The sequence below is a fragment of the Medicago truncatula genome, chromosome 3, assembly GCF_003473485.1.
Source record: "Medicago truncatula cultivar Jemalong A17 chromosome 3, MtrunA17r5.0-ANR, whole genome shotgun sequence".
Taxonomy (NCBI): Eukaryota; Viridiplantae; Streptophyta; class Magnoliopsida; order Fabales; family Fabaceae; genus Medicago; species Medicago truncatula.
Genome location: NC_053044.1, coordinates 41,919,467 through 41,990,359, shown reverse-complemented (window position 1 = coordinate 41,990,359; position 70,893 = coordinate 41,919,467). Strand labels below are relative to the sequence as shown.

The window sequence follows — 70,893 nt, the reverse complement described above, 5'->3', positions numbered from 1 at the left end:
CTAGATAGTATCCATGTAACAAATAGTTAAGTCATAGACATAGTTTTTTTGAACAAGCCAAAATGGAATTATATAACAAAGCAGTCCCTAGAGCACAAGGTGTGCCTTAGAGACTACTACAGGAACAAATCATAGACATAGTTATGGTTATTTCTTGAACAAAAAAAAAAAAAAAATCAAATGAAAAATAATATTTTGATTGATAAAAATTATTTGAACAGTACTAAAGAAATTAAGTATAAAATATAGAAATAAAAAACATTAAATATTTAATGATTATTAAGTAAAAAAAATTAATGAATATTATTTAGAAATATCCTATTATACTCAACGTTTAATTGGAGAAAGTATTGATAAAAATTAAGGTGAAACATCAAAGAGAAAAAATCTAGTTTCATCAAATAGTTTTTGGTATTAAAATGATTTGATTTAATATAAAATTCTAAATACACCATAACATGAAGGAGATATTACCATGGAATCAGAATGAGATTGTTTCGCTTAAGATTCAAATTCAATACATAGGAATGGATGTTTACAACGTATATCTTTCTAGGGTATAATATTTACCATGAAAGCATTCTCTTGCTTCTCCAGCCATGAGTACAACATCACCACTTCGAAGAAACATTGCAAGGGGAGCATCCTCTCTAGATTTTCCTCCCAGAAGAAAAATAGCTTTACAGCCCAAGCTGAGGCGATGAGGACAAGAAACGAATAAGGATTCATAATCCTAGTACATGTTAAATCTTTCACTCTATATGTTTGTATCTAGAAACCAAAAAACGAGATAGTCAAAAGATATAAGCATAATACCTTAAACTAACTATGGGCTTACTCCAATCTGCTTCCATATCATCAAGGTGGCCACCTAGTGTGTCCCCTGCAATAATATTAATATATACATCAAAGTGAGAGGTAAATCACTGAACTGTATGGTGTTGTGTGTTAAAAAATCCACTAATATGTACAGGTATTTTTTTACAGAAGGAGATATCGCTTGCTACTACTAGTGCTTGTTTGGATAACATACATGATTGGAGAACTTTTTTTACAAAATTGAGTACAATTTTTATGTTGATAGTGGGACACAAAGGCGTTAATACTACAAAAGTAATTATATCAACAGTCAAGCAAAATAGGTTCTTCAAAACTTGCTTTTAAAATCATTCTAAAAACACAATTCAATTTCTTTCAACATTAGTTTTACCAAAGTTTAAAACATCCGAAACCCTAACATGTATCGAAATTAAACTAAAAATGGAGTGAAAAGAGGACATGTAGAATAATCACACAACAAAATTCACACACACAAAAAAATATCTTTGAGCAAACCTGATGCAAAATAATTTACTATTGCAGCTTCAGGATGGAATTCAACACCAGCAGGCATTGCAGGTTTTGCCAATTGTTTGGCGAGCTCGCAGAGTGCTTCAGGGATTTTGTTATGTTGGAGTGACACATTATAGTTTCGCTGTACATAAACACAATCATTGAGAGATTTCCCAAAACCAACAACAAGCACATCAAGGTGATGCAACTTTAAATATCAATAACCATTCCCAAAAAAAATAAATTAATTTGACATCTTAGCAACAAAATTTAAGGCATACTAAAGCAATCTATAAATAACAATGCTGAATCATCTGCCTCAGAAATTTGTTGTTCAAGCAAGTGCTACAAGGATATTGAGATACTTGAATTGTGGTGCAAGTTTATAAAAGCAATTTTCTTGCATCTCAGTCACACCTAAAAGAGGGTTCCTCTCTAGCCAAAAAAGGATGTGTGCTAAGCAGTAGAATATTGTGAATCAAGTAACCAATTATTATTCTCCAAAGCAAAAATGTAATGGTATACATCAGTAGATATGATGAAATTCTTTCTTTTTTTGATCAACTAGCCTAGTGGCTAGAATTTCACCTTTGAGGTGAATAAGTGGGGAATCCTGCATATATAATGCAATGTCCCAACCAGCAGAGTTATGTTCACAGGGACTGATATACCAACCAAGCTATGCTCACAGGGACTCATATGATGCTATTCTATTGCAAACAAAATAAGGATATAATAATATAACTAAAAATTTAAATCCAAATGCAGCAGAAGAACATTTAACGGGTTAATCATAACTCACGTTAGACCAGTCAAACTGTAGACCTAGGGTGCTCCACCGTAACTTTCGCAGCAAAGAAGAACCAGAAACGGATCTGCATTTTCTCAAGGATGCTTCTTTTTCCGTGGTAAACTTCCATTTCTCACCGTCCCTACAACTCAAATCAGTATTGGGTTCATTCGAAGTAACTAGAGATTTCTCTTCAACCAAAACTTTCCCTTCGTTAGCCGCAACAAATAAATCTTGTATAGGGCCATATATAGCATTGTGATTTGTTCTGTTAGGTGGCTGCGGAAAATCAGTCAAACTCTCCTTAATCAAATCACATTGTTTCTCTATGCTTAATGCCCCAGGGATAAAATAAAAGCCTGCACAATAAGCATTGAGTTAGTGCATGTTTGGACTCACTTTTGGAAGAGCCAAAAATGATTCTAAAAACTTACAATTAATTTTGGCATGTATGGGGTTTTAATTAGAATTGATTATAATTTAAAGCTAATTTGCGGTATTTGCCTCCAAACATGATTTTTACACTCCAATTTCTTGTTCAACTTACTTTCGTATGAAACTATCCAAACATAAACCATTTCCCTCAAAGCAACGGTACTAGTACGCTACCGGATACGACTCCGGGTATGAGATACATCGTTTCAAAAAAATGAAGGTACCGTCGTACCGATAGGTAGATAAAATTTCACAATAAAAGTTTAAAAACTCAAAACGGAAAAATGAGAAAACAAAACAGAGAGTACAACCACAGGTGCGGGTACTTCACCTTTTTACAAGTACTAATGCTTTCTTAATTTAGTTTACTTATTTCAGTTAGTTAAAAATGTACTTGTGACTTGCAAGTTTCCGATCAGATTATCTATAATTAATTTCAAGCATGAATTTTGAACATGTAAACCACACATTGCAAAAGAAAGAGAGAATTACCAGGGCGATTTTGCAAATTGAACACTGGAGAACTGAACTTATCCTGAAGAACGATAACACCATTGGGAAGCTCACTGTTACGGTGATGACATTCGAGAATTGATCTGAAGTCAAGTACCTCCGTTAAGTCCACCGGTATGGGTTGTTTATTCCTGTGAGCAAACAAAATTGCAATTAGGAGCTGATACGAACAACAAAGTCAACCTTAACTACATTCAGAGGAAATTAAATAAAATATAATACTTTTTCTTCTTGGATGGAGCATTGTTATTATCGTAGTAGAGCTTGTAGTTCTTCTCTGCTCTTCTGAAAGCCGTTGGCTCCGAATCTTCCCGGTTATTCTCCGATCCGTACATCGGAAAATTAACCCGAACCGAAATTAGGGTTACAGACGCAAAGAAAAAAAAATAAAAATATATTTAAAATTGAAAAAAAAAATAATGATGAGTTGGAGTTCAAAAGCCAATAAAAGCCTTAGAACAATACTAAAAGGCAAGGGCATTAGTGACATTTCAATTTGTTCCTTATCGAAAAATCTGTGTTTTGAGAGAGTACAAACGGAAGAAGAGAAGAGAGAAAAAGACAGGAAAAAACAATGGCGTGCAGGAGCATGCTTCGTTCAGCCATGATTGTGGAACCATTGCAATTTCAATTCCAATTCCAATTCCAATTCAAACCCTTACTTTTTAATTTGAAACCGAATAAGAGAGGAGGATTTCGCTGCAGAACTATTAAGGCTCGTCCATTTCATCGTGGTAATGGAGTTCTCCGTTGCTCTCGTAACGATACACCGTCGTCGTCTTTTCATGACGATCAAGGTCCTCCTCAAGAAGCTGTGTTGAAGGCCATTTCAGGTAATTCCATATTCCCATTTGATTTGATTTAATTTAATTTAATTAATTTTAAAAAGAGCTTCAAATAAATGTTAATAATGTTGTGTTTGATTGGTTAATGGTTTGCAGAGGTATCTAAGACAGAAGGAAGGATTGGACAAACTACGAATATGGTTATTGGAGGAACTGTAACGGATGATTCTACTAATGAATGGGTTGCTTTGGACAAAAAGGTGTTCATTCATTATGTCTTTGTTTTGTTTTTTTAGCTTTATGTTTGTATATGCTTCTGTTTTTAACACTTGTGTCACACTTAACACATTTGTGTCTTTTTATCATCAAAATAAATAGTACCTGTGTTTTGTGTTACATAGGTGAATACATATCCAACTGTTAGGGGCTTCACTGCAATAGGAACTGGTGGGGATGACTTCGTGCAAGCTATGGTTGTTGCTGTTGAATCTGTAATCCAACAGCCAATTCCCCAGGTATGTTTTATATATCAGCACCATTTTTCTGAAGCATATCAATACTTTTTCAGAAATTTGGACCTATTTATTTGGGGCGGGGTTGTTGATTTATGTAGTAATGTTCTCTCTGCAACAACTTCTTTTTATACTAGAGAAATATGATTTGTATTATTTGTACTAATTACAATAAAACATGTAACATGTGCATACCAAATATTATTTTTATAAAGGTTTTGTTTACTTGTTGTCATTACTGTAAGGTTAATTTTGTGTCTAGTTTTTCTTCAATATTACATGTCGTATAACTTGGCTGCGTTTAGACATTGATGTGATGCTTATTGGTGGATAACATAGTTTGTTTGCTTGACTTGTTAAATAAAAATAACTATTTGCGATGAATATTGACAGTGTATGATATGTCTAATACTCTATTACATAATATATGTAACTAGTCAATGTCTTTACAGCTGACTTTAGAAGTCCAGTGTAGGCTGCAATTTGATCTGCGTAGTTTAGCTGCCGTGGTGGTTCTAAGATTGCATTTTTATCATTGTATTGTATCTGCTAAATATTTTTGGCTTATAACTTATAAGGTGGCTGAGTTGTTGCCAAGAATTGTATTAAATTATTAATACCAAACTACCAACTATGTCCAGCTACCGTCAGGTTTACATATTATCATTGAGGTTAAAAACATAGAATGTATCTCGGAAAAGAGCTATTGAATTAACAGTAGTCTAAATGGGACAATGGGGACTAGTAATCACGACTCAGGACCCTGCATTATGAAAGACGCTGATCATAGGATTTCACACTATGAAAGACTTTTAAGCAGCTACTCATGGTTACCAATATGAGCTGTAAATGGTTTCCAAAATCCCTTCTAGAAGTTGCTTATGAAAGTATATGCATATATTTTGTTTATTGTATCCATATTTAAGGGATGCGGCAAAGTCTGTGGATAATTTTGCAATGTCCCTATAAAAAGACTAGGGGAGGAGGTTTGGTTTGCCCGGATGACTGGTCCTTCCATAATGTACTCCTACCTACACGCACCGGCAACCGAAGTCGGACCGCCCTGGACTCTCCGAACAGTCTTTAGCCTTCTCCCATCCCCAAGTTAGACCTTTTAAGAGATGAGACATTGATCGCAGCAGCTAGTTGTACAGAAGACTCCTTAGTCGTCAGAAGAGTCCATGTCCCTCTAGCCAGTGGAGCTGGTTCTAACCTCATCTTTTGCTTCTCCAGTGCATCCAATCCGATGTCAGGCCAGTGTGCCTACTAATTCCGTGAAGTCCCTGAAAATTATATGGCTTATCTCTGTTACATGCATGCACTCCTGTACATGCCCGCATACGCATGCTCGTAGCCTCGTACACACATTGATAGGAAAAGAGACTTATTGATGTAAAGAATAAACTAGTAAGCCAACATCAGTCAAAAGTTAGTACTTAGAAGTGTTTGCTTGTTATTTGTGACAGGATTAAAATTTCTTGTTCTTAAAGTTTGGATGACAATTGATGATCTCTTGTCCCAAAATAAGAAAATTTTAGGCTAGCCTTTAATTGTATTTCAGTTTCCTTTGACTGAGTCCCATGTTTGGAATTTTGCACCGAATGACCAACAGGAATGTGCTTTTTACCTGCTTTGTGCAGAAGAGTACGTATCATGACAGTTGTCAAGGTGGTCAAACATTAAAATTCGTAACTTAGTCCTGGTGGGTGATGATAAAATTTAATTGCTCCGTAAAAGAACATGAACACAATAAGGATATGTAGAGTTGAAAATTTGATGTGTTTTGAAGTATAATTTTTACCATGCACTGTGATTTGTTATAGGAAAAGTGTGAAATATTACATGAACAGTTCTCATTAATATGTTACATCTACGCGTACATTTGGTGGTTGATGTTCATCTTTCAATAATGTTAACATATTGCTTACAGGGGAGTGTGAAGCACAAGGTATCAGCAAGGGGTAAATATGTGTCTGTAAACATTGGGCCAGTCCAAGTTGTTTCCAGCGAACAGGTATTTCTGCCTTGTTCGATTTTTGTCTTTTCCTCTCTCTAAATATCCTCTTCTACGTTTTCTGTTTTTTCTAATCATGGATTTATTCTTAAAATGAACATGAAATTATGAATGTTATATAGTGTAAATTGTGTCTATGCAAATGATCCTGGGTGAATGTACCTTGATATTGAATTTCGTTGTATTTTCAGGTCCAAGCTGTATATAATGCTATGAGGAGGGATGACAGGATGAAATACTTTTTATAGTATGTTAGATTGTGTATAGGATGTGGTGTTTCCAATTGATATATTGACATGCCTGCTTTCTAGTGGTTAGGCTGATTTTGTTCTTTGATTAATCCACGATATCGTTATAATTCAGTGCAAATTGGATCTCTTCTGTATTTTATGAAGATGTAACTTAACTTAGTATGACTTGTTTCCAATAATTATTTTATGATTATAGACATTATTATTTTATAGTGCATGTAAATGTAATTGAAAATCCATGAATCACTGAGCCGTAGATATCCTGTTTCATTCTCTTAATTGCAGATTGGTTTGTTTTTTCTTTGACACAACAGATTGGGTTTAAGTGAAAAATCCACTCATTAATGTCGTTGTTGAATGTACCAAACAATAGGAAAAAGACTGATACACGCTACCTTGATCCCTTATGTAGACGTTAGCAGTGTGCATGACACACTTACTTTTCTTCACTAAGTAATAAAGGGTAGGCTTAATTATACTTTTGGTCCGTGCATTTTGACCAACTTACGAAATTAGTCCGATCTCTTTTAAATCGAATAAAATCGTCCCTAAACTATATGTTTTTTGCAGTTTTAGTCCTATCTCCCTATTTCCAACTCCAGAAACGCACATAAATTACAGTTTTAGTCCAACCACATATGTTCAACCATGAAATAAACAAGGAATAAATAATGTGGGTACAAGAAATTTACTTTGTTCAGCACACAAGCCAAGAAAAATCCTAATTTCTAAGACATGTTTCATGTATGTAACATGTCTCGGAAATTAGGTTAGTGTGCTGAATAAAGTAGATTTCTTGTACCCACATGTTTTATTCTTTGTTTATTTCATGGTTGAACTAAAACTGTCATTTATGTGCGTTTTTGGAGTTGGAAATAGGGAGATAGGACTGAAACTGCAAAAAACATATAGTTTAAGGACGATTTTGTTCGATTTAAAAAAGATAGGACCATTTTCCTGAGTTGGTCAAAATGGTAGGACCAAAAGTGTAATTAAGCCTAAAGGGTATTTTTTTTTTTTTTTTTGCGGAAATAGAGGATAATGTTTTAAACCATAGTTATGTTTTATATATTTATATTGAAAAAAATATGATATTCTCTTGTTTTGGTGATCTATCTTTTCTGTTGACGACACGAAAAATGAAGGGCATTAAGAAAATCCTGAGGTGAAGGGTGTGTTCCAACTTTTAGTTGAAACATCTTACTTTACTCTTCTGCTACGATTGGCATCTTCAACCAGCAACATTTGTTTGATTAGTAGTACTCTTTTTTTCTAGTTTTTTCTATGTTTTTTTGAAGGAACTAAATTGTAACAATTAAAGAGCTCAAAAAAAGCATAAAGGGATTAAAACGGCACATAACTCAAACTAAAACATCAAAATTGTAATTAAATTGTTCTTCTTGTTGAAGTTGTCTTATTGAAGCTTTCGAAGAGACTTCCATCCCGTCTTCCAAATAAATATCCCTGTCCCCTACCAATCCTCTATTATTCACTTCATGATGACTCAAGCTAGTCTAACGTCGTTCTTCTAATCACCTCAAATCAAGAACCTTCTTTCAAACCTTGGATCCTCACCGACTCGTCCGACGGCTTGTAACAGCTATCCGAGCTCGGCATTAAGGGACATAGTCTGCGCATTTCCCATTACTACACAAGGACTCTTTTTCGAAGTCTATATAAACAACTCTTCAGGATCTCACAATATATGTCTTGTTTCTAACTTCTCTCGTCCACCTCAAACTTATATTGACTTATACATCTCGGAGTGTTTACACGTACACCTCATCTCCCCCCAACCCTTCATCATCATCTCCACCTACAATTTCGGCTTCAATCTCCATACATGAAACATACCTTCCATTGATCCACCACCCATGCCAGTTCCTTTATTTTCTTTCGGTAAAGTATAAATTTTGTTCATAACAAATATCACATTTAAAATTGAAAATGACATCCGTTTTGAAACAAAATGATTTTGTTAAAGTGACATTTATTTTGAAACGATGAAAAAATTTCACAATATCTTAATTTAAATAAAATAAAATTGAATAATCTAAATTTTTTTAGAAATTAATTTCAAATGAGGTTAAAAAAATAAAATCACTGTTGCTCTTTCTCTTTTGTTTTAATAATTGAACGGAAAAAACCATGTATTGTTGTACGAGGTAGATTACATCATGGCCATATATGGTCCACAAAAGATTATTTTAAATGACTTATAATTGAAAGTTTTATTAGTCTTTTTATAAATTTGTTACATTTATTAAATAATCCCTTAGTTGAAGATAAACTTAAAATAAACCTAAAAAAATAATTTATTATAATGTGCCACTAGTACGCTAACAAAGTACCAAACAGACACTAACAAAGTGATACCTAATTGAAAATATATGTTTACCCAAAAAATAGAGTGAGTGTTAATTTGTACTACATACCTTTACCAAAAAAAAATAAAAAAATTGTACTACATACCTTTCTTAGTTTCCCAGCAACATCGAAACCTTAAATAGAAAAGGAAAATAGATTATTCGCATGTGCCCATTCCTGTCGGTAAAAGGAAGGTGCAGTGACATGTCACCATCTACAATCCTCCATAAGTCGGTGATTCCCTTTGTCGCCAAATTTTGGAATAACGTAATAATACACAAGTTAACATACTATAGTATTGTAATGATACAAAAAATGTAACGTTCTTATGGAATATCAACCAATAAAGAAATATAACGTAACTCTGTTACACATGTTACTCTGTTCCTATCCGTGGCATTATGTGTGAAACAAAAAACAACAAAAAAATAATGATGAACAGTGACAACGATCACAACAAGTTTAACAGAAACGAGGAGAATCAGTGCCATTAAACGGTGCTATCTGAAAATGCCAAAGCCTTCCAACACCTTTAACCAAATTCTTCTTACAAAGAAACTCATCAGCATAAAGTTTCTCAACCCTACGATCCACATCATGCAAAAACACATGCGTCACACCAGATCCCTTCCTATTCCTCGCCATAACAGCAGCTGAAAACACCGCCGCCATTCTCCCCGGCGCCTCCGCGAAATACCCTTTCGGCGCATCGATCATAATAAGATCCCACTCCGTATCGTAAACCTCATCGGGTAAATTCTCAAGCGCAAGCTTGCATGCTTTGTTTCCACGTAGAAAAGCTTTAGAAGGTGAACACATAGGTTCCTTGCGGTAGGAGGAGATGAGTTTGCTGGCTTCACGAAGCTGGGTTCGATAACGAACGGTATGGGCTCGAAGGCCCGGTGCATCTTTAAGAACGGTTTGAACCCATTTAGGATCTTCTTCAAGGAATAATGTGTTGCCACCTGGGTTAAACGAAGCCCACATGAGAGAATCATGGCCAAGTCCGAAGACAAGAAAGTTGCATGGTCGATCGTAGGTTTTTAAGACATCGAAACTGATCTTGATCTCTGAGACCGATTGTTGAGGAACAACACGTGATGTGGCGTAGTGAAGAATGGCTCTTAGTTGGATCGGTGAGGGATTGTTGTCCTCGTTTGATCGGGCTCGGATCGAGGAGGAGATTGGACAATGTAGTGATGAGGATGTACCGAAGGTTGTGATCGCTGTGGCTATGAACAATGCAGCTACTATTAATCCAATTGTTGTTAATCCTATGAATAGTTTTCTTTGTTGGAGAGGATAATAATAACGGTTCTTCATTTTTTTTTTGTTTGTTAATGTAATGTGGTTGTGTTGTTGTGTTTGTGTGGCATGTTATGATATTTTTTGGGTTGGTATAGGGACTGGGGAATTTACTTGTTAGCTTGAAAGGTAAGGGAAGGGGATGAAGGTGGTTTGATTTTGTCAAATGATGGATATGGGAATAAGAGAAATTGGCAGGGCAACGAGTGAGAGTGAGAAGGTTCAATGACAATGACAATGACAAAGTGAGGATGCAATGTGAGAGATTATTTTTTAAGCAATTGGTTTTAAGGGAATTTTGGAGTTGAATATCCAAATTGATGGGGTCGGGTGGGGATGGATGGGGATTAGGGTGAGAATTGGCAAGGTCGGACCTTTTAAAATTGATATGAAGTCTATCTCAAACTTATTTTTTATGCTTGACTCTAACATTTTGAAAACTAATATGGTCGGTTAATTTATTTAAACATTTATTTCATATGAATATCTTAAAATAAAGTATATGATTTATGTTTAAATTGATTAATGAACTTAATGAACTTAAACTCTTTTTTCATATTTGACATAGTTTTTTTAGATAATTTGACTATATTATGTCATATATCAGTTTTATATTATAATAATACATTTACTATATGAACAATTAATGTATACTAATAAGCTTGCATTACTAAAATGATTAGCAAATTTATAATTAAATTCAAAGTATAGAATAGAATATAATAGTATTAATAATAATTAAATAATAGGCTAAAATTCATTTTTTACACTCCAATTTTAAAAAAATAACGATTTTGGTCCCCTATTTAAAAAAAAATCACTTTTAGCACCATATCTTTCAACCCCTTACAAAATTGGGACCTTCTCAAATTTTGATTTCGCCAAAGATTATGTGGCACATTTTTTAAAAAATAAATTGAAAAATGCTAACGTGAGTTAACTCATGTCGAAAAATGTCGAACGTAAATTAACTCAAGCTGAATTAAATTAATGAACAGTTTTCAAACTTTAAAACATTAAACTTATGAGTCACCTCTTTTTTTTTTTAATATTTAAACTATTCTTTTTTAATGTGCGGCTAAACTACTCATATGCTTGATGGAAGTTTTACTTTGTACCCCTACCATCATGCCTTATCCCTACATTTTAAGTTAACTGTCTATTTTACTCTCGCATACTCCAGAATCATTTTCGTGATTTCACTTTTCTCTTTATTTTTTTTGGAAAACTTATAAAAACCTACCTCGTTAGATTTTCTTTCCGGAAAACTTTGCCAAACATATATGGTTTGTTAAATGCTTCATGTTTGTTAAACCTTGACAAACGTTATTCAACAAAACAAAAAAAAACATTGAATACCACCACCTTCTTATTATTAAATTTGGCATAGGAGTGTTGCTTGTTAACTTGTTATAGAATTACAACGCTCCATCAATTGAAACGATTTTGTTGGTAAATGTTTTCTCTTTGATTTATAATTATATTTCGGGGAACATTAACTACAATAGTCAGTGCAGTGGGGGGTTCTGGAAAACATGATGTTCGGGGGAACAAATAATTTTTTTAGAAAGGGTTAAAATTGGTATTTTTTAATGATTTGTAGGGGTAAGGGTATATATGTTGGGGGTACAGGGGAAATTTTCCATGCTTGATCTGTATGAAGGCCCAATGCTTGAGAATGAGCATAGTTTGGCTAACCGATAATCAACACAAGGGCTTTACTTTTCCCACCCTATCTACTTCTCACACGCCCTATAATTTTTACAAAAATGTCAATGGGATTTCGGATTCTAAAATCCGAACACATCCAAACTAAGTTTGGATTTTATAATCCAAAATATGCTTACGTATAATCAGAAATCAGAATCTCTGTCATTTCAGTAGTTTTGAATTTTGTTCTAAGGGTGTCTTGATCCTTGATTTATTTTTCTGATTTTTTGGGAAAGTTTCAGAGCAATCTGACTAAATAGCCTGAAAACTGAATTTTTATTCAATTTCGCATATAGAATAAAATCTTCTTAGTTAGTCATGAGTTTTGTAAAAATATTGTTGTCCCTTTTTATCTCAAGATATTGTTGTCCCTTTAGTTAGTCTAAGAGTTTTGCAAATGTGACACATTTGCTTTTTTGTCTCAAAATGATTGTCACTTCAGAATATCGATAACATACTTATTATTTTTCATTAATATGCTCTTATTTGCTGAATTTCGCTTCACCTTACTTAGTTATTTATTTTTTTTGAGAAAAATAAACGATATTCAATTCATTCAAATTGATAGAGTACATCGATACAATACAAACCCAAATTTTTTAAAAACAAAAAGGATGAATCTGTGAAGAAACTCAAAGCATCCATGTTAATAACATAAAACGGCAAAGTACATATGCCTACAAATATGACTAATATGATTATATTCATGTCTCCGGATCTGCAACGTTGACGACGTCAAAGTCATTGTCATTGATCGGATCTGTGTTGAGAGAAAATCCTTATTTAATATTTTAAAGATTACAAACATATTATATTTAATCTTGTTATCTACTAATTCGTTTTGTGAGAATTTGTTTCATGAGAATGAACTGAGAACGTTCTGACAAATACAATGAAAATGGAACAGTACATCAAAAGTGAACAAGTCTCCACATCAAGAAAGCATGGCAGATTATTATTTGAAATGATGTCTATTGGGCCATAGGAAAAGCTTTAAGCCCATTTGAAAAAGAAAGCCCATCAAATGAATAAGATCACATGGCATTTTAAGCATGACATCACTAAAGCAAAAGGACATGACATCATCAACATTGGGCAACAAGTTAAACAACTCATTACAGCTGGTTCTCTCACGCGCAAGCAAGCAACAGTGCTTTCAAAGTCAGACAATTCAGAAAGAACATTCTGAGAACGGTCTGGCTATTTTAAAGAAGAAAAAAAGAAATCAATTGAGACTTTGGACAACTATAAAAAACGTGTCCAACAACTCTATTTTCTCCCTTGATCACCAAGACACTCCTCGCCTATAAATACAAGGGCCTTTGAAGATTATAAGCAAGAGTTTTGCAAGCTAATATCTCTCTAAGTGAAAATCATCACTACAAACAAAGCTCTTCGCAATCTTCTCTTTCGAATTTGCTATTGTAAAACTAAAACAAAGTATTGAGTATTTATTTGATCCAAACAAATCTCATCATACAAAGTGTGTTGTAATTCTCAAAGTCTATTGGGCTTAATCGTTTTGAGATAGAAAATTCCAACCTTTCTTTTGCTAGTGTGCAAAGAATTGTAGAAGCCTACTGAGGTTGATAATACAAGTGTAACAGACTCATCTGGTGTGATCAAGATCTTATAGTGCTAGTCAGAAATTTCTGTTAGCAAGACAACTATAGTGGATAATCTCACACGAGGTGTGGGCACTGGAAGTAGCCGGGTTTGGTGAACTATGATAACTCTCCTGTATTATTCCTCTCTCTCTCTCTCTCTCTCTCTCTCTCTCTCTATATATATATATATATATATATATATATTTAAAGTTACACAACACACACACGTTATTACATTTATATTAATCTCCAGAACATTTTTGTCCAAAATAAAACAATTGCTTAAATAATTGACTAAAAATTAAAATCAATATATATTATTGTTTTATCATTATGTCTTATATTAATCATTCTCCAGAACATTCTAGTCCTTGTTAAAATAATCTTTTATTTTAACTTAACATTATTTTTCTTATTCTGCTTATAATCATTCTTCAGAACGTTCTGTTTTAAATCAATTAATTCTTATATACTTTAATCTTGTTAAACTAACATACACCAAGAACATTCTTGAGTATATAAATCTAAACTTAACTTTCAGGAATAATTTTTAAAAGGGTCACAATTCAAACCCCCCCTTTCTTGTGACGTTTATTGCTACTTCAATCTGCACTTGTTCAAAGCTAATCTTTCAACCTGGATCTAATAAACACCATGTAATAGCCCGATTTTTAGTTAGATTTATTTTAATTACTTTTATTACGCGTTTATATGTGCTTGTGTGCGATTATTCATCATTGGGTGCATTTTCATGGGTTTTCGTGTTAGAAGGGTATTTTAGTCATTTTGGACTTAAGGGTATTTTGGTCATTTTGTGAGAACGGGTAAAATTATAATTTTGGTGGGAATTACTTTTAGTGAGTAGTGAGAATAGTTATTTTACTAAGTTACTAGAGTAAAACTAAGATTTTACCGTTTAGTGATCGTTAATGACGTTTTACAGTTACTTGACCGTTATTAGTGAATTACCGGTTAGAGTGTAGAAACATTTTTTGTTTGAATAGAAATGGGTTAAGTCCATTAAGTGGAGGATTAGGCCCAATAAGGAGACTTAGTATAAAAACCTACTCTTATGAGAATTTCCTCACACTTTCCTTCATAAGATATTTTGAGAGTGAATAGAGAGAGAAAGTGGGAGCAAGAGGAGAAAAGGGTAGAGAGAAGAGGACTTGAAGAATCAAGGGTTGGGAGAAGAGCTAGGAGCAAAATTGAAGCTTAAGCTAGGGAGATTAACCTACTAAGGTAAGGGGGTTAGAATTCATCATAATCACTTTTGTAATTTTCAACTATTTGTATGAAAAGTGCTTAATTGGATGAATTGATTAATTGTTCATAAATGATGAAATTCGTGCTATAATTATGATGACATGTTTAGATGTATGAAGTTATGAATAATTGAATTATGTTAGTTGAATTACATGTTCAAAGTGTATGAAAATGGGTATGTGGGAAAATATGCTCAATTGGTGAATTATGCCTACCTGTCTGTATGGATGGGTAGACGTTGTGCAGGAGTAGTGCTTGGTGAGTCTTTTGTGCTTGATGGATATCAGAAGCTTTCTCCGATATCAGTGTTAGAGTTTAGTCGGCTCTGATCTAGGCTTGTTGTGTCGGTCTAGATTAGCTTATTTTGGACTTTTGTTATGTTTGGAGATTACCCTTATGTTGGGATTTTTGAGATGCATCTATATTGATGTAATTATTGATTCATGACATGTATATCTGGATTACTCTGGTTTATATTCCGCTGCGACTGTTGAAGTTTATATACATGTTTATTGATTTTGAATTTTGAATGATGGCGTAGCCTCTATTTCTTGAATAAATGTATTATTCGCATGTTTAATTGCTTTAATAGAAATAGGAGTGTTACACACCACACTAAGACGGAAAATCAAAAATACGTCGCACAAAGACGGGAAATCAAAACAAACAGAGTCATTCAGAGACGACGAAATCATAAAAACAAACGAAAGAAAACAGAAAATATGTGAAATCATTTATTCAATTAAGATAGAAGGAAAAACAATTTGGATGTGTGATTTTTGGTTCAAGATTGATCCTAAATCACCCCTCTAAAAAGAAGGAAGAAAAAAAAAAGGTGACGGCCAGGGTTTGAGAACGAGAGAAGAGAAAGAGGAAGAAAGGGGGAGAAGCCTTACTTACTTATTAAAAACAATTAATAAAAGTGTTTTAATAAATGATATTAATATTATCAAAATCAGATCAACCAATCATTTCCTTATAAAAAACACATAATCCAAATGTTTCTTAAAAAAAAAAAAAACACATAATCCAAATGTGACATATGAGCAAAATTTTTGTGTATTTTCTTAGAAAATTTTTAAATGATTATTAGCTAAATTATCCATGATTTCTTAAAATACATATTTATTTCAGAGTTTATTATAGAAAAAAGATATATTTTTAGTTAAGAACTAGGTGAATAGCACATAAGAAAATGGACTTAAATTTTATATTTGACATTTAATCATAGACCGAAGGAGTAAAGGTTTAAAAAACAAAAGATTGTTCAAAGAGTATCAATGGTTTTAAGATGATAACAAAAATAATACATGTATGATTTTTAAAGTGATGTAGATGAAATATTATTCCATCAGTTAATACATGCATGGTTTTTAAAGGGATGTAGATGAAATATTATTCCATCAATTAATACATGCATGGTTTTTAAAGGGATGTAGATGAAATATCACTCCAACAACAATGACTAAAAATAAAATAATTGACCTTGTCTTCCCACCCTACTCCAAACAGCGTCCTTTTAATTTAACTCCAACTGCCACCTCCTATCTCCCCCCGCCCATTTATTATCGCCTGCCTACCCTTGGAAAGGTTAGCATCCGGTACTTTTTTTTTTTAAGATTTGACTAATTGTTATAGTAAGAATAAGTGAGGATTTAGCTTTCTTTTAGGGGGGTTTTGGGAGTTGGAAATATATAAAAAAATGGATAAAAAATTCACATTTTTTGAAAAAACAGTTTTTTAGACAATGATAAACTAATACTTATGATTAATATACTTTTAATTTTAAGAATATTATAACAACATATATTGAATTTGAAAAATTCATATAAATTCTCCATAACCCCCCAAAACCCTCTCCCAATACAATTTTTGAGTTCCCCCAAATGAGGGAGATTTTATATTATGAGAAAAAAATTAACCTCCAAAGCCCTCTCCTTCCAATGTCTTCTATTTCTTCCACTTACTTCTTCCTTTTTTCCAAAACTCTCCCCTCCCCTCCAAACTCTCAAACAAAGCCTTAGAGTTCGAACCCTTACAAAGTGTTATCTTAAGAATAAGTGTATATTTAGAGTTCGAACGCTTACTACTTATTTCGTCTCAAAACAATTTAGTTATTTGAAAAAAAAAATCTTAATATTGATTATTTTTTTCAATTATAACATTAGTTATTACTAATTTTATCACCCTCAACTCAATACATCATACTTTGTATGACTTAATTACATAAATGGTCCCTTAACTAATTATGAGATTTCATTTTGGTCCCCTTAGTAATTTTTGTTTCAATATGGTCCTATAAATTTCCTCCGTCAGTCAAATAAATCCATTCTGTTAACTTTTGTTCAAAACCGTTAACATTCATCTTCCTCCTTCATCAACTTCATCCTTAAACCCAGAAGATGCATCATCTTCATAGCCAAACCTAAAAAAATTAATAAACTTCAACACAAAACTAAAAAAAAAAAAAAAAAAACTATAAAAAAAACCCAAAATGTGTTTGAATATTCTTCTATGAGAACCGCTCATACTGGATTTTAAACACATTATGGGCACACCAGCAAGCAGTGTTGAATCGTCTTCTTCAACAAAACCCATTCCAATTCCAATGTTCAAACCGTTTCTCTTCCTCAACGCTTTTGGCCTATCAACAACACCACTCTACCACTTATCACCCTTCCAATTTTCTATCAGATTCTTCAACACTGCCCCTTCACAATCATTCACTGTTTCCTACCTCATCCACAAATTCAGTTTCTCACATGAATTTGCAATCAAAGCTTCAGAACCCTTTCGTTTCAAAACCTCACAAAAACCCGATTCAGTTATCAACTTCTTCAAGAATCACGGTTTCACTTACTCAGACATACACCGCATCATCAAAAGAGAACCCTAACTTCTTTGTTGCAATACCCATAAAAGGATTCTCCCAAAGTTTCAATTTTTAATCTCCAAAGGTGTTTTTACCTCTGACATTGTTCGTATGGTTGTAGGTAACCCTAAATTCGTGAAATCAAGCCTGAAGAATCATGAAATTACTGTTTCATTGTTAATTGCAAACCCTACAATTTTGCAGATTTGTTTGGCGAAAAGAACAATCCCTCTTTTTGAATCGTTAAGTAGGTTTCTGAAAACCAAGAAGAATGCCATTCTTTGCTTAATTCAGCATTCCACTGTATTTTCTAGGAATTCCTATCACCTTTTTTAATGTTGGTTTCAATTGATAAGATTGATTTGTTAATGAGTTTTTGGGTCAATCAATTGGGTTGGAATTCCTTGACACTTACTAAAAATCCGAATATTTTTAGTTACGCTTTGGAGAAAAGGATCATTCCAAGGGCCTTAGTTGAACCATTTTCTTATTCTAGGAGAATGTTCTTGAGCAAGTTTGGTTTCAGCTTTAAGGAGGATTCTGATCAAGATAATATTTTGGGTTTTTTTATAGTTTTTTTTTTTTTTTTTTTTAGTTTTGTGTTGAAGTTTATTAATTTTTCTGGGTTTGGTTATGAAGATGATTAATTTTCTGGGTTTGAGGATGAAGGAGGAAGATGAATGTTAACGGTTTTGAACAAAAGTTAACAGAATGGATTTATTTGACTGACGGAGGAAATTTATGGGACCATATTGGAACAAAAATTATTAATGGGACCAAAATGAAATCTCATAATTAGTTAAGGGACCATTTATGTAATTAAGCCTACTTTGTATTTATGATGATGAAAAATACATCAATACTTGATAAAACATTCAAAACTATTTTTCTTTTTCTTTCACTTATACATTTTTTTTAAGGTCTATTTGGATTGAGCTTATGAAAAAGAGCTTATGCAAATAAATAAGCTTTTATGTTAATTCATAAGATCTTACTAACGAAAATTGCATATTCATAAATGATTTTTTCATAAACTACCTTAACAAATTTATAAATAATACATTAATACTTATTTATTTGCATAAACTCTAAAATAAGTTAATCCAAACACCTTGTATGGGTATTGGCTAACTACTCTTGTGTTCTTCTTTCGTTTGTGTTAAACCCTGTTATACTGTAGTAGTTATCTTGGCACACCTTGTGCTCGGTAATATTTATGAAACGAACAAAAAACTCGATTACCATAGAACAGAGAGAGTATATTACAATGTATCGTTGCTATCAAATAAGTTATTCTCTTCAACTAAAATAGATTCAATATATTCATCATCAAAAATCAAGCATTTTGAAAAAGTTAAAAGATTTGTTTTTATTATTTATGAAAATGCATTCTTTCGAGTTTTTCTTTCATATCCTCTCAATTATAAATAGTTTTAGATGAGTTTTCCATCTGCTTGTTAGTGGTTAAAAATGAACATAAATTTTTAAAAATAAAAAACAAAATTATTTTCAAAATGTAAACGAGGCCTTAATATTTCATTGTTCGATTTATTTATTTATGGTTAAATAGTCAATCAACTAAGTTAAACTCACGAGACACTATTTTATTTTTAAAATCATTTTTAAATGTCACTCCCACTCTCTCGTATTATGTTTTGTATTTTATATGTGTACACTAATTAAAAAACCCTAATTAAGAAATTGACTACAGAGTATATTCAATTATAAGAAAAAAAATCATTTTATAGATTCATGAAATAACTAATGTATCTAATCTATAATATAGATCAACTACATAAGTTATTCAGGACACTTCTTATATTTTTTTAGTTGTGTTATTTGAACAACCATTTGTACGATAATTTATGGAATAACCATAAATTTTTAAAGAAAAATATGTATTAACACAAAAACCAAAACAATAAAAAGGTAAAGTAAAAACATAATATGAATATGGGAGAAAAATCGTCTTAAAAATTGTAACAAAATATTATACAAATATCATTTTTGTTTTAAATCCAACACCCAAAGGAATATAGCATTGAAAAACGAAGGAAAAACAGCATGGGGAGGAAAGAACCGAAATCCATAAAAGTTAATTGGCCGAACTTAAATTTAAACATGCCACATCTTTTTAAACGGTTAAAATCCTCCCTAAAATTAGAGTTAAGATCCTCTACATTTGTTAAAATAGAGGAAATGGAGAAGATTGTAAATGGTTTGATGATCTTGACTCAAGACTAGGCAATGTATGGCCTTTAAATTGCAGTTGATACTCTATACTTCAAGAAAGCTGCCATCCTAAATGCATAAACAAATGAAATTAACTAATGAAGAATCCAAAAATGCATAAACAATGAAATTGACTAATGAAGAATCCAAAATTTGTAATAAAGGTCTTGTCCTTTAGATTTCGTTGTCTACAAGACTACAACCATCAAAGATTAAGTTTTAGTTTATAATCATCAATAAAATACAACATATATTAGAAACAAAACAATTGTATCATTCATGAAAATGATTCCTCTAAAACTTGACTCTAAATTATACTCTGAATTACTTTTATAGTAAAATATGAAGAAAAAATAATGAAGCAATTTTACAATCGTCTCCACCCGTCAGCAAAATGGAATATTTCGTGGCGGGGCACAATCATTATCATCACCATTTATTTTCACATGCATGTCTTAAAAATGTCAACGTCGATCAAAATTAGAAACCACAATAACAACATGCAAATTAATAAGAAAGTGAGTGAGTTGAATCCTTTCTTTTTCTGTTGCTACGGTAAATAGAAAGATTCCCAAAAGAGAAACCTTTGAATTGTGTCATCTACGACAATAAAGTGATGTCAACCTCGCAGAGCTAGCTTGCAACAAAAGTAAAGAGACAAGTTTTGAAAGAGTAGTGTCGATCAAAATGAACTATAATTTGTTTGTGAATTGTGAAGAATAAAATGTTTATGGAAGCTACGTTCATCCACATTCCACATTATCACCTAGCTCAAAAGTATAAATATATTTTTTTAATTAAAAAGTATAAATATTTTGTTGTAATCGATGCATTTGAATTTAATCTTTTTTTACTTTTGATTAATTGAAAGCAAAAAATTTAAAGTTCTACTTTTAGGTGTCTATGGAGAAGGGTGGCTAGAATCACCCTCTCCATTTTTTTACGGGTCTCATTTAATAAATCTTAATAAAACAAAGACATTTTGTTGAAATGTAATTATATTGAATTATTTATGAAACCTATTTAATATATTTTTTTAGGTGCTAGGTTGGAGAAAATCGATGCTTATTAAGTATTACCATAAAATGAGTGAGGTGGATATAGGGAATTCATTTAAACATTCAATTTAGGATATTCTGTTGTGGATGATCTTATGACACAAGTTAGCATGACCCTTTAAAAAATTATTCTAATGAAATACTCGAAGGAGATTGTCTCTATTTTTTTTCTCTCAAGTGTGATCTTTACTATCCATTATAAAAGTGAAAGAAGGTGTTTTTAATGTTATGAAAAGAGAGAGAGTATAATTAAGGGTTTAGATGCCAGCACAACAACAAAAACTGCTAGAGAAGTTCCTCTCCTTTAAATGCATTCTCCTAAAAAAATGTAAATACACTCTATCAAGTGCTTTGGAACAATAACAATATTACATTTTGGTGTCCTAAGTCCTAAGTCCTAACTGCAAGGGTAAGAAAGTATAATCCTAGTCGATGATCATGACTTTTGAAGAGTGTCATTTCCTTGAGAGGTAGGTGTTTTTAGCTTCTTTCTAATCGACAACGGATTTAGGATAGTGTGTGGTGCTCCCATGCTATAAAGTTTTATAATTTCGCATGTGATGCAACTGCAATGTCGGGGGCATTTAAAGAGTGAAAAATAAAGGATCTTCCTATACAAGGGTTGTATAAGAGGGAAGTTTTCCGGAATCACAAAGAAGTGCAAATGTATGTGGGACAAGATGACACATGGGATAAGAAAAGTAGTAAAGGAGATGTTGGAAGAATAAAGAGGGTAAGTGTAAAAATCTTGTGATGGAAACTAAAGTCCGTAAAATAAAAGTTAGGATAAAAAGCTCTAAGGTTTGGTCTAGGTGTAAAAATGTTGAAACTTTGAAAAAAATATAAGGAAGCTAAGAAGGAGACCAAGAAGACCGTGGACGAAGTAAAGACCAAAGCTTTTGACGCGTTATATCAATCCTTAGGAAACAAAGGAGGGAAAAAAATCTATACATACGTTTGCTAAAGGGCCAAAAAGTAAGACAAAAGACTTGGATCAAGTGAAAATGTATAAAGGATAAAGAAGAAAAAGTTTTGGTTCAGGAAAAGGGTATAAAAGATGAATAGAAACATGGTTTTAACAACCTATTTAATGAAAGAATGTGAAATTCTACATACTCTAGTAGGCTAGATATAATAAAGGGTGACCGAAATTATATCTACTATCGTTGGATTCAAGAGCAAGATGTAAACGAAGCGTTGAAGAAGATGGATAATGTAGAGCGATTTGGCCGGACAATATGCCTATTCATCTATGAAAAAGTGTTGGAGAAAGAGGGGGGATTAGGTGAGTCAAAAATCTATTTAACTAGATTATATGGTGAAAGAAATTGTCATACGAGTGAAGAAAAAACAATTTAATCTTGATTTATAAGAAAAAAGAAGATAAACAAAATTGCGGAAATTATAGAGGGATTAATAAATATGGTATATTTTTCCACAACTATTTTTTGAAGGAAAATCTGCCACTTACTAGTATGATTTTGAGTTTCAAAATAATCTGGTAATAACTAATGTTTTAAGATGTAATTAACTCTACTGATTAGCTTTGGAATGAAAAATTGGTCATTGGATGCTTCCTCACTCATTTCACAACATGATGGGATATTCCCTCATGCTGATTTACGGGTTTCTGATCTTATGCTTCATGAATATAAGAAACGGAATGTTCCACTAGTTTTTCTATCGTTGAGAAGCCTATATACTATGCCCAAGATCCTTAATACTCCGGAATATAAGTTGAACCATGGGGTCGAATGAATTTGAGCTTGATTCAAAGATGGTGAAAAGATTTATTCCTGGGGTGAAAAGATTTATCTCTAAATAAGTTTTTGGTGTCAATTTTGTTTTCAATCATCATAATAAAAAAAGTTGACATGTTTTAATCCCTATAAAAAACTTAAGCACGTAGTCTTGATTTAATTGAGACGAAAATTTCATGTTAAAAAATTTATAAAGATCAAAACATGTCACTGTTTTTATGAGGACTAAATAGAAAATTCGTTATATTTATAGAGATTTAAAACATATTTAACCTCATCTAATATGCGAGTGCAGGATGAGCGCTAAGGTATATGTACCTACACTTATACACATTTATTTTTGTGAATAATTCTATACCCATATTCATAATGTAGGTTACCGTATCCATATTAGATATGTATCAAATTTGTATAACGTATCAGTATCTGATATGTATGTTGCATCGATACCTGTCTGATATGCTCTGATACGTATCGAAAGAGTGTCCAGAGGTTTTTTTTTTTAAAAACAATTGTCCAATACTTTTCATATCCAGGATATGCAGTGGAAAACTGATATTTGCGATGATTGTTTGTGTGAATGCAATTTCATTGTTGTGTCTTATCGTTGTTATATGTTTGTTTGATATAGATTTTGCGCCAATTTTTTTGCTTTTGAGTTTTTATCCATAGTTTGTATTTTGAGTTTTAATCTGTACTTTAAATTTAATTTTTTATTAAAGTATCTCGAACGTATCGTATCTTGAATTTTATAATTTTCCTATATAAGTGTCGTATCGTATCCGTATCAGATATATATATATATATGGGCTTCAGTGATACACCTATTAGTATAGACACTCGTTGTTTTCATATATATTGTTTCCTATGAACACATGGAAATGACCAAAAAAACCCAATAATAGTTGTCTAATGCCGGTTTTTTAGTAATAATCTAGCGGTAGTTAACTCTTGGCTCGGATGTTTTTGGTCATTTCTTTGTGTTTCTAAGAAACAATGAACATGAGAAAAGCAACTTTTTTAATGATATTAGTGACTGTCTTATCACAAGTTAAACCCGTTCAATCTTAATCAAACGTTGATGAATGCACGGGTCCCATTAGTAGCTATATAGCTGCTAGCTACTACAAGTATACAGTAGAAACTCTATAAATTAATAATGTCGGGACCGGAGAAATTTATTAATTTAGAGAGTTATTAATTTATCGATAAATTAATAATTATTAATTTAAAGAGTTTTTAAGTAATTATACTGTACATACCAAACAAAAAGGCAAATTAGTCTATGTCTCTTAGAATTACGTTGCACTAAATCTTGTGACTCAATGTAAATTAATAAATATTGTATTCATATCCATTGGAAATATGACTTTTGACTTTTGAAGTGTATAGTAAATGTAAACAAGTGGAATGTTCAATGTATTCTTAAGCAAGTTTGGCATATATAAATTACATGAATGTGTTAAAAGTATTCAAACCATATCTCACTCACGAGATGACTTCTCATCTAAAAGGTGTTGCAAAATCAACTATGTCAGATCAAATACGTAAGGAGTTGTGCGAGTACAAGAGAGATAATCATGCAAGCACACAAAAAGACTTGCAGAGATGGCTTGAGGGAAAATTTCAGTTGAAAGTTAGTCAAGGAACAATATCAAACACACTTAAGCGGTCAAATGACTATCTCTCTACTGAAATAGAAAAGGGAAGAGCGGAGATCAAAAGACACAAACCAGCAAAATATCCTGACATGGAGAAGGTTGTTTATGAGTGGTTTCTACAGCATCAAGAACGTGTGAATATCACAGGAGAATTAATTTTGCAGAAGGCAAGAGATACAATGAAACTCTTGTACCCTCATGATGATTCAGATTTTAACTTCTCTACAGGATGGCTTGGGAAATTCAAGCACCGACATGGCATAAAGTCATTTCGTCATTTTGGCGAGAGTGGGTCTGTTGATGTACAAGACATAGAGCAGAAATTGGTATCGATTCGAGAGAAAATTGATCAGTTCCCTATGAAAGATGTTTTCAATATGGATGAAACTGGGTTGTTTTATAGGCTACAAGCTGATCATTCACTGGCAACAAAACAACTTGAAGGAAAAAAACAAGATAAAGAAAGGCTGACAGTAGTTATTTGTTGCAATGAAGATGGCTCTGAAAAAATCCCTCTATGGATTATTGGGAAATATGCAAAGCCTCGTTGCTTCAAGAATGTCAACATGAATAGTTTGGATTGTCAGTATCGAGCTAACAAAAAAGCATGGATGACTAGTGTGCTTTTTGATGAATATGTTCGTTCATTTGACCAAATGATGCATGGTAGAAGAGTTCTACTTGTGGTGGATAATTGTCCTGCACATCCAAGAAATATTGAAGGGCTAAGAAACGTTGAGTTGTTCTTCTTACCACCCAACATGACATCAAAGATTCAACCTTGCGATGCTGGGATAATAAGAGCTTTCAAGATGCATTACCGTAGAAGGTTTTACCGCAAAATATTGGAAGGTTATGAGGTGGGACAATCTGATCCAGGGAAGATAAATGTCCTTGATGCTATCAATTTGGCAATCCCAGCTTGGACGATAGATGTTCGAAAAGAAACAATAGCGAATTGCTTTCGACACTGTAAAATTCGTTCAGCTAGTGACGTTGTAGGAAATTTGGATGAATCCACTTTTGATGACGAAACTCAAGACCTCCAGACTATGATCAATCAATGTGGCTATCGTAATAAGATGGATATCGACAATCTAATGAACTACCCAGGTGAAAATGAAGCATGTTCGGAGGTTCAGAGTTTAGAAGATATTGTGCGTACTATCATTGAGAATAATGCAGAGAATGACGACGAAGATGATACGGTGTCTTTGGAGCCTGTTACGCGAAAGGAAGCACTTATGGCGTCGAACACTCTTCACAACTTTATGATACAATACAAAAATACAACACCTTAGCTATTGGATGCAATAAGAAAAGTTAGAGATGAGCTCCAAACGGACTTGAACTTTAAAGGAAAACAAACAATTATTGAATCATATTTCAACAAAGTGTAATATATTTTTTTTCAGTTTCTATGAATTATTAATTTATGATTTTCTTGGGACCGAAAATTATAAAGGGATCTCCCAAAAAATTATTATCTTATTATTTTATCGAATTATTCAATTTTTTACACTGGCCCAAGTCGGGACCGGACAAATTTATTATTTTAGAGAGTTTATTAATTTACCTGAGTATTAATTTAAAGAGTTTCTACTCTATTTAGTTGAAGGCAATTTATTATTGTTGAGTTGTCAAATAAAATAATGACGTTTAGCTACCGTGGAAGTGCCTTAATATAGAGATCCATCATCTCTCCTCAATCTCATCATTAAATAGGAAACGAGACCACACTATTGCATTTACTCATCAATCCTTTCCTCACCTGTACTTCCTATTCTCTCCTTCTTCCTACCTTCTTCTTTAGACTTTCTCTAACCCTAACCTAATTACATCCATATATTTATAACAGTACGTTCTTCACAAAACCTACAATTCACTCAACCACAGCATCTCCTAAACTAGCTAGCTAGAAAGATGAAGAACCAACAACATCAAATGTTCATGTGTCTTTGTGTTTTGGCTCTCATCATAGGTGGCTGTAATGGAGCTGAAGATTTGGCTTCAAAGTGTGGATCAGTGGTTCAAAAAGTGATTCCATGTCTGGACTTTGCAACTGGGAAAGCACCTACACCAAAGAAGGAATGCTGTGATGCTGCCAACAGTATCAAGGCAACGGATCCAGAGTGTTTGTGCTATATCATTCAACAGACTCATAAGGGTAGCCCTGAAAGTAAGAGCATGGGTATTCAGGAAGATAAGCTTCTTCAACTCCCTACTGTTTGTCACGTCAACGGCGCCAACATTTCCGACTGTCCCAGTAAGTCTAAAACTGATCTGATAAATTAATATCATATATGCATGATATCACAACTTACAATTTCATGCATATACTATTACATAAAACTATGATATAGGTCATTATTGTTACAAATATTGAAAGTGTTTTAGACTTATATCACAATTTTGAGGTTAAGTTTGTCCGGCAACAGACGAATATGATAGCCCGTACTCTAACTAAGTCGGTCATTTGTAGTGGTCAGGTTTATGATTTGGATTTATTAAAAAAAAATGTATGATAAATGAAAGAGAAGAATACTAGTAATAGTTTATTGCATATTTGAAGTCGGACGAAAATTGTGAAAATTACTCTGAACTACTTTGATTTAGCAAAAATAAGATAGGGTACTTTTAAACAAACCGTAATGTTTACACACTTGGCTTGGCTTGCATGGTGATTCTGACTTGTGATTTTAGAGTGTACTCCTCTCATAAGTTTTGAGTGTTTTGAGTTTGATTGTGTCAATTTGAATGAAAATTCTTTAATATACACATGATAGAGACAGTTCTATTCTTTTTTTAAAAGTAACCTTGTTTTATTACATATCTAATTAGAAAACTTCATGCGGATTTATTTAAAAGAGAAAACTATGTTAACAAAAATTTATATATTTGGTACAATATTCAAATTCAGTTCATATAAGTTTATTTTTGTTGACCAAAGCTTTTCTTATAAACTAAGGCTTTGTTTGGAAATTTGGAGGGGAAGGGAGGGGAGGGTTTCAGGGGGTTGAAAATATATAGAAAAATGAACAAAAAATTCATATTTTTTTAAAGAACAATTTTTTAGAGAATAATAAACTAATACTTATGATTAATATACTTTTAATTTTAAGAATATTATGACAACATAGATTGAATTTGAAAAATTTATATAAACCCTCCATAACCCCCAAATACAATTTTTGAGTTCTCCCAAATGAGGGGGATTTTTTATTATGAGTAAAAAATTAACCCCAAAGCCCTCTCCTCCCAATATCTTCTATTTCTTTCACTTGCTCCTTCCTTTTTACCAAAACCCTCCCCTCCAAACTTCCAAATAAAGCTTAAGAGAATACATTTAGACGTGTACCTCTCCAAAACGTAGCTTCCCTTATGTTTATACTCCTATACACACGCATAGAGTTATCCCGGACAAACTGTACTTTTGAAATTACAGTTATTATTATGTTTACCATTTCACATTTTATTTAGTCAAAAAACATAAAAACATGAATTTTAATGAATCCTACTAACGTAGACCATATCATCTTTTCCCTTTCTGACATTTTTCGGCCTCCTGTCGTTTTTCTCATGTGAAAATTGGAGAAACCCTGCCTCTTGTCGATGATTAATAACAATTATTATTTTGAATATTTTATTAATATTCAGATATTTAACTATTTTTTATAAATAAATTCATTTGTACTTTTTTTAACTAATCTCCTTAAAACATAGTATTCCACAATATTCTCCAACATTGGAAGGTTATGTAGTTTAATTGATTTGAGTTGAGAAATTTAAAAAGCTTGTGTTAAAGTTGTGGTTCAAATCGTAATAAAGAAAAAATAATATACTATTAACAATAATATATTAACATTTCCCTAAAAAAATAATATTGTACTAGAATTTAGTATATTATTCGAGAAAAATAATATACAAAAAAATAATATACTACTAATTTACATAATAGTAATGAGAGTTTAGAACCTGATACAAGAATTTAATTGAAAACTACTACAAATGACACTATTTTTGGTAGATATTTTATTGTTGGAATTGCGATAATTGTTATGGGTGGGGAGAATATAACCATGATCAATTTTGAATGACCTGTCATCTATATTGGGTGGGAGGATGAATTGGTTGCAGAAAATTAATTGCAGACCTTGCATCTAGACAGGTTAAATGGGCATCGTCAACGTACGCCATTGCCTTCAATAAGTTCGCATATCAATTACAACTACTTTTCTAATTTTCTTTTCTTTTTTAAGAGTATTCTTCATTACTTAATCTTTCTCTCATGTTACTGTAATTTTAGAAACATGATAGGAGTAGCAAAATTAATTGCACAAAATTAATTAGAGTCATGCTAACGTGTTAGCGTTTTCTAATAAATTATGTCAAAGAGATCTTATGTAGAGGAACAAAGGAATTAGAATTGATAGACTAATAAAAAATCAAATTTCAACCAACGACAATGTCTCAAATGTTAATATCGCTATAAAAATGTCCTTTACTTAATGATCTCATTGAACAAACTTTTTTATAAAAAGAAAAAACAAACATTTTTTTTTAGTCTTGTTAACTTATGGCCTAAGAATGCACTTCAGAGAATTTAAATGGAGCATGATTGTGTATTGGAAAAAACAAAATTGTGACTTTAATTTTTTATTTTTTTTTGAATAAAAATGTGACTTTAAATTTTAAAAGTTGAATACACAATTTTTAAACAATTTCTATTATAAGTTCTTTAATATGTGTCATTAAGACATATATTAGCATTTACCAACATTTAGGGCTTGAATAGATGATGGATATTGCATTTTCAGACTCAAGTTTATCATGTGATAAGTATAATCTAGCTAAAAAATGTTTCATTAAAGAATTAAACTCGAATCTTCGAGCAATTCAACTTATGCGAAACACGTTAATCATTTGAACTCAATTGTTTCATTATTTTAACTCAAATTTTAACACATCGATTATCTTGACAAACTTCTATCATCTTAATTAGTGTATAATTATTTTTAGGTAGAACAAAATGACATTTTTAATTAGTGTATAATTAGTTTTTTTTTTCTTATATTTAATTACAGAGCAAATAATCTATTACTGTACCCAGTGCATATACTTGATTCTTTCCTAAAAAGAAGCTGGTCTAAGTATAAAAATGCATGTTAATAATCTTTTTTGTGCTTTTCATTACAGATACCCAACTCATTTTGACCTTTCATTATGTTAAACATAAGTAGCAGCAGTAGTAGTAGATGTGGGTTATTGAAATAAATTGTTACATAGGCAGATAATAATTCATGTTAATATTCCATCAATTTTTCTTGTTTTGGGTTAATTAATTAAAAAAAAAATTGTGTTTTGAGTTGATTAAAACTTTTCTTTACAGCATTTTTTTTCCTTTAAAACTATCATCGATGACAAAGTTGTTGACGACATAAACATGTCCTTAGGACATTCATTAGCATTTTTCTAATACGAATATTGGTGTGGTGACAGAGCTTCTTGGTCTATCTGCAAACTCCCCCGACGCTGCAATCTTTAAAAATGCTTCAAAGGCAAATCCTACTCCTTCATCAGCTGCTGCAACCACCGCAACTCCTACAACTCCCACCCCGGCAAGCACAGGTGGTTCATCCAACCTTAGACCTGTCATGATCAACAACGTGATGACGGTGATTTTGGCCATTGTTCTTGCTGCAGTACCTGCTGGATTTATCAGCATTTATACATGATGGGTTGGATGTTTGAATGCTTCACCTAACCACAGTGAAATATGGTTAGGAAGTAGTAAAGTATTGGTTGGTTGATTTTGTTTGCTGCATACTATCTGTTTTTTCTGTAGGACATTATCTCTGATGTGTAATGGTTTCTCGAATTATGGGAACAGGCCATGATGTTGCCTTTAATTTGCCTTTATTGTGGACTTATTACTTTTCTGTTTCCCATTAATATGGGAGTAGTTTGTTGGTGATAATTCGGATTTAATTTCTTAAAAATATTCACATCAATTTAGTTCGTATCCTTATTTATTGAGATTTTTTTTTATGGTCCTCTTTGTCTTGGAAGTAGACCGTATAACCATATCAACAATGGTCATGCTTCCATTTTTTGTCCACATGAGCTTCAAATTTTTCTCTTAAGACTTTAAAATTAATTTTCTTTCCCATCATCTTCACGACCAATGTCCTTTTCCAATGGGATGACCATCTATTCCACTCGTCATCTGTAAATCTCTCATCACTAATCAGGCTCCATGCTAGGTAAAGTCAGTGTTATCAACGATGTTATCTCAAAATAATAGTCGTTTAAAGTTTGTGTATGATTTTTTTAAAAATAATTAATTTTATTGATTTTAATGATAAAATTGATATCATTTATTAAAATATATTTATTGATTGTAATTATTGGAGTAGTTAAGTTTGATGGAATTTAAAAAATAAGGGTATAGTAGTGAAAAATAATAAGGGTATGAATGTGTTGATTAAAAAAAATAGGCTTAATTGCACTTTTGGACCCCTATCTTTTCAAAAGTTGCGGTTATAGACCCCTAACTAATTTAAATACAAAACAGCCCCCTATGTTTTGATTCTTTGGCAGTTTTGGACCCCCAGTCCATTGTTGACTCGGTCAACGCTGACGTGGCACCCTAAGTGAGGTGCCACGTGTTAATTTTTTATTTTTTTTGCCTTGGGGGTCCAAAACTGCCAAAGAATCAAAACATAGGGGGCTGTTTTGTATTTAAATTAGTTAAGGGTCCATAACCGCAACTTTTGAAAAGATAGGGATCCAAAAGTGCAATTAAGCCAAAAAAATAATGCGAAATCATGTAGAAGGAATGACAACGACTAACGAGGCAAAAATTGTTAAAAATAATGAGTATATGAATGTGTTGATTAAGAATGCTGACGTAATCGTGTAGAAGGGAATGACAACAGCTACGAGGCAAAAATTGTAGGGCTAAATTCTTTTAGAATGTTTTTTTTTTTTTTGAAAAAAAATTCTTTTAGAATGATATCATGACAGAAATATTTTGCATGCTTTGGTAACTCACAAGTCATTTCATATTCTTTGATACATAACTTAAAAAGCATGTTGAATGTGCGAGTTCATGTAACAGTTGGATTTCTTTCAAAGAACTCTCCACAATATCATACTTATTTTTAATATGAATAACACTTTTAACAAAATTTGCAAACTCTAATCCTAATGATTTTGGGCGCCAATGTTTGGTGGCCGTTGATTTCAATCTATGCTAATCTCAACCGTTAATTTTGGATGCCAAACCTTTTGTATTATCTTGGTTCACTTCATTTTGTTCACCTCATTATTGCACGCACAAGTTACCACACATAGCTGCAGTTTCAAATACAATGCACAAGTTCACCTCAAAATTTGTATCTTTTCAAAGCAAAATTGCATTTCTCAATGTTTGTTTTTTCCTTTTCGTTTTGGAATTCAAAATTGCATTTATGCACATGTATTATGCTTTCTACTTCTTGGTTTGATTCTCTTCCCCTTTCCATTTCCATTCCTATTTTCTCACTCAAGAAAAAGCAACAAGGTCGTTGTTGGTGGAGAATACGAAGGTGTTGTGTCCGAGCGGAATTTCGCGATCTTCGTCATATTACTGTTCGACGGTTCGACAGTGTAGGATTCATTTTCAAGCTGAATTGAATGCCTGTTCGATGGTGTCACTTCCGGGTCGAACTTTTATCGCTACTTTCTCCTATTGGTAAATCTCATAGGTTTGATTTGTTCTTCCTTTATTTTAGGGTTTTTGTTTTTGTTCTTCCTGGTTTTTGTGTTGTGTTGTGCCACTGAATTTTACTTTTGCAGGTTTTGGGAGAAGCAGAGAAAAAAGGCTTCTAACGTAATATCAGATACCAACACCCTTTTTCAGTATTAGTTTTGCTTTGATTTTGTTGAAATTTTGAATTTCTTGAAGAAACAATTCTGGGTTGTAAGGATTCATAGATATGTGAATAGGGATTAATTTTGCTACATATTTGGAACTAAAACTTCATTTCAGTTTCTTTTTCTTTTTTTTTTTTGCAAATGCATTCTTATAGTTTTGGTTTGGTAAGCTATACGACATTTAATAGGTTGAAAATGTGGCTTTGGTTCTCAAGAACTCCTAATTTAAATGGATTTCATGGGGCTTAAACAAGGTAAAATTTGCAGTTATTATTCAATTAATTGTGTAATTGATAGACTCAATCATAAGTCCATAAAAGGTAAAGCTAAAATTGATTGATTTACTTTCATACTTTGTTTTGGTTTGTGAGGATAAAGATTCAAATGATTGAAGTTGCAGTACAAGGTCCTATAAAAGGTTTGCTGCAAATATGGACTTGATGACATCTACATGGATTGATTATTGGTAAACTAATATTTTTGTAGTTGTTTTTTAATTTTGATGTCTAATATTATCATGGCTAATGCTTTTTATTCTATAGCTGATTTGGTTCTAGATTTTCACTTGATGTTCCATTCCAGATGTTGAAACAACGGTTCTTTTGCTGTCTTTTTCATTTTTAATCATCTCTTTTCAAATTATTTGCAGCAACTGAGCGAAGCTTATTTCCATGAGAACAATGCCAAAAGAACTATCTGATAAATCATAACTGATTGTGGGTGGTGATTATCACTCTTTTACTTTTACTAAACAGGGTTTGTCTTTTTGATTGGCTCTTTTAGAACAACTTCATGGTAACTCTTTTCAGGCTAAAATACGTTTTTCTAAAATTGAATGTTCCTTCTTTTAGTTAGATGTTGATCGAGAGTCCTTTGAAGTTTGCTTCTGATTCTTTTTACATGAATTTGTAGAGAAGCATTGATTTTTAAAGCACTGATTATAAAGAAGCATAGACTTTTTTTTTATGGAATCAAAACTTTTAGGCTAGATGTCATGCTGATTTTAACATGCTTTTTTTGGTATTATTAACTAGCTTGAAGCATAAACATGAAGAGTGGACTACATGTCATGCTGATTTAATCAATTTTCAGGCTTAAATATATTCTAAGAATTACCATAAACCTCTTGATGAAGTTTAAGCAGCAGGACAACAAAAACATGATCTCCAAGGTAATAGATATATTTATCTTTGGCTATCAACAAATCTGATGTATCAGATTGTAAGTCGACGTATTTTAAATGCTATAAATATAGTGTTAAATGCTATAAATATATCTTTGGCAGGGCTTCTTGAATGTGGAATTGAAGGGAGTGAAGACTGTGGTGGTTGATCTCAGCTTCTCTGGAATGTATTATATTGATAACTTTCAATTATGGATGGAGTATACACTTCTTTTAGTTTTACTTTGAAAGAAAAATATCATGCTTTTGTAATTGTCTGGTAGAAATGATAGGATCATATTATATTTGTTTATTTCTTAAAACTCTTCTATGTTAAGGTGAGTGTAGATTTTGATCAATTACCTTCTCATGATAAGGATTTGTGGACTGACTTCGTAGTAAGACTATTGGATTCCTATCATCTGAAAGTTGTATACTGTTTGAATTCAAGCTACCTCCATGGCACCATTTTCAAGTTACAAGGAATTCATCTCTATTTTGCTAACATGTCATTCCTTCAGGTCTTATAAATTGTTGTGCAGGGAAGTTTAATTTACTGTTGAAATGCAGAGGTAATCTGCATTCTTTGTTAATGATTGTTGCCTTTTTTTTCCTTTTCAAATTAATGAAATCGTGTTTCTCCGTTCGATTGTGTTATATATTGATTTCAATTTATTTTTCTTTTGAGTTAGTGAATGATGAAATTCTTGGTGAGGGTTAGTAACTTGAAGTTTATGTTGTCATCTACATGCAGCTTGGTGAGGGTTAGTATCACTGCTATTGGTGATACTATAGCCGTGATTAAAAATGGGGAGGTGGCTGAAAAGGGAAGACATGAAGTGTTGATGAAGATTACTGTTGGTGTTTATGCTTCATTAGTAGCTTTTCATTCAAGTGCATCTTACCTACTCCTTTAACATCTTCTAAGTTATTCTATATCATATGAACAAGATCTAAAGTCTCAGCATCAATATCATATGTTATTTGAAAATTCTCCCTATCGTTTTTGTTGTTTATTACTATGACCATTTATTTGCATTACAATGTTAATGAAAATTCTGCTGCGTGCCAATTACATTTTATTAAGCCATGTTTAATTTAGGATGTGTTCAATATATTTATATGAAATTTGATTGCTTGGCCTCAATTGCTATAACCTCTAGATAGTTCCTTTTAATTATTTTCCTGCTAATTGAATAAGTTGAATTATCAAAAGAATGAACTTATTAAAACCCTTTTAGCTATTAGAACATCCATTTTCTTTTCAGCTATTAGAACATCCATTTTCTGGTGTTATTATTGGAATCTCTCATATCTTTCATAGGTAATTTTGTTAGTATAGCACATCTCATTGAGTTGTGTTTTTAGCTATAAATGACCCGTGCGACAGCACGGGTAGGCGATCTAGTTAGTTTCAACATAATGAACGAACATCAAAACTCTCCACAATATTCCCAACAAGTATCGTAGTTTTGGCATGAAATTGCCCCATCTTAGATCAATTTTGTTTTATTTGCTGTTACATTTACACCTTACATTTTATATTCCAATTTATAGTCCTACTCAATTATAATTTGACTCAAATTAATTTACTTGTAAATACATTATTTTTGATTTTTTTTGTCAGATTGCATACTGACTAGAATTCAGATTTTTTAAGGTGAATAAGTGGGGTGTTTAGGGTTTGAACCCCGACCCCTATATAATAATGCATGTCCCTGCCAACTGAGCTATGCTCACGGGAACTGTAGATACATTATTTTTTAATCTCCCGTTTAAAAATCTAATAGGTCAAGCTCATTCTCAATATTTTTTTTTTTAATTGGAAAACATAGACATGTTTAAATCTGAACTAAAAAAAATATGACGTAAATATATATTTACTGCATTATTTAGAAAACATAGACATGTTTAAATCTGGGCTAAAAAAAATATGACGTAAATATATATTTACTACATTATTTATAAAGAAATAAATAGGGTTAAATATATTTTTGGTTAAATATTAATCCTTTCCACAAAACTTTTTAATATTAATTAGGGTTAAATATATTTTTGGTCCTTATAAATATAACGAATTTTGTTTAGTTCTTATAAAAAAAGTGACATGTTTTTGTCCCTCTAAATTTTTTTAGCATGTAGCTTTAATTTTAATTTCATGGGGACTAAATTTTTTTGTCCCTATAAATATAACAAATTTTGTTTTTAGTTCTTATAAAAAGTGACATGGTTTTGTCCTTTTAAAATATTTTAGTCCCCATTAAATTAAAATTAAAATTGATATATTATAAATAAATATGGCCATAAATTGGAATATAAAAATGCAGGGTGGACAACTAATAGCAAATAAAACAAAATTGATCTTAGATGGGGCAATTGTCAAATTGCCCCATGCTAAAACTCGCCCGTAGTTTTAAGGATTTTGATTCAAAATACTATCTAATTTGGTCGAACTTATGAGTGTGTTTGGATAGAGGAATGTTTTGAGGGAATTCAAATAATTTGAGGTGAATTCCATTGTTTGAATAATAATTTGAAGAATTTTCAAAATGATGGAAATTTATAAAGTATTTTGTTCAAGTTAAAATTAAAGAATTTCAAATGACACCTAAAACTTAAGAATTTCAAAATTCTTCAAATTGATCCCTCAAATTTTCTAAAAATTATATTTTGACACCTCAAAATTTTTGAAATTTACAAATTGCCCCCTAATTTCAATTTTTAAATTTGACCCAAAAAAATTAAAATTTATAAAAGTTGCCCAAAAATGATGATAAAGAAATTTTTGATTACTTTATCCAAACAAAAGTATTGAGAAATGAAAACATTTTAAATGAATCATTTAAATTGCCTAAAATTCTAAATTCTTTAAAATTTTCCAATTACTTCATTCAAACACACTCTAAGAGTATTTTCTATAATGAGTTCTATTCACTTTCAGTTGTTTTTCTATCTTTAAATCTAGTATGTTTTAGTTTGACATAATGAGTTTACATGGCTTTACTTTAGCTCTTCCCATTGTGTGATTGTAACTCCCAAGACACAAAACCACAAATCATTGGTTACATCAATTATACTTTTTGTGACGAGAGTTTTATACGGGTATAACCAAAATTATTATTTGACTCAAGACTTACTCTTTGTTTATCCATTTATTAGGATAATTTAAAAAATATGCCCCAAAAATCACAGGAGGCTTGACTCATACTCTTGATAATGTATTCAAAATCAAAATCATTTATATATATATTTCAATGCTAACGAAGATTATTGTGTAATAATTCTTGAGACATGGGGTTATAAGTATTATCAATGAATAGCAGCTCCCATCAACTCGGAATAAGTTTTAGTGATTATCAAAATCATTGAAAGAAATGTTTTGTCCTTTTCGAAAAAGAATTTGAAAGAAATGGAGAACCATTAGAAGTGCTGTACTAAAACTAATGCCCAAAGAAAGAGTTTGGGAGAAGGGTCATGGAGAACCATTAAAAATGGTGTAATAGAATGACAATACGAACCTTATTCACGTTCTAATTATTTAGATGTACTAAAGCAAAGAATACTACTAATCATGCTCTGTCGAGTTTGTGCAAAAGTTTACTTATTAGAATTAAAAATAGTTTTCTCTCAAAAAAAATTAAAAATAGTTTAGAGACTAATTTTAATGATAATTTAGAGTTAAGAGTTAAATCGGTGGTTTATTCGTAATTATATTAAAAAAAATCAGGGTTAAATTGGAGTATAATTTAGGCTAAAATATGCTTTTGCTCCCTGCAAATATGGCGAGTTTGAGTTTTGGTCCCATGTAATTTTTTTTTTTGAAATCCATCTCTGCAAAATTTTTTGTTTTTTAAAATAGTCCTTGCCCACTTTATTGATGATTTGGCACATTTATACCTACGTGGCATTCGCTGACTGTGTAAGTTTGTACGTTTGGCAGCCACGTGGTAATTATTTAATAATTTTATTTAAAAAAAATATATATTTTTGAAATTAAAATAAAATTTTTAAAATAAAAATAAATTTTAAAAATAATAAAATTAAATATTTCAAAAAAATTAATTTTGAATTTATTTTTTGTAATTTTCGAAAATTAATTTCCTTTTTTTTTAGAATTTTTTTTTCGATTCTTTTAATTCTGAAAATAAATAAATTATTTTAAATTTTGAAAGCAAAATCTGAAGATAAATTTCCTAATTTTTTTAAAATTTAAGAAAAATGTTATCTAACTTTTTATTTTTTTTATTTTACAATAATTAATTTCCAGGAAAAAATAGAAAAACCTTTTTAAGTTTGAAAAAAAACTGAAAATCTTTTTTTTTTTTTTATTTTGAATTTGTTTTTCTAATTTTCGAAAACTATTTTCTATTTTTTTCGTTTTAATTTTGAAAATTTAGTTCCATATTTTCTTTTTCTTGTAAAAAATAAGTTCCATACTTTTTTATTTAAAAAATAAACTTTTTTTTATTAATTTTGTTTTTTTTTCAATTTTTTATTTTTATTTCAAAAATATGTTTTTTGTTTTTTAAAAATTGATTTTAAATAATTAGAATGAAATATGTTACACGTGACTGCTACATGTGCACAATTAAACAGTCAGCAAGTAACACCTTTTTAAAAATAAAACACAAATATTTTGCACGGATTGATTTCAATTTTTTTTTACTTGGACAAAAACCCAAATTCCCTATTTTAGCCTATTATTTATTTAGTCTAGCTTGTGCGTATCGCTTTCGTGCATTCGATTTACCGCCCCGCTCGAGAAGTAGAAGAAGGATCTCTCTCTCTCTCTCTCTCCCTGGTTTTCCCTCGCAGCACTCACTGCTCACCGTCATGTCTCAGGTAATTCCCTTCGATTCATCGTCTTCTTCAGCTTCGCTTTTGAACCCTAATTCAATCGATCTCGCTTCTCCCACCTCAATTAGGGTTTTGTCAATTATCTCAATCGCAACTTTGATAATGACCCAATTCGATCCAATTAAGCTTTTTCTGAATGTTTTTTTTTATTCAATTCATTATAATTAAGCCAATTTGATTAATGTCGAAGTTTTTGTGCTGTTCGTATATGCTCCTTTTTGCTTAATTAACCCCCCTGATGAAAAAATTGGAATCTTATCTATCTGTTTTACCATTGCAGCTTGATAACAGGAATTCTTCTGCTTCCAAGCGTGCCAGGACTGATGGTGCGTTACTATTTGTTTTAAGGAATCTTATCCATAAGTTTTGACGGATTTTACATTCTTTAGGCACTACTTATTATTGAATTAATATAGTTTAAGGATTAAATTTAAGAGAGTGATAGTTTAGGCCTTTAGGGATTAAATTGATAGTTCATTATTCTTTTATGTATCTGTTGTCTATGGATAGTTCAACATATCTTGTGTTACTTGGAATTACTTTGTGCAGTTTTACATACTGTAATCAATTTATGCACATTTGCTTATTTTCACCCTCACCGCTATTTTACTTTCCACGATACAAACTCTTGCTACGTAGTATTGCACTACATCTTGATGATATTTAAGATACGATTCTTCGGTGCATTGATGATATTTAATATATGATTCTCCGGTGCATTTAAATTTGATTTGTTTGTAGGTAGCCGCAGGGAAGATGATTGGACATGTCCTAGCTGCGGTAATGTCAATTTCTCTTTCAGGACAACCTGCAATATGCGTAACTGCACCCAACCAAGGCCTGCTGATCATAATTCTGTAAGATGTTGGCCAATATGTTTATATTCAATGTCGTAGTATGTACTTTTAAAATATGTTTTTTGTGATATATAAAGGTACTTTTATTTAATAAGAAAATTCAATCTTATTTGCCTTTGAATCGTCCATCCTTTGTTTCCTCTATTTTTAATTATGTTTTTTTTATTGTTTTATATTCTTATTTTCTGTTCATCGTTGTCTCTCTTGGGTTGTTGTTCCCAATTGATTGTCACGTTAAATTAGGGTTCAGAAGTACACAACAATGAACAGAAAATAAGAATATAAAACAATAGAGGTCATGGAAATTGATTGTTTATGCATGCACGACAAAAGATGAAAATATATGCTATACATGATGTACATAAACTGATGAGCTTATGCTATTGTTATGCACTCTGCAAGAGTTTTGACATGGGTCGCTCTTATCATCTCCTCTCCTTTAAACTTACTTTTTTTCTTCAGTCACTTAGTATGCATTGTTCTCTTTCCAGAAATCTGCTGTGAAGCCTCTTCAAGCTCCACAGGCCTATTCATCCGCAGCTCCTTATTTAGGCTCCAACGCCCCCCCTTCAATTTATATTGGTGCCCCACCTTATGGGTCTTTATTCAATGGATCACCAGTTCCTCCCTATGAGGTTCCATTTACCGGAGGATCAGCTTATCAGTACAGTTATGGAAGCCGTGTTCCTGCTGGCAGTCCGTATAGACCATTACATCTAGCAGGACCAGCACCATACACCAGTGGAGCCGTGGTGGGACACGGTATGTTCTGTTTTCCCTTTTCCCATCATTCAAGCAACTGAAAGGTCTCTTTTCCCTTTTCCCATCATTTAAGCAATTGAATTTCTTAAAATGATATATGATATGTTATACATAATTTTTTCTAATTAATGAAGGAAAAGATTCAAGGAGAAATATTGAAGAAGCTATTGAAATTGTATTGATAGTTGCTGATTACCTTTTGTAGATATAATCCTATTACAGTTATGTTAAAATTTTTGTTTATTTGGCAGGTGGGATATATGCCATGCCCCAGCTATTGGATCGCTATGGCCTCGGTGTCCCTATTGGACCTGGAGCAATGGTATGGGATAAAAGATAAATCTCGATTATTTAAAACTTTTGCCAGACAATGTGTTTTTTAAAAAAACAAAGAAACCAATCTGCATTCTTTCTTGTATCTTTGCTTGAAGAATCCTTAATCACGTTCTGCAGTTAGGTTTTTTATGTTAAATGCTGAGTATGTTAAAAGTAGATATTTTTTCTTGTTTTATTGGTCTTCTCTGAAGAAGCATCAGTATGTTATACCATTGTTTTTTAAAAAAAAAATGCTGTATTCTGGACTCGTACGCAGTACCATACTCGTAGTGCATCCTAGTTGGTTACACTGGCTTTACGAAGCTATATTTAGTTTTTGCACTATCATATGTCATAAATTTTGCATGCATATAAAGTCTTGTATCCATAGTTTCGCATATTGTTTTTCATCTTTGATCCCTAGTAATCTGAAATGGCAATACCTTCTTTCTGATTGTGCAATTTGATGGTTTTTGCTACGAAGTCTAATTTATAGTTAACCCTTGCCTTAGCAGGGCACTAGGCCAGGATTTTTTCGTGATGACAAGTCTCAGAAAAAGGGACCAGGTTTGCTATACTTAGTTAATGTCATTCTTTTTTGTTCCAATAGAAGTTTCTTGATACATACTTTTTTTTCCTCACCCCCACTTTTCTGTATAGATGCAACTCGTGACAATGATTGGGCTTGTCCAAAATGTGGCAACGTCAATTTCTCATTTAGAACTGTTTGTAACATGAGAAAGTGCAACACACCCAAACCCGGATCCCAGGTATGCTTCATCTCTATTATGTAGATTGATTATCACATTCTTTTCATTGTAGAAAAAAGTGTCATCCATGCTTATAATCTGTCGCTAATATTTAACATTGTTGGATATGATTATTTTGCTGCAGGCCTCAAAGTCTGATAAGAACACTAGTAAGTTGCTTTTATCTGCATTTTAATGATGCTCTTGTCTGATATAAATACAACAGTTGTTAATTCTGTTTCTTCATTTTTTATTTGCCAATCAGAGCAAAAGATGCCCGAGGGAAGCTGGAAATGTGAAAAATGTAATAACATAAATTACCCATTCCGAACCAAGTGCAACAGACAGAATTGTGGTGCTGATAAGCCAGCTGAATCGGAAAAATCTCCCTCATCATCTCCAGATCAAAATGAACAGGTTTGTTATGTAAAACCTTTTCAATCTGCTAAACTTCATTTATTGTTGCAACAGAGATTGGTTTTTCATGAGCAGCTTTGTGACATAGTGAATATTTTCAAACTGAAAGCTGTTGTGATGTTTTTGTTTAAATGTGTTTTTTCTTAAAAAGCTTCTCTTATGCTTCCTGTCATTTGGATTCTTTTGTTGCGACTTATATACATATTCACCTAGTTTATTTCCTTTGTACCTTTCCATTGCTATATTTAATGTGCAATTATTTACTGTTCCAGTGAGTACTAAGACATGTTTGAGGGTTGAGAAGGTCCAGAGTTGTCTTCCAGCATTGCTCAGTTTGGGTGTTTGACAGTCAGTCTTGTCGTCCTCTATGTTGCAGAAGTTGTCAAGTCACCCACCTTCTCATAATATGTGTCAATTTGTTGTATTAACTGAGATGGTATTTTGGTCTTTTGTGGATTGTTACTATGCATGTGTCAGCCAGATTTTTCTGGCATAAAGATTGTTGCAGGTTCCAGTTTTAAGTTTCCTTTTGGTTCTGAACTGTCTGCATTTTGCATTTTAAGTACAACTTTAGATGAATAGATACCATAAACAATTGAAGTTTCCAAGTGTTTTTAGATTATTCAGGTCACATTTCAGTTTTAGCTTGTTGGAAGTGTCTGATTGTTATCCTACCACTTTTAGCATGTATGCGCCAGCATCACAGAAACCGTTTACTTTCGAGTCACTGCTTTTAGTTAGTTGTGTGGATGATGTATGTCGTGTCATTAAATTGATGTTTATTGTTGATTGTTTTTAAGCCAATCCTAGATTTTTTTAATGGTCATGTAATATAAGCACCCAGCCGGTGATACTAGGTTTTTGGGAGGGCTAATCTTTGTGAGTGCTTTGTTGGGTCCATATTGGGCAGGCTAATCTTTGTGAGTGCTTTGTTGGGTCCATACTGATCTTTGTGAAGTTTCTGCTATCTTGCCATATTCTGTTTCCCTTTGTGTCGCTGACATACGGCTATAAAGAAAGTTTAGTTAAAAATTGGTCAGTTTGAATAATTAATGATGTCAAATAGGCCGTCAGACGTGTCAATTACATGGAGTTAGAATTCACTCTTGGGAATTATTTTGTACTTGCACTTTACCTGTACAGTCCCCAAATATGTATAGAATCCCTGAATACTGGAAGTGCTAATCGGATTTCGCTTTGGTGCCTTTGGTCTTTGGTGTCTTTGTTCCTATCTCTCTTAACCAATCATTCTCTCTCCACCTAAATAATTTATTTTAAGAGAAATGTTATTTGAACCACCATTTTTGGAGTTCGGGTATGCTCCATTTAGGCTAAGCTCCATTTACTCCAATTAGGGTTTGGATGTAAGACATGTGGAAAAAAATATCTAACAGTTGAGATTTTAAATTAAAAAACAAACAATAAAAGGTTGTTGCGATATGAGAGAAGAAGGGAACATGATTTGTTTGTTATTATTATGTATTTTTATTAAACAAATATTTGGTTTTTAGTTTAAAATCTCAACCGTTAGATTTTTTTTGCCACATGTCTTGTATCCAAACCCTAAATGGAGTAAATGGAGCTTAGCCTAAATGGAGCATACCCGAACTCTCATTTCTGGACAACTTATGGGGGACACAACCAAAGGTATACAAGACAATGTGGTTTTTTAATAATCTTTCGCTTACTTTGGTTTGTGTCAATACTCATATTGTCTTGTATATCTTTGGTTGTCCCAAAGTGGATGTTCAAATAACATAACTTACTTTAATCATTCATCCATCAGTCTCTCTAATCTAAAATACACCAAATGCCAATGACACCCAAGTGAAATATGTGCTAATCTTAGTGAAGTCTTTGCTATTTCTTTTCCTGCTGTGCGTCACTGACATTATGATTCAACTATCAAGTTTACATAGTAAAAATTTGGTCAGTTTGAATAACTAATGATATCAAGAAGGCTGACACCTTTGTCAATTACATGAGTCAATATGCAACTTGCCCTTTTCTACCTATTAGGCCTGTAGTCCCTAAATATGCATGCAATCCGTGAATTACTTGTATCATAACATTAACCCTTCTCCTGAGAAGCATTATTTGATTATGGACTTCTATATATCTTAATGCTTACTCGATTAATAAATCAATTCAAGGGGATTATTTAGATTCCTTTTATTCATAAAGTGTTCAATATAGTATTGTTCTATACTATTTTGCACTAAGTCTGAGCAGCGAACTGTTGAAAAGAAATGAAGAACTCGGTGCTGTGTTCTGAAGAAGTCACTTGTTGCACTCTGGTCTTGAAGGTCCCCAATGACGAGAAATGGCTGGACATTTAAAAAAGGTCCCCAATGATCTCATCACCCACATTTTGTTTTAAAGTAGTTCAAATTTTATTCATCAATAGGATTAATTTTTACAAGATTGTCGTATAGTGAGATGCATTGAACCTGACTACAGGCGGCATAGCCTGATTTGTCTAATATACTAATTTCCATGCAACTTCTGTAGAACCTTTGAAGCATAAAATATGAGGACGTTGTAATCTAACCCAAAGCCTCTTTTACAATGCTTGCTAGATCGCCTGTAAATTGAAGATTCATCATCATTGAGTAATGGAATAAAACTAGTATATTTTTATCAAACCTATTCTAAGTTTGATGAAAATAAAAATTGAGCATAACAAATATTTTACAAATAAAAATTGCTGAAAGGGTTAATTCAACATTATCCTTTTTCCCTTCTCTATCCAACGTCACAAAAGAGAACTCGTAGTTATACAGCTCTTTAAGGGAATCATATTATGTAGTTTGTTTGTGAAGATTTGTTCAATAGTAGTTGAATCATGTTATATAAAGAATCATTACGCTCGTTGTTTAAAATTTAGTCAACCTATATAAAAAAAATTACTACCATTTTGTTTGGGTGTTGCTAAGTGCTGCAATAGCTCTCTTCGAGAGCTTAGCTAAGTTAGTTGGGACAATGCATAAAATATACAAGGCTCAAAGTTCAAATCCTGGCCACTATAAAAAAAAAAAAAGAGGGAATTAGTCACTTTAATCCCTGAATGAGAAAGGAGTAGTCACTTTAGTCCCTGAATGCATAGAAATTGCAAAATAGTCTCTGAATGTAGACTTTGTTAGTTAATTTTAGGGACTAAAGTGACTAATAGAGTCTACATTCAGGGACTAAATTGACTAACAAAGTTTATATTTATGGACTATTTTGCAATTTATCTGCATTCAGGGACTAAAGTGATCACTCATTTTCTATTCAGAGACTAAACTGACTAATCTTTCAAAAAAAAAAAAAAGGTGCTGCAATATAGGCAAGTGTCCGGATTCGAACTCACACATCCAACTTATTCACTTTAAAAAAAATTGAATTAGGCTGCTTTAAAAAAAAAAAAATAGTGTTATATACAGCGAAATCAAACTTTACTTTGTAAATTCCATGAAAGTCAATTGTACATCTTTTTGTGATTGTCTTTATTTAATAAAAAAAAACTCTGACGCAGAAATGAAAACGTTATTCTGCACCGAAAGATTCGTTTCTTGTTATTCTTGCAAGATTTAGCATTAGCATTATTCTTTCTATTACTCTTATATTTAATTTAGAAGAGGGTATGTCATTGCAAAGTCAAATGAATACATGTTAATTTTTTTTTTCTTTTGACGAAATAAACTAAAACCCTCGCTGATAGTTGTAGCTCAATATTCCCAAAATAAAAACAAGGGTCAAGTGCTTTTACAAAGATTTGGGTCTTTAAATAGCCGCTTTTTAGCATAAAAAATAAAATAAAATAGCTTCTTCTTTTCGTATGTGTTATTTTATTTTATTTTATTTTTTAATTGTGACATTCTTTTTACACGTCTCTCTATTTTGTTGTTGAAACTCATTGTAACATTCTTTTTAATAATTTATTTTATTGGGTGAATTTCATAAATAAATTTCACAACCACAAAAAAAAATTAAGTTTCACATAGCGATGAGATTCTTTTTAATAATTTATCAAAAATAAGTAGGGCCGGGTTGTTGAAGTGGGAGAGATTCTATCAAGAGTTTATTTTTAACAAGAGCGTTGTTGTTGAAAATTTTGTATATTACAAAATATTTCACATCACAGCAATATTCTTAAATTAGGTTTACATCAAACTTCAGCTCTGGATTTTTATTTTATTGAAAACGTATTTACGATAATGTAATAAAAACCCCAAAACATAACCTTTGAAAAAATCTTCTCAACTCCTAATAGGAATAGAATTTGGAATTTTGATGTGTTTCTCACCAACCAAGTTTCAACATTGTAAATGTCGAAATTGCGCATCCAGATAATGTGAATAAATTAGCAAGGTAGCAAGTACAAGTATAAAAAGAAATCCTTGTGGAAGACATCCATGGTTTGCTGAAAATAAAAGTCTCGGGATTAAATGACTGCAATAAGCTATTTAGAAAATGGAGTTAACAAATCAGCATGCAGACAAGTTTTCTGATTTGTACTCTTAAAGAAGAAAAAAACCTACATTCCAAAAGATAATTAGGCCCTACAAAATATCATTAGCTCAGTATCATAATGGGGTTGGGACCATTTGAATAAGCATACTCATTTTGTTTTTTTGAAGATCATAAGCATACTCATTAATCCAGCTGGTTGCAAGGGAAACTTGACTCATAGGGTTCGCTGAACAGCTGAAAGTCTTGATAGCGATTGCTATTGTCGTAACCCGAGAACGAGATACAGGCACTGGAGCTGGCCTGATGTTGATCAGTGTGCCAATATTCCGGTGACGAAAAAGGTGAGCGCTGAGCAGTTGCATACTGAGGGGTGCCGGTTGTCCGATTGGAGTGTACGAAGGAGGGGGGCTTGGTATCATATGCACCCCATGAATTGGTTGACAGAAGAGAGAGAGCACGGTTAACATCTTGTGTAGCACTTGGATCAGACAAGGTATTTGGATCTTCTAGACCTGTAATATGTATTCTATCAATGTGAATAACAGTTGTTTCTACAAATAGGAGGTAAAAATTATTATTTATGAAACATGCAATAAACTAGAGGTAAAACAATTATTATCTACATATTAAATGAACCGTCGAACAAACTAAATTTAATGAGAAATCATGACTCGGAGGCTCAATGTTGAAGATTAGAGAACAACCTGGGACAGCAATATTGGTTCCTTTGCCTTTGGATATAAAGTGGCCACTTGAATCATCAGAAAGCATAGTGACAATCTTGTTGAAGTTTTTTGGAGTTTTGAGCATAAAATCTTTGGTTTGGGGGAGCTTGCTGTTGGGCATGTCTGGCCATGCTAAATTTGAAGTATTCTTTGGAAAAGCAAATGGGCCCATTGCTTGCCTCCCATCTGCAGAATGAATATTAAATTAGATAGATTGCTATGTAATATTCTATCATCATGGTATAGATTTTTAGTGCCATCATAATCATATCAAAGATTTACATTATCAGAACACTTAATATTTTCTTATAAGGAGTCTATTCTTATGACTAGAGATTCTCTCTATTTCTTACAAAGAAACTGAATACTCTATGACTATATTTTTGGGTGTATAATTTATATAAAGCACATGTTTCTATAACTGATGTCATTAATTATGCCTTCATCATACGACCAATAACATATCAATGGAGGTTTTTTCTTTTGAGAAATGGAGAACATCGTTGCTCCAATCTTATAATTCTCTCATAACCTTTTTAAGATATCGCCATTCATCGCAAACTAGAAACAAAATGGCAAATTAAACTAATGAAGCAAGACAAGGCTAATCGATCTTTTAGGGGAGGGACTCTTGATATTTATACCATAGGGAGACGAAGAGAGAGCTGATGGATTCAATTTCACTGCTTCAGGCTGAGGTTTGCGACGCCTTGCATTGTGATCTGAAAGACGGCGTCTGCAGCTTCTTTTTTTATCATCAAACTCTGAGAGATCATGGAACCTTCAAAATCATAGTTTTAAGTTAAAATCGTTACCAATTTATTCTAAACAAACCAAAAAGACAGGAAGCTCACTGTGAATGAACAATCTTTATTCTTAATGATTATTCTTTTATTTTCCCGAAAAATATTGTTGTTACTTACTCAATGTCATTTGCATCGGAAAAAAATCACATGTACCTGCTACATTGCTGGCAAAATCGACGCTCCAAACCAGCTACTACCACCACAGGCGATTTGGAATGACTGTCACAAATTCTATGTTTCCGATGGTAATCTTTAGCAAAAGAGAGGTCGAGGCCACAACCTTCCACCTGGCAGCTTGGATTTAGCATGTTCTGACTGCTCGATTTACCTTTCTTTCCGCACAAAAGAGGAACTGCAGAGGAAGAGGCTTTCTTGGAATGACTTCCAGTGCTAACATCCTCAAAGTATAATCTTTTACCAAGCTTTAGTGTGAGCAATGGTTCTGCTGCTGGAGAAGTTTCAATTGGATCTCCTTTAGACGATTCTTTCTTACCGGTGGAATTGTCTGGAGAACCTTCTTGAGTTAACATCGATGTCTTGCTGTCCTCATTTGATGATGAATTATTGGAAGCAGATTTTGAGCTCCTCGAGGATGAAGCATGCATTAGTTTAGACACTGAATAGCCGCTACCACCAGATGGAATCAACATCCCAACATTGATTTCTCGATCTTCCTCCATACTCCAATCAGTAGATTGTAACCTGTGAGTTTCTGCTGCTTTTGAATTCAAGAAGAATAAGTTTTCCCAGTCCCATTGCCCGGGAGATTTCACGTTCCACTCCATGACAAGTCCTCACAAATTCATATACATATGCTCACAGTAATCTGCAAACTACGAGTCAAATTATAATGGTTACTCATTTCATTTTTCTTGAAGCACAGAAAAACTATACAAGATAATAACAAGGAGATTAAACAAGTGAAAGAAATTGCAGAAACCGGAGTAATGATTGGAAGAAGAAAAGAAAGAGTACCAAGTATATCCGTATAAATTCATTATACCAATCACTAAAAAACACAGTACAAATCTTAAATTGTGAAACAGCCTCAAATTCTAAAGAATCTATGAACTGCTAATTCCTAAAGCAAGACATGGATTATACTTTCAATGAAAATATCAAATCACTTTGCATTTCCTGCTAGCACCTATGCAAATGCAAACCAAGATAGTTCTACTACAACTACCACTTCACCTCTCCAACCATAGAATTACAAGGGTATTTTACAATTTTATTGATTCCAATCCCTAAACCCTACTAATGTAAGATGTTTGCAAGTAATTTAATATTTGCATGAAGGGTGTTGCTCCCATAAGTATGATGTCTAATTCACTCAAGAACTCTTTCGAGAAATGTGTGCTTACTTTATGATGAGTACATGTTTTTACGTGAGTTTGACAAAATCACGGTGTGTCACCATAAATTTTAGCAAAAGCTACACTTTAAAACTTCAACAAAATCAATGATGATGCCACCCACCCTCCAATCCAAACATGCACTACCTAAACTTCACTTTCAACATGGGAAACCATCAGATTCCAATAATTCACATTTATCACAGCAATGTCAGGAGTCGGCCATTGAATGAGTCCCCACATTAACAACAACCTCAACAAATGAATCACATATTTGAACTTCCAACAAAACACAGATTTTGGCACACGTTTCATTTTTAGTTAACAAAAATAAAAGTCCAACAACCAAACCTCCATATCATAAATGCCAGAAACCAATCAAGCTAAACCTCAAAAAGCATCTTTTTTAAAGCTCAAATCTAACAAAGGAAGGAAACTATTCTACATCTTAAATGCTGGCTTTGGTCCTCAAATGTTTTTTTGGTACAATTTGGTCCTGAAGTATTAAACCATAATGGAAAGCCAATATCAAAATCTATTATGTAACAGAAGAGTCTCTTTCCTTAAGGACCTTGCTAGTACATATAAAAAGCTTTGGTCCCCTTTTACCCTAAAAAAACACAAACTTTTGCATAAGAAAATTTTCATGAACCTTTATCACAAGCTTTCTCAGCTATACTAATTTCCTTAGAATATGATAAACCCAAAAGAGTGTAAAGAGAGGAAGAAGATCACAGCAAAAAAAAGGAAATAATAATAACAGTATAAAGCAATAACCCTTCAACAAAAATAGCACTCATAAATAGATAAAATCATCATAGTAGTAAATACCAATCACACATCCAGAAAAATAAAAATAAAAGTAACCCAAAAAAGAAAAAGAAAATCACCATGTCATTGTCATTTTCTTTTGAAAGTTTTGATTTTTATATCTCAACAAAAATGGGTCTTGGAAATGCTGCAATGTATAATGTGTATGGTACAACTACACCCATTTGTTCGATGGTTTTCAGATGATAAACCATAAATGGGTTGAAAACAAACAACAAAAATACTTGTTCTTTACAGATCAACACAGAATTCGAGGTTTTTTGTAAGCTAAATCAGGAAAAACAGAACTTAACATACAAAAAACACTATCTTTGTTTCCTTTTATGATTCTGTTTTGGATAAATCACATTTTAGGACACTAAAAACAAATTCATAAAGCTTAAAAAGATAAACACTGAATAATAGAAAGAACAAAAAAAAAAAAAACTTACAGAGAGCATGAAAATGAAGTAAAGGTGTTCATTGAGCTAGAAAAAAAATTTCATTGATGTTTCATTGATATGATGTGTTTCATTGATATGATGGTGGGTTTTGTTTTGTTTTGTTTTGCAACAAACAGTGACAAAAATTGAAATTTGTTGAACCGTACTAGTAGAGTAGTAGCAGAATAGTACCTATCTATCTCTCTTCTTTCCACTCACACACACACACACTTGTTGAGAAAAAAACAAATTAGAGAAACAAACAGCTGTTTATAAATAAACTTTATAGTGTTTCACCAGTGGACAGCTCAGCATCAATACAAGAATCAACAAAAAAACTTCGACAAAATCAAACAAACTGGATGTAACTGTTCTTTTTTTTTCAGTTTAATAAAACAAACTTGGATTAGAAAACTGTTTTGTTTTAATTTTATTTTACTTAGTTTGAGTGTTAGGCATTGTTGTAGTATGGAGGAAATTATTAAATTTATGGTTAAATGGCAACGTGTTGAATCTTTTTTATAATACTTCGTCCCTTAATAAATGACCTAGTTGACAATATACATTATTGATTTAACATACTTTGACCATATTTTTCTACTAATTTACAAAGATAAATAATATCATGTAAAATGTTGTTGGATTCGTCTCGATGAATATTTTTAAAATATTAAATTTTTATAATTTTTTTAGTAGAGAATTGAAGATATTAAAGATAAAACATATGCATTGGTACGTGTGTCAGAGTCAACTAGGTCACTTATTCAGGGACGGAGGGAGTACTATTTTTTTCATAGAAGTTTTCTAGTAATTGGATAGGGTGAGGTTTAGTATAGGAAAGGAAATTTTTTTCCCTTCATGAAAAAGTTGAACTAAAATCATAGATATAATTGTTTTTTAATTGGATGGCTAGGATTTGTTACCTGTAACTTGCTTAAATTGTTGCCGGGCATAGTTGACACCAGGCGTGGTCCCCACCTTCTCATTAAACAACAATTTATGATTTCTTTGTAATAATTCATGGGCCTGTTATTTTGTTTCGGACCTTTTTGTTGTAACTAACATTTTCGGTTAGACCTGGTAATTTAGTTGCTAATAACACTGCCATATTGAATTTACAGAAGAAATTAATAGGTTTTTAAAATGATATTAAAATTTAAAATAATGTTTGACATAAAATTAATAGATGTGGATTATTTAATATGTGACACAAAGTTAAATTTATTGTCATTAATTATGTGTGACATATCCATTGATAATTTTTAAAATAGGTTTAGGTCTAAGATTCTTTTTGTTTTGGGAAGAGTTTAGATTTTGATTAACCATGGATCATTTTTAAAATTGGGTTAGATGTAAGATTCCTTCGGTTTTTGGGAGAGTTTTGATTTTGATAACCATGGATCATTCTTAAAATTGGTTTAGGTGTAAGATTCTATCGGTTTTAGGGAGAGTTTAGATTTTGATTAACTATGGATCATTCTTAAAATTGGTTTAGGTGTAAGATTCTTTCTGTTTTGGGGAGAGTTTGGATTTTGATTATCCATGGAACATTTATGTAAACAGAAAAACAATTTTCCAGTCCAACGATAGTTAACTGGTGCCAATTCCTGAACGGTAGTCAACTACCGCTGGGGGCATTTTAGAATTTTTCATGTGTTATTAGGACATTCTTGATGTGAGAAAAACAATTTTCGACTTTTTTTAAGTGCAACAAATAATACTCATTTTCCCGATTGTTTATTTTCTTAATTGATTTTCCACCATTCTTCATAAATTAAATTATTTTAATTAAAATTTTAAAAATATTCCACAATTCGTATACATTAACAAACGAAAACATAAACTTAATTTTTTTTGTAAGGAAAGTTAATTTCACTAAATATACTCCACATTATTTATCACGCCAAACACACCCGCTAATTTCCAGACACACAGATCATGTACTTGGTTAATTTCACTTCATATACCGAGCTTACACCTTCCACCAGTATCAAATTAAGATAGCGAAGAACAATGGAATGAAGGATGAAATTAAAAGGTTGTGAATACGTGGTTACAACTTCGTCTTAACTCTGCATTTCAGTCATCAATTCATACGTGTCATTACATCTCTTTATTCTCCAAAACACTTTCTTGGTTACCGGCATGAATCCGAACCCACGTTTTAAGATCTTACGTTTTTGGGCAGTAGATTCTTGACATTACTTGCTTATGCCTGATTCAACAACCCTTTAACCAAATTCCAAAACTACAATTGTTGAAATTATCAAGTAATTGAAAGAGAAAAGAAGAATAACTGATGTTTTGTGTTCTATAATCGAAAGACGGTATACTATGTTAAGCTTATGTTCTATGTTTTGTAGCGTTTAAGAAGAAGAATAAAATTTAAAGTTATGATGCTTCAGCAGTGGGTGAGGTGGTGTGACTGTCCTTCGCGTTGTTGTTAGAAAATAAGGAGGTGCAGTGTGATGGTACAAATAACAATAAAAAAACATACTGAGATTTTTTTTTTTTTTTTTGTTCTACCAGTTTTCAACCTACAGCTGTTCTGGGTAAAGGGACTTTTCCATGATGGAAAAGAAGTAAATAAAAAAATTGATCTTATTCTTAGAGTAGTTGGTCGATTAAATCAAATATGTATAATTGAAGGTATTAGTTTAACTTGAAAGTTAGGAAGTAAATAAAAAATCATGTGCCCTCTCCAACGTTGTGTTAAGAGTATGATCTTTTTGTTCACTGAGCATTTGTGGAGCTTCAATTTTGCATCCTGGGTAATTTTGATGTGAAAAATAAGAAGTTATGAATAACATTTTCTACGTTAACTTGTTCTTTGTAGCTATGAAACTTGAATATTCTAAAACGGAGATGTACCCATATCAGATACCGATGTTCCACGAATACTCGCAGATACGCACCCACGAAGTATCAGAATTAATTATAAGATACACAATGATACTTATAAGATATTTCACACATATACGTATCCTAAAAAAATGAATAGTAAAAAAGTGATATAATGTTGTAAACATTCAGTAGAGATGTATATGATTCAATTTTAGATATGCATAACTATAATTGTTTCTCGATGAACCACTTAAAATTATACTTCTTGCGGATGAAAGTAACGAGAGAGTTGATTCAGTTAATCAACATTAGATAAAATTGGTGTTGAATTCTTTTAATTAATGTTTATTTTCTTCAAGTATTTTATATAAGTTTTAGTATAAATTTTTTGTTAACGTATTTTAACCGTATCGTATCCTAAATTTTGAAAAATTCACGTATCTGCGTACCCGTATCGTGTCATACCCGCATTGTATCCATCTCGAAGCTTCGTAGCTTTGGAGTGATTTTCTTCTTGACATGCCCCACTATCAAACAAGTACTAAATATTTTTTATAAGTAAGAAGGAGTGGGAATGAGTTAGATACGTGCCAACTAGTTACTTTTGCAGGTAAGACATGTCTATTTCCTACCATAGGATCATGTTTCGTTTAATTTAAGAATAAGAGTTATTGATTTGAAGGTAAAAACAATCTTGTGAATGGGAGAGCACTTATCTTCTTTATTCACCATAAACTTGACATTTTTTTTTTTAATCAGCAAAATTTTATTAAAAACCCAATCAATGTACAAGACGAACATAGACTGGTGAAATGCAAGTAAAATATGCCGTATATAGGCGGAACACCTGTAAACGAAAATCCCAACAAAGACATCCATGCGATCAACACCCAAAAGAACAACACCCACCTAATAAACATCCCCACCTAAAATAGACTCCTATTCAACCGACCACTGCAAAACGACATCCATAACACTCATTGTTACTACTTGCCCCCAAAAGAACACCTTGTAAGTCCTCATCACCCAAACTGAGCCACATCCACCTTTTCTAAAGATCAACCAGCCTCCACAACCGTGCAACCTCCGGTCCACCGAAAGAACACCTAACAAAGCCCAAAACCAAACTTGAAACAAAGCACTGACTCCCGATCTTGACATGTAAAAGAATATTAACTTATGAGTCTTACTGACGAGCACCTTCAACATATTTTTTAAAAAATTGTTAATTAAAAAAGTCAAATACTATATTTTTAAAGTCAAATACTATATTGTTCAATGTATGAATACGTAAATTTTTATAAAAATTTATCATTTAAGATTTTTAAAGAGTACTTTAAAAATACTCGTTTGCATTTCCTTTAACTTACTTGTTAAGTGTTCGTCAAAAGAAATGTTATCTTTAAGATTGATTTTGAAATGCTATCAAAGGTTGTGAAGAGTGGGATTTTCCACGAATTGGGATTCAATCACATATAACATTGAGAGGAAATTAGATTTTTTATTTTATTGTGTTACCTTACTCGTGTCAATGGAGAGTCTTAGCACAAAATGCTTTAGTGGATAGTGGTATGATTTATAAGTATAAGATCATCTCTAATGATGAGATCTTAATCATTTAAGTTTAATATCTAATAGGTATCCTCGTTAAGGAGAAAAAAATTAGGAGTCTTATAGAACCTATAGTCTCAGTTAAGCATCTCATTCTTAAATGGACCACATAATATTTTTCATTAAATTAATCATTTTTCAATATTTGTTTGACATGCTTTGATTACTAGCAGGATCTATTTAGAACTTTTGTCAAAGGTACTACATTGGAGTGATTGAGTGTTTACTAAACACTCTTATAATTTTTTTTTTATAAATGAACGATGAATACTCTGAATTAATAGTCTCTAACGTGCATGCTCTCGTTCCTATTATAATTTATTTCTTCTTCTTATAGCCCCATCCTTCGTGCACACTTTGCGATTTTTTTTGTTTTTAAGTTTTGAGTTATAGAATTCGAATGGAGGCAAAATGATGAATCCCTAGAGACGTGAGAATGGTGGGGTGAATATAATATTTCATTTAATTTCTTATCATGCCCATTTAGATAAGTCAATTCTTCTCTAATTAGCTTGTATAAAAATAGTAAAACTTTTTATGCTGTTTTTTATATTTGAATTATTTTATTTATAATTTTATCGTTCTTTATCAAATTAAACAATTGAATTCCAAAAACATTTAGATAAGATTGTTTGACTCTATCAATTATTTAACTATAGATTTTAGATTTGAATCCAATCGTAAAAATGTAGTAGTGTTAAATCTAAATATAATTTATTTTTTATTATGGTCCTACTTGTCTTGACATCAAAAAATAAAAGAAAATGAATGTTCTATATAAATAAATTTATTTTATTTTTTAGTTTTAATTCGATTTTGTAATTTTTGAAAGTTTCAATTAAATTCTTTATCTTTGTTGTGAATATTCAAAATTACGTTAGAAAAATATCACATAAGATAATTTTTGGCGTGTTTCATGAATTATAAGAAGGGTTCCGTTCCTTTTGTTTATCTTGGATTACCCGTGGGAGCTAACCCAAAGAAGGGAGGCGTGTGAGTATGCGGAAGAGCAAGCGAAGGTGGCCTTTTTTATGTGGGAGGAAGAGAGTTACAAGATACTTGTAGAGATGATATCTTCGGTAACATTGTCTCGTCGGTTGGATGGGTGGTTTTGCGACGTCAATGAACAAGATGCATTTTCGGTCAACTCAATTTGTAACTATCTTTGTGGCAACTTTCATCTCTCCTTCTTGGTTGGTGGCGAGAAAAAAAGGACCTCTTGGCTTTATTGTGGGAGAGTTCTGCTCCATCAAAGGTTCAAATTTTTTCATGGCTGATAATTTTGGGCCGCTTACCGGCTAGGTCGAACTTGGGGTTGTGAGAGCTCTTTGGGAGGGATTTGCGACCCCCATTGCATTTTGCGTGGGTTTTTTTTGGAGGTTGAAGACCATTTATTCATCAAACGTGTTTTTTCTTTTGATATTTTTAAGTGGCTTGGATATCAATCACTTGTGTCGGAGGAGTTATTTACCTTGCTCCAAATGTTCTCATTTTTTGCCAAGGGAATCAAAGGTGTGTTGTTGGTATGACCTACAACGTTGTAGATAATTTGGAAGACAATAAATGACTACATATTTAAAGAAAAGGTCCCCCAATTGGGAGAGGTAATAGAATTGATACAAAAAGTTATCACCGAGGCCCTTGAAATTGAGTACTACTTATACTTAATCTTATAGTCTTAGTCAAATACCACTTCTACTAATCTCTTCAGTGTTAATAAAATTTCTTTGTTACTCAAAGAAAAAATGTTTAATAAAATTTATTTTAGATTTTACCTCTTTTTACTGCGAGATTGAGTTTTTCCAATGTATTTTCTCATGCTATTTATTTTGACTTGTGGGATCACTTAGTGGATGATCCAAACAAGGACAAGTACATTGTATTTTATTAGTGGTTATAAAATCAAATGTTATAAATTTTTATACATCCAAAAATGGAGACTGCAAAATGTTATAAATTTTTATACATGGACAAGTACATTGAGACAAACAAGGACATAATTATCAGTAAAAAATGGAGACTGCAAAAAACCATATAACATCCAAAAATTAAAGATAATTTCACCTACAGTATATTTTTCTACGTCTTCATATTTTTGAAGTTATTACATTTATTTTTAATTTTCAACACAATCAAATTCTTTTTTCTGTATGCGACCAATCGATTATTCAATAATTTATCTCTAATAATCTTGTGTATTTAATTGTTCATAAATAAAATTATTCAATAATTTGTAATATGACAATACTTAACTTTTTTTAGAGACAAAAACAAATTTTTAAGCAAGAAATTAGGGTGCAAAAACATTACATGACAGAAAACTCATTCCAACTATACGGATGCTATGACCGGGGTTCGAACTCCGGTACCTCCACTTGTGTGTGTGAGTTTATAATGGCTTTGCCATTTCGTCTATCTACCAAAAAAAAAAAAATGTTTTCAGAGTCACGCAAAATATAATGACTATTCTTCAAAGTCGCAAAATGCATGGACCAAAAACATATTTAACCCTAAAATAATTGGGATCCACTAACTGCTACATCAACATTCCGTTAAAGAATTAACAGCAAAGACTAATTTTGATAACGGAGAAAAATGCAAGGATTTTAAAAACATATAATAAAATGTATGGACTATTCTTCAAAGAGGCACAAAATGTAAGGACTAAAATCATATTTAATACTAAATAAAATTTCTTCTACAAATACACATCTAATGGACCAAGTGAAAATGGTACATGGATTCATAGTGGCAGGCCCCCTTGATCAATACTAAGCCGATTATGGCATCTAGCCTAACAATTTTGACATTTTTTTACAGTTGAGCTAGGACTTCTGGATTGTGGCAAGTCTCCTTTAAGAGATAGTAAAATGACCTAAATAGAAGCAAATGGCATAAGAGATATTCACACACCAAAAATAAGAGACTCAGATGAAAATATAGCCGATAGGAGATACACAGAACGATTTTGACATTTGAAATGCGCTATCGAAGTTTTCACGTTACAAACCAATCCTCACAAGTCACAAGGAGGTATATTAAAAATTGTAAATTATTACATCAATCCTCAACCTTAATTATACACTCTCTACGACTTAACAACTTGTCTATTTTGCAATCTATGTTTAAACATGATCCGGTCATTTGATGTGGATCACAAATTTGACGATGACATATCACATTTAATTTATGAAGGAGACATATCACATTGTTATGAGAATGTCCGTCACACTCCAACCCTCAAGTCACTTTGCAAATGAGGTGGGTTGTGAAAATTGTTTGGTAGTTGCGGAATATCAACTGTGATCGATGGGATGCCATGTGATCTTGATTAGGTTATTGGGGGCTAAGGGGTAATACATGTGTGTTACTGGGTCTGCGTACCAGGTGTTATGTGATTATTTTTTTTCTTCATAAAAACTTACTTTTAGACAATGAAGCAATGCCCTTAAAAACTTACCATTTACCTTAATTTAAAGTGAAATGAATCTCATTCATGTCTAATTTTATGTACATGCATCCAATTTTCAGAGTAACTACTATTACTTTTTTTTAGGGGATGAGTAAAACTGTAAAAGGATTGGGAAAGATAAATGTGATTGTGAATGCACGTGAACGTAGAGGGGCTGAAGTTGATCCATCCATATAACCCTGTGGGGTATGATTATGAATGATGAGTGAAAAAGTAAAGTGAATTCCAAATGGAAGCACTTATGCACACGTAAAAGAAGGGAATCCATCATGATCATCATCATCATGAGTATGACCATTAAGCAATGATACTACATTACATAATACTTATACCCACCAAAAATCATATCCTCTCCCCCTTCATTTTCCCAGACAAAATGAAATCATTACTCACCGCAAAATATGCATCTCATTCCCTTCCTACTTTGGTTTTTCACAAACCTAATCATTCCTTTATTTCAAAAGAAACCACTCTAGTCTCTAAACCCTTTTAGTATTATCCTTCCTCTTCATCATGATCATGATGAACACCTCCTTATCATAATCATCCAATTCTTTTTTCTTGAACTGCAAATCACATTTCCCACTCCACCACTCCTTTCTTTAATTTCATTTTTAAATTTACTACTGCATTTGTTTTTGCTTCTCAGGGTGTTCCACTCTGGGTTTTAGATTCAAATATTTTTTATGCTAATAATTCTTATGTTGGATTGATCTATACAAAACTTTGATATGATTTCAATTGGAAGCTATAAATAAATCTCCTAATTAATTGGTCTTTAGATTGAACATTGAGTTTCATAAGTTTCGTAAAAAAAAATAGAGTCCTCAATTTTTGAAAAAATAAAGATGATTCATTGATTCTAACACTTTAAGGATAAAATCCAATTTAGATTCTTAATTGATTTAACCGTGAAATTCTTAAATATTGCATGACATAGATTGACCCACTAAAATCATTTTAAGAACTTTTATATAAAAAAATAATAATAAGTACCCAAAATTTTAATTATGTATTTGGAAAGTTTATTTTATTGTCACAATTCTTTTAACAATATTAATTTTATTTACTGGCAAATGTTTGTATATATTAGTTGTAGTATTTTCTCCCTTGATATGATTTGAACCTTAGACTTTTACAATTTTCTTTTTGACAAAATATTTTTAGCTTAACCCCTTTAAACCCTTAACTATATAATAATTGACTAAAATATTTTAGTAAATAACACTATGTTTTCTATTAAAATAAATCAACTAATTTTTTGTTTTACGACCTAAATTAAACTAATTATATACTCCATCCGTCCCAAATTGTATGTCACTTTAGAAAAAATATTTGTCCCAAATTATATGTCGCTTTACGATACCAATGAAAAATTAATGTTACTTTTCCTATTATATCCTTAACTATTTATTGCTCTCTCTTCTTTCAATTCCTTCATTTATCTTTTCCATATCATTTATTGAGGACAATTTTGTAAAACAACTCATAATATCTATTTCCCACACAATATTAATTACATTTCTTAATATGTGTGAAATGCCTAAAACATCATATAATTTGGGACGGAGGAAGTACTTAAAAATCACACAATTCAATTGTGACAATTAAAATGAAACGATCCCTCAAAAAAATTAAATTGAAACGAGAGTTTTTTTTTCTGCTGAAAATAAAGTGGATAAGTTATTAAAGAAGAAAAAAACAGGAACCGTGAGCAACCATAATCAGTACAGTACTTGTAATTATTCCACTCAATTGCATGATACTTATGACCATTGAATGGTAAAGGTAATGTCATCAAGTGGTTTTGGAGGGGTATTTCCGTAAACACATACAGAAGAAAATAGCTTCGGCTTGTAGGGAAATTCTACCGATAAAATTATCGAATAATAGACGAAGGGGTCACGAAGATGCTTGGGACGCAATCTCATCCATTTATTTCGAATTGAATTATCGATGCACTAACCCATGGAGCAAAGGAGTTCTCAAGTCTTGGTCAGCTGCTTTGATTTTTTTAGTTGGAAGAAATTTATTTTTGGACAGTACAACTATTTTTTTAAGTTGCACGACGATTTAAGAGTTACAAGCAACCACCAAATAATGTGTTCGACATGCCAGGTAACATTGAGAGCTAAATCCATAATTCTAATTTGGTAACATTATATGAACTAATATCGTGAATAAATCCTCAAATCCAACAACCATCACTATCTTACATCACAATCGGCAAACCGACTTTGCACCCCTTTAAAAACAGAATCATTAATACGACACTTAGATCACTCAATTAAAAGACGTTTTCAATGAATACATGTAAATTGATATTAGATATCATCTTCAAATTAGATTGGAGTTTCGTCATAAGCCTTTAACTCTTTCATGTCCTTAGATTATGTATGATGGAATGTCCTAGTTCTCCTTTTATGGCAAAATACCATTCATTTTTTTCTTTTTGGATTTTTCACAGATTACATCCATTAAAAGCAATTTTTTTTTTTTTTATCAAACCATCAAAAGTAATTCTCTATTCAATTTGTGTTATACATTAAACATTAAATGTATGCATATCTCTTCATTGAAATTAAACATACTTATAACCTGTTTGGTTCAGAGTTTTTCTACCTACGTTTTTTTGTAAAAACATGGCAGCAATCCACGTTTATCCAAAAACTTCAATTGCTAGCTTCTAAAAATCACGGTAATTTTGTCTTAAAAATCTCTCAAACCTACTTTTTTGCTTGCAAACTTTAATCCAAACAAGCATTTAATAAATCTAACCTCTTCTAATAGACTAAAGTTTCATTGTATTTAGAACAATATTATCTTATGTAAAAAGATAGTTGATAAATTTTTTAAAAAGAGAGAATAAAGGGAGAGATATTCAATTATGACAAATATTGAAGAATATATATATATAAAAAAAAAAAAAGAAGGAATGGGATATATCCTCCTTGCCTTCCCATTGTTGAAAGTGATGATGATGATTACAATTAACAAATCAAAAACAAAAAAGCAGAATAGAGCACGGGGGAATGAGTATATAGATAGATAGATAGATAGTTACTCCGTTGCTTGGGAACGTGGTTTTACACGAGCGGGTAAAAAAAGGAAGAAGGATAAGAAAGAGAAAGAAAAAGGTAAGTGTGTGTGTTATTATTAGTAGAGGAAATCGGGGGGAGGGGGGCATTAGCGCATGGAAGGGCTGGCCATGCTGAAGCAGCTCATCGGTCAGCTTCAGCAACTTCTCGACTCTCATCATCATTCTTCTTCTTCTTCTTCATCTTCTTCCGTTCTTCAACAACAATCTTCTCATCAAACTATCTTCCTTCAACATCACCCTCCCAGGTTGGTTTTCCTTCTCTTCTTTTAGATCTATTTTCACTTCATTCACTTTTAATCTAATCATCTTTCATCTTTCTTTTTCTTTTTGAATCGCACGTTTTGTTTTGTTGAATCATTTTTATGTTTCTAGCTGATATTTTTTATTTTTTATTTTATTTCATTTTGTTTTATCTTTGAAGCGAATTAAGCAGTTAGGTAGGTAAGTTAGGTTGTTTGCTGTGTATGTAATGCGTGAGTGTGGGATTTCATTTCAACACTCCCAATTATTCTTTTATTTATATTTATGCTTCTAATTCCTTTCCACACTTTTCCAAGGATGCCCTAAAATGCAACAATTTATAAATTCTGTAAGTTTTTTTGTGTCATATTGTTTCTGAATTCTCTCACGCTTTTGTATTTTCTAGCAATCACTTTCTTTATCTGTTTCTAATCCCCTAATTTTTTATTTTTTTCTTGCAAAAATTCCAGTTTAGCAGTATTTGATGTTCTTCTCATTGTTGCTTATTTTCGATTGGTTGACAATCTCCTTGATTCTGTGGTGGTTTGGGTTTGGTACATAATTTTACATAAAATCAAGGAAAATTGAATTGGTGGACTTGAATGTTGGATTCTAGTCAAGAGTTTTTCATTATTTCATACTATATACTATATTTTAGAGAGAACTAGGCTACGACTTTTTTTTTCTTGTCGTTAAGCGTATTCTTTCCATAAATAGCATGCTTTTAAGTCAAGATTCTTGATATTGTGGAAAATTACCGCCAAATATGGCTGATTTGGTCGTAATTGTGTTTTTTTTTTGTTTGTTTGTTTGAATTGAGTATCATCTGCGGGCAACCGCAGAGACTAATCCCTCGAACTGAGTAGAATCGCAATGGGTGGCACAACGCTTCCTCAACATTTTTGCATTCCCAGAGGAAGAGAGCACTTACCATCTCATCCAAGTGCTTTTGGGTGGCCGTAATTGTGGTTGCAAGATTGCAAATATGTTGAAGAGAAGTAAAAAAACCTTTATAATGCGACCAAAATTTGCAGTTGTTTATCGATTTTTAAAACCTTATTTGGCAGCAAATGAGCTTCTCAAAGATCGTTGTCAGATTATTTCCTTCTGTTTGGTTGTTTGGTTTAACTATCACATATGTTAATTCATAAAAGAAACTATCAAATATGTTAATATTTGAGCACATACGTATCCTGCTTGTTTTGTTTTGGTTGATATTTTTCGGTAAAGATCAATTTACTGGATTTTGCATTGTTTCTTTGTCATAGCATCGTGCATAGGAAAGCTTTGTATCGCCAGTGCACTTTAATCGCATTCCTTGTGTGGTCAAGTTGATATGATTGAATGGAACTTTTAGTGAATTTTTAGGAAGACTTCGACTATGCTGTGTCCTCCTCCTTAAAAAAGGAGGATAATTGTGTGGATGATTATTTATACATTCTAATCATCCGTTCAGGCTCAGGTACTATATTGTAGTTGGATATCATTTTATCTTATAGAAATGAACATTAGATTCCTAAGTAGCACTTTCCATTTACTTCTTTTTGAAATAAGATGATAGAGAATAAATATATTTGCTTTATTACACATTGAACATGTATATCGTGAGCATTTCTAGTTGTTTCAGATAAACTTGATTACAAAAATTTAATTTGGTTAAAAATGAGTTTGAAGGGAAGTGATTTAAATCTAGGTACTTTACTCTAACACCAAGGTTGTTAATGCAATTTTTCCGTCTAATACAAAAGTGGTTTTTTGTAACTTCGAATCAAATTTTGTCAAAAAAAAAAAACTTCTAATCAAATTGAGATTTGGGGGCGAAAGTAATTTTGATTTTTTAAGGGTTTGAACACGAAACCAAACATGCTACAAATATGGTAACATGAAATTATAGTCTATAAAGGTCATTTTGAAAATGTCTATTTTAGCACCTAGGGAACATTTGTCAAATCAGATTAGAGAGTTGATGGGGAAAGTTCTACGTGGTATTTCTTAAGTAGATTAATCTAGTGTTTGGATATCCATCTTTTAAATTAATTAGAGTTATATAAATACACATACGGACTAGACATTTTTTAGACAAGCTTGAACTGATGCTCTTTAAAATCTTCTTGATTCTTGAAATATGAAGTTTCATCTAACCTGACATTTAATTTGATGTCTTTTAGCTTACATGCAACATTCCTAGGTATAAATTATCCTGATCGCATGGGCTCAGTCTGCATGTTTTTAGAGTGAAGTGTCATTTTGTATTTATTTGTTTTGTTATGTAATTTGCTTTTCAATTTTTCCTTTCTATCTGTTGTGAATCGTGCTGATGTCCCTGTAAATGTTGGTTTTTCTACTTGACATGGGAAAGCTTACCAAATATTTTTGTTTATCCATTTTGCAGATGGACCTCCTTTGACCTCGAAGATAGCTCTGTAGATGACTGTTGTGGCCTTGTAATGGCAGCTGGAAAGTCTCATAGTTTTAGGATGTCAGAGCCTCTGAAGCCTCCACCCGCTAAGAAGCCTCGAAGAGATCGAAGCAGGGGCAAATCATCAGGAAGATCCAGTACAAGTGAAGTTATGGAACAAGAAATATGGAAAGATTTTCCTGAAGATTTATTTGAGGCTGTAATTGCACGACTTCCCATTGCCGCGTTTTTCCGCTTCCGCTCTGTATGCCGTCAATGGAATTCCTTGCTGGCTTCTCAAAGCTTTTCTAAGCAATGTGCGGAAGTCCCGCAAGAAAATCCATGGTTTTACACCATAACCCATGAAAATGTGAATTCAGGAGCCATGTATGACCCTTCTTTGAAAAAGTGGCATCATCCGTCTATATCACCACTGCCCACAAAGTTGATTGTTTTGCCGGTGGCTTCTGCTGGGGGTTTAGTTTGCTTTCTTGACATTGGCCATCGTAATTTCTATGTATGTAACCCACTGACTCAATCCTTCAAGGAGTTGCCAGCTCGGTCAGTTAAGGTCTGGTCTCGCGTTGCTGTAGGGATGACAGTGAATAGAAATTCAATCGGTTCAGGCTACAAGATCCTATGGGTGGGTTGTGATGGAGAATATGAAGTTTATGACTCGGTGAAAAACTCTTGGAGTCGTCCAGGAAACATGCCTGGAAGTATGAACCTGCCATTGTCCCTTAACTTCAGGTCGCAAACTGTCTCTATTGACAGTACCCTATACTTCATGCGTTCAGATCCAGAAGGGGTTGTTTCCTATGATATGGCAACGGGGGTTTGGAAACAGTACATAATCCCAGCGCCACTACATCTGACTGACCACACTCTAGCTGAGTATGACGGTCAGATCATGCTTGTGGGCTTGCTCACAAAGAATGCAGCCACGTGTGTATGCATATGGGAGCTGCAGAGAATGACACTCTTGTGGAAGGAGGTAGACAGAATGCCAAATATATGGTGCTTGGACTTTTATGGTAAGCACGTCAGAATGACTTGCCTAGGGAACAAAGGCTTGCTCATGTTGTCCCTGAGATCGAAACAAATGAATCGGTTGGTTACTTACAACATAGCAAAGAAAGAATGGCTGAAGGTTCCTGGTTGTGTGGTGCCGAATGGGAAGAAACGGCAGTGGATAGCATGTGGTACTGCATTTCATCCATGCTTGACCGCCGTGGCTTGATTTTCCTTGTATCTTACAGCAACGACCTGCCACTTTTTCGCTCGTCTTGTGGTTGCCATTTGCAGGTCTTATTAGGTGTTGTTGTACCTAATCCCAGCGTTCTTCTCTGGTTTAACAGAGTAGATGAAAAATAATTTGGGTTTGTGGTGATTTATGTTTCTTTATGCTTGCAAGTATGTGAACATTGTTTTGATTTCATGTTACAAATACCTTGCTATCCTATAATACCTTGATAAAAGGTGATATAAAACTGCAGTTTCTTTCTGTATTCAGTAACTGAATTTTCTGTGCTTATACCATATTTGTGTTTTGGGGACAAAAAATTGGATGGAAGAAGGTTCTATTTTATTTTTATTAGTTCCATGTAAATTATTAATATTTTGATTGTCAAATTGAAGCAGAGAACAACTCTGTTAGAAAGTTATTGAACCCAAATTACGACTCTTCTGGGGTCTAGTCATCAAAATTTATCAGATTTGAAGAAGATTCTCGTTAAATATAGAACGGGGCTTCATGATTTTTGCACAGAATTCAGACGATTCATTCCGATTCACAGTCTTGGGACATTCTGAGCCCTGTATATTGTATACGAAATGTTCTGCTATGCACAAACGGATTCTATGAACATTTAAAATTTCATTGTGCAGATAATCTTTGTTCATGGTTAGACTTTTGTCAACATAATAGAGTTCGAATACGCAACCAGTTTATTATGTAGTCAAATGGTGATGATTTGCATTTTTACTTGACATGGATAAATTTAAGTGATAAGAGTTGCTTTCAATATTTTTATTGGAATAATTTAGAAAGGAAAAAAAAACTCCGTTTTAGAGTTATCTTTTCCTCATTGTTGAACATTGACAGTCAAATACTGATAGTCACACGATCCATTACGTGTTCTGATCAAGATTCATTTTGTAGAAACAACTTAATTTGCAGAGTTTATAACATAAACGTTTATCATGATAAGTGTTTATGTAAAACTATTTCTAAAACCAAAAGAAAGAATGAAGTTACATAGCATACATTTGGATTGACTTTTGGTTACATATTCTTTGCGTCCCAATGTAAATTTAACATAAATCTTGTGAAGCTAAAAATTGAAGCTTCAAGTAAACGTGCCTTTGGGTGGGAGATCATCGTGGTTTCAAACAGCTTAATAAGCTATTTTGGATAACTTTATAAAAAGAAAGTTGAAAACAGTTTATAAACATGACATAAATTATTTTCATCCGCATCTCAATATAAATGAAAATTAGATCGGTGAAAGAAAAAAAATTCTAGATTAAGGTAGCTGTCATTATACTTCCAATAATTTTGATTTATATGTCTTGCTTTACACAATCCTTAGCAAAATGGAATCAGCACACAAGTTAAAGTGTATATAATACAAAAAAAAACTGTAATGTTAAATGTCAAAAATTATAAACGAAAGTTTTGAACTAACTTGACTTAAATTATTCAATTATGTAAAATCAACCATATATAAATAAAATGTAAAAATATTTTAAATTATAATAACCGAGTTAGTTCATAAGCTACATAAATCGAATTATATATTGCTCAAGTTCAGCTCTTTATTAGACAAACTCAATTTTCTTCTCAAGTTCAATTCATTTGGTTTATAAATCAAACTCAACAAATTAATTTTCAAATATTCAATTATGTTTAAGTTGTCTCGGTTCATTCTCTATCCTTGAAAGTTTTTTTATAAAAAGTGGAAAAAGATAATTACTTATAAAAGTGTGGGATGCAGATATTAAGTATGGGAGTATATCTATTAATTTATTGCAGGGCCAGACTCCAAGCCGAATACCAACAATTATATTCCATTAATCTTTACAAAAAACAATTATATTCCACTAGAAAACATCAATTTTTAAGATTTGTTGGTCCTTCCTTCAAAAAAGATTTGTTGGTCCTAACTTCTTAAGAAAAAAGGTTTTGGATAATCTCGAGTTGATTATGATAAATGTAAAGTATGACAAATAATTATTTTTATCAACAATGAAACTCAAATTCTTCCGACCAATTTGACCTTAAGGGCATGGAGGAGATGTTTTTAATTTTTCTTGTTTGGTTTGATTGTTGAGAAGGGAAAGGATAAGAGAAAAATTGGGGAAATTTAGAGGAGATGGAGCTTTTTTTTTTTAGCAAAGACAAACTTAATGTATTTCAGTAATAATCATATGTTACAACTTACAAAGCATGTAGATGTGGTATATAATAAAAAATACGGTGGCTAGGGTGAGATAAGGATGCTCTAGTTATACTATGTGCAACTTTATTTGTTTGTCATCGAATAAACAATACTACAAACGCGTTGTGGAAGGTAGATGAAGAGATCATGACATTTGCAAGTGACTTGTTCGTTTCAAACATAACATCGTGGAAACCGGAAGAAATATTCGTATTGATCGCTTCAAGCAATGCAATGGCTTCCACTTTTAGAACAGATACAAAGGAGTATAAGTTGGCGGATTTCTCCGTCAAGAAATGACCCTCAGAGTTCTGAAAATATATTCCATATCTTGTTGAATTATTATGGAAAGTTGTTGCACCATGGTACACTTAAATAATGTCAACCTATGGTTTTACCCAAGAGGTAAGATACCTCGCATTCGGTACTTGGGGTTTAACTCTTTTCATATGGCTTCATTCATGTATCTTTTGCTCAAGAGACATCGAAGGCAGCATAGTTTTGTGTTTCGAGATTCTTCCGTAAACTCCAAAGTAACATAAGAGATTTTTGTTGTTGATAAGTAGATAACCTATTAAGAAAATCAAACAAACGTAGTAGTGAAAAATTTCAGAAATTTAAAGGAGATAAAGTTTATTGAATTAAAGTTTGGACTTATACCCTTTTTATTTGACAAAATGTCAAATATTAAAAGGGTGAAAAATGTAAATATTCATTTTTTTTCTTTGTTAATATCAAATATTTGCATCCCTTCATCAAACCAAACATGACTTATATATTAAGTTCACTCACTCTCTTTCGCTTACCCTCATATCTCCTTCATGAAACCAAACAGACCATAACTGAAATTCATTAATCACTTGCATTCAACCACTTTTTATCAAACGGTAAGACACAATTTTCTTTAAAAAAAAAATACAAAATTTACGAACAATTTGATGGGTTGGAATTTTTTCTAGACAGCAGTATATGTCCAATTCCGTACTGGTAAGTTTTTAATTCGTCAAGTCCAAATATTACAACTCTATTGCTTGAATGCATGCATGAATTAGGTCAGAAAAAACAGACAAGCTAGTTGTGTATTTAGGACCAAATTCAAACAAGGTCGTCAGTGCTCACAAAGCTATGTCACCATCTTTCACTTGGAATATAAAAGGCAACGTCCCTACTTGAAGAAACCCTTAGAAAAATAAAAGGAAGAAAACAATCGAAATTTAATTAGGCAAGACAACACCAGAAACAATACTCATTTTTCATTCACAAACCAATGGCCTCCAATCAGGAAGTGGGCACTGTCTTTCAAATTGTTCTTTTGTTACTACAATGTATTGTTTTTTTGGACAATGCATCCATGGTCTTAAGTTCACACCTTTGTCTGTCTTTTAAATTGTTCTTTTGTCACTATTGTGTATTGTTTTTTGGGACACATACATTAGTGTTCTTTTATGTGGGGATAATTATTATAGTTGATATTTACATATATTTTAAAATGTAAATTGTAGTACACTAACTTGAAGTTCTATCACACAATTTTTAAATTTCATGATAATTTGTTGAATTCAAGTGTGAGTAGTTAGTCTTGTATCAATCATCAAGAGAGATTATTGGTTATGCGCACATGTATCAATCTCAAGTTGATGAGTTATCATATTTTCAAATGATAGTTATGATACATGTTTATTTTGTCTCGTCTTATCTTATTTTTATTAAGCTCTATCATATCTTGAGAGTTTAACAAAAAAAATAAAAAAAAGATCTAGATAAAATGTACAATAATGGATTTTGAATAACTAAGAGATTGAGTTTTAAGTGGTTCATGACATTTATCTAAGATAAATTATTTTGGATAATTCAAGTTCAATTTCTGATTGAAACAATTTTCGATGAACTTTAGTTACATTTTGATCAAACATCAAATTACTCTAATCTTTTTTCTTAGCAACTCGAATGGTTAACCAAAGAAAAGATTACTGGATTCTGGATGGAGCAAAACTTTTTTTTAAAAAGATGCAATTGTGTGATCAAAGCAGGAACACTTTCATAATTTGGTGATTGCTTATGGATTCACATCATTCTTACCAAACACTACTTCATTATTAATAAGTAGTAAGATTAGCAAGCAAACGTCCAATACCATGATATTTTAATATTCAATAATCAATACTGCATGTTATGGTTTAATCTTTAAATAAACTTTAAAACTAAAAAGCAAGCCGTGAGTGCACCTAATCTCAACTTAATACATCACCATAATAATAATTAAAAACTCAAAGCTGTCCCACTTCAATGCCGTGCTGTGCCTAATTTAACACGTAAGGTAAACTTTACTTACAGATCAATACCCACTAAAAGGGAATTAGAGGAAATTAACCTTAACTTGAGTATGTGAAGATGAATTAGGAGTTTAGGACTTTCTTGGCAATTGCTATTTAAAGTATTCGTCACGAAATTTGTAATTATTTTAGCTTAGGCCTAATACATGATGTTACTATTATTTGTTTAATAATAATAAGATAGAGAAAGAGGTTAATAAAGAGTTTAATAATTTTGTGCTGATGGTTTCATCTTTCAAACATCAACATCTGGAGCCAGTTTGCAATGCACTAATGTTAATAAAGCTCCCTCAATAATGTTGACACCCATTGTCCAATATATTTTGTCCTATACGGTAACCAATCAATGATGGTAAAAAATATATTCAATGCAATCAAGCTGGCCGTTTTACTTGTTTGGGGATTTCACTTGTACCTGGAAGTTCTTTAGTCAATGACATAACCCTTTATGGTGAAGGGAACTTGTGAGATGCTTATGTATTAAATCAGTTTAATCTTTGTTTTGGTTGTGAAAGTACGAATGTCTGTATTTATGGCATCAGAGAACTGAATTTTGTATCGTTTTTAAGTGATTCTTTTTTGCACATCTTGTGCGAGATGAATCACTTCTGGTTATGAAATCCATTTTGCCTTGTTAAAAAAAATAAAATCAGTTTAATCAGTTACGTGTATTAAATTTTGTCAATAAAAATTAGGGTTAAATATGTTTTTAGTCCCTATAAATATACCAACTTTTCGTTTTAGTCCCTCTAAAATTTTTCTTCAACTTTTAGTCCTTATAAAATTTTCAATCGCTACTTTTGGTCCCTATTTTTAAGTTAATTTTTGTATTTTTAAATGAAATTGTGCAGAAATGTTAAGAATATTGTAAAAAAAATTCCCAAAAAATGCTAGAATTTTTTAGCTAAACACAAATTAAATATGAATTTTTAACCTTCAAAAATATAAAAATTCATATTAAATTCATGTTTTGTTAAAAAATTCTAAATTTTTTTGGGAGAGATTCTTATAATATTATGAATTTTTCTGGAAAATTTCATTAAAAAATATTAATTCTATATATGAGTTTACTTTAAAAGAGGGACCAAAAGTGAAGATGAAAAAATGTTAAGGGACTAAAAGTTGAAGGAAAATTTTAGAGGGACTAAAACGAAAAGTTAGTATATTTATAGGGACTAAAAATATATTTAACCCTAAAAATTATATGTATTAAATATGTGGGGTTTGCGGGGTTCAAACTCCAACTTCTATATATAACAATGCATTATTCTCAATGAACTATGCTTGTATGAACATCTAAATCTAATATCACCTTTTTAATTGACAATATACTCAACATTTGTTGAGAGAATGCT

At 32.1% G+C, this 70,893-nt stretch overlaps 8 protein-coding genes and 1 long non-coding RNA gene across 15 annotated transcripts in view; 6 read left to right on the top strand and 3 right to left on the bottom strand.

The window, feature by feature from the left end:
- The window catches only part of LOC11438953 (alpha-ketoglutarate-dependent dioxygenase alkB), a 5,644-nt gene extending 2,136 nt beyond the window's left edge, over positions 1–3,508 (bottom strand). The window contains exons 1-6 of the mRNA XM_003601731.4: positions 3,293–3,508; positions 3,050–3,201; positions 2,135–2,481; positions 1,336–1,474; positions 817–883; positions 571–692 (exon numbers count right to left, since the gene is read on the bottom strand). Of these exons, the coding sequence (XP_003601779.1) occupies positions 571–692; positions 817–883; positions 1,336–1,474; positions 2,135–2,481; positions 3,050–3,201; positions 3,293–3,405 (940 nt within the window). The 5' untranslated portion in view covers positions 3,406–3,508. The remainder of the gene's footprint in view (positions 1–570; positions 693–816; positions 884–1,335; positions 1,475–2,134; positions 2,482–3,049; positions 3,202–3,292) is intronic.
- A 118-nt stretch (positions 3,509–3,626) lies between these two features.
- On the top strand, positions 3,627–6,855 carry LOC11438520 (uncharacterized). Its single transcript, XM_003601729.4, has 5 exons — positions 3,627–3,903; positions 4,012–4,115; positions 4,257–4,370; positions 6,298–6,381; positions 6,573–6,855. Exons 1-5 carry the CDS (start codon positions 3,645–3,647, stop codon positions 6,627–6,629), a joined length of 618 nt encoding a protein of 205 aa, XP_003601777.1. The 5' UTR covers positions 3,627–3,644; the 3' UTR covers positions 6,630–6,855.
- A 2,154-nt stretch (positions 6,856–9,009) lies between these two features.
- LOC11441060 (probable methyltransferase At1g27930) lies at positions 9,010–10,606 on the bottom strand. The gene has a single exon (XM_003601728.4). It carries the CDS (start codon positions 10,320–10,322, stop codon positions 9,462–9,464), a length of 861 nt encoding a protein of 286 aa, XP_003601776.1. The 5' UTR covers positions 10,323–10,606; the 3' UTR covers positions 9,010–9,461.
- A 13,698-nt stretch (positions 10,607–24,304) lies between these two features.
- Positions 24,305–25,771, top strand: LOC112420240 (CENP-B homolog protein 2-like). The gene has a single exon (XM_024778987.2). It carries the CDS (start codon positions 24,305–24,307, stop codon positions 25,769–25,771), a length of 1,467 nt encoding a protein of 488 aa, XP_024634755.2.
- Positions 25,772–26,184: 413 nt separating this feature from the next.
- LOC11443053 (non-specific lipid transfer protein GPI-anchored 1) lies at positions 26,185–30,492 on the top strand. Its single transcript, XM_003601722.4, has 2 exons — positions 26,185–26,736; positions 29,970–30,492. Exons 1-2 carry the CDS (start codon positions 26,394–26,396, stop codon positions 30,203–30,205), a joined length of 579 nt encoding a protein of 192 aa, XP_003601770.1. The 5' UTR covers positions 26,185–26,393; the 3' UTR covers positions 30,206–30,492.
- A 2,046-nt stretch (positions 30,493–32,538) lies between these two features.
- LOC120579750 (uncharacterized) lies at positions 32,539–33,538 on the top strand. Its single transcript, XR_005645488.1, has 3 exons — positions 32,539–32,641; positions 32,766–32,853; positions 33,422–33,538. It is a non-coding gene; the product is annotated as an uncharacterized lncRNA (long non-coding RNA).
- A 4,700-nt stretch (positions 33,539–38,238) lies between these two features.
- On the top strand, positions 38,239–43,989 carry LOC11429080 (ranBP2-type zinc finger protein At1g67325). 2 transcript variants are annotated; one of them, XM_003601720.4, is made up of 10 exons: positions 38,239–38,391; positions 38,687–38,732; positions 39,148–39,263; positions 39,755–40,025; positions 40,277–40,347; positions 40,856–40,907; positions 41,001–41,110; positions 41,235–41,259; positions 41,355–41,506; positions 41,779–43,989. In XM_003601720.4, the coding sequence occupies exons 1-10, from the start codon at positions 38,383–38,385 to the stop codon at positions 41,779–41,781; spliced, it is 855 nt and encodes a 284-aa protein (XP_003601768.1). In that variant the 5' UTR covers positions 38,239–38,382; the 3' UTR covers positions 41,782–43,989. The 2 variants fall into 2 exon arrangements, with proteins under 2 accessions (XP_003601768.1, XP_024634075.1); XM_024778307.2 differs by having other exon boundaries at positions 40,853–40,907.
- A 1,854-nt stretch (positions 43,990–45,843) lies between these two features.
- On the bottom strand, positions 45,844–50,311 carry LOC11441057 (squamosa promoter-binding-like protein 12). Of its 4 annotated transcripts, none has more exons than XM_039831605.1 (5): positions 50,293–50,311; positions 47,646–48,325; positions 47,331–47,467; positions 46,666–46,872; positions 45,844–46,473 (listed from the first exon to the last, which is right to left on the bottom strand). In XM_039831605.1, the coding sequence occupies exons 2-5, from the start codon at positions 48,275–48,277 to the stop codon at positions 46,145–46,147; spliced, it is 1,305 nt and encodes a 434-aa protein (XP_039687539.1). In that variant the 5' UTR covers positions 48,278–48,325; positions 50,293–50,311; the 3' UTR covers positions 45,844–46,144. The 4 variants fall into 4 exon arrangements, with proteins under 4 accessions (XP_039687539.1, XP_003601767.2, XP_024634073.1 ...); XM_003601719.4 differs by lacking the exon at positions 50,293–50,311 and adding an exon at positions 50,110–50,280; XM_024778305.2 differs by lacking the exon at positions 50,293–50,311 and adding an exon at positions 48,857–49,593.
- A 10,752-nt stretch (positions 50,312–61,063) lies between these two features.
- LOC11444169 (F-box only protein 6) lies at positions 61,064–65,359 on the top strand. Of its 3 annotated transcripts, XM_013605763.3 has the most exons (3): positions 61,234–61,372; positions 62,636–62,829; positions 63,760–65,359. In XM_013605763.3, exon 3 carries the CDS (start codon positions 63,815–63,817, stop codon positions 65,003–65,005), a length of 1,191 nt encoding a protein of 396 aa, XP_013461217.1. In that variant the 5' UTR covers positions 61,234–61,372; positions 62,636–62,829; positions 63,760–63,814; the 3' UTR covers positions 65,006–65,359. The 3 variants fall into 3 exon arrangements, with proteins under 3 accessions (XP_003601765.1, XP_013461217.1, XP_039687537.1); XM_003601717.4 differs by lacking the exon at positions 62,636–62,829 and having other exon boundaries at positions 61,064–61,372; XM_039831603.1 differs by lacking the exons at positions 61,234–61,372; positions 62,636–62,829 and adding an exon at positions 61,595–61,716.
- The last annotated feature ends 5,534 nt before the right edge of the window (positions 65,360–70,893 follow it).

Excerpts from the sequence above, each read along its gene's own strand:
- LOC11438520 (XM_003601729.4), top strand. The coding sequence starts at position 3,645 with ATGGCGTGCAGGAGCATGCTTCGTTCAGCCATGATTGTGGAACCATTG. Across the intron at positions 3,904-4,011 it reads TGTGTTGAAGGCCATTTCAG|AGGTATCTAAGACAGAAGGA; the intron begins GTAATTCCATAT and ends AATGGTTTGCAG. Across the intron at positions 4,371-6,297 it reads TCCAACAGCCAATTCCCCAG|GGGAGTGTGAAGCACAAGGT; the intron begins GTATGTTTTATA and ends TATTGCTTACAG.
- LOC11441060 (XM_003601728.4), bottom strand. The coding sequence starts at position 10,322 with ATGAAGAACCGTTATTATTATCCTCTCCAACAAAGAAAACTATTCATA.
- LOC112420240 (XM_024778987.2), top strand. The coding sequence starts at position 24,305 with ATGACTTCTCATCTAAAAGGTGTTGCAAAATCAACTATGTCAGATCAA.
- LOC11443053 (XM_003601722.4), top strand. The coding sequence starts at position 26,394 with ATGAAGAACCAACAACATCAAATGTTCATGTGTCTTTGTGTTTTGGCT. Across the intron at positions 26,737-29,969 it reads CAACATTTCCGACTGTCCCA|AGCTTCTTGGTCTATCTGCA; the intron begins GTAAGTCTAAAA and ends GTGTGGTGACAG.
- LOC11429080 (XM_024778307.2), top strand. Across the intron at positions 38,733-39,147 it reads CAAGCGTGCCAGGACTGATG|GTAGCCGCAGGGAAGATGAT; the intron begins GTGCGTTACTAT and ends ATTTGTTTGTAG. Across the intron at positions 40,026-40,276 it reads TGGAGCCGTGGTGGGACACG|GTGGGATATATGCCATGCCC; the intron begins GTATGTTCTGTT and ends TTTATTTGGCAG.
- LOC11441057 (XM_039831605.1), bottom strand. The coding sequence starts at position 48,277 with ATGGAGTGGAACGTGAAATCTCCCGGGCAATGGGACTGGGAAAACTTA. Across the intron at positions 47,468-47,645 it reads TTTTGCCAGCAATGTAGCAG|GTTCCATGATCTCTCAGAGT; the intron begins GTACATGTGATT and ends ATGATTTTGAAG. Across the intron at positions 46,873-47,330 it reads TCTCTCTTCGTCTCCCTATG|ATGGGAGGCAAGCAATGGGC; the intron begins GTATAAATATCA and ends TTCATTCTGCAG.
- LOC11444169 (XM_003601717.4), top strand. The coding sequence starts at position 61,221 with ATGGAAGGGCTGGCCATGCTGAAGCAGCTCATCGGTCAGCTTCAGCAA. Across the intron at positions 61,373-63,759 it reads CTTCAACATCACCCTCCCAG|ATGGACCTCCTTTGACCTCG; the intron begins GTTGGTTTTCCT and ends TCCATTTTGCAG.